Source organism: Osmerus mordax, chromosome 14 (genome assembly GCF_038355195.1).
Source record: "Osmerus mordax isolate fOsmMor3 chromosome 14, fOsmMor3.pri, whole genome shotgun sequence".
In the NCBI taxonomy this organism is placed as follows: domain Eukaryota; kingdom Metazoa; phylum Chordata; class Actinopteri; order Osmeriformes; family Osmeridae; genus Osmerus; species Osmerus mordax.
In genome coordinates this window covers 1,864,244-1,936,332 of record NC_090063.1, presented here as the reverse complement: position 1 = coordinate 1,936,332, position 72,089 = coordinate 1,864,244, and the positions used below count along the sequence as shown (strand labels likewise).

The following is a 72,089-nucleotide window of genomic DNA, read 5'->3' as shown; positions in this document are numbered from 1 at the left end:
GGTTGTGAAAATTGTGCCAAATTTTCGCTTTTTGTGTGTTAACAATTGTGAAAAACTGTAACACCAGTGAGCTCTAAGCTCTGTTTTTTTGTAAGAAATCAAAACTGAAATTGAGCCTGTCTGCACAAATAGTAAACATTTGGAGAAAACAATAACAAACTCCTGCTCCTACAAACACCTGTTACCAAAAAAAGTAAAAGCATGAAACAATTTAGCATGTTATTGTGAGCTTTGGAGTCTGCCAAACATATTTTGGACTTTGGGGGACATCTTGTGCTGCTCAAGCTTCAAGATGATTTTCTGGAGCACTTCAAAAGTGAAGCGAAGGGGTTTTGGATACGCTAGGTTGAGTGCATAGATAAAACCTAGAAGCAGGGCACAAGCTGAGGCAACGGAATTAAGTTCATTCAACACTGGCACGCCCTCAAAGACGATTACAATGTCTTCAGGTGGCTCCTGCAGTCCTTCCCCATCCTTCAGAATGACAAACACTGCCATGGTAAGCTGCTCCAGCTCCCTTGGAGCATCATCCGCTCTAGAGGCCTACAGAAGAGTATGACACAAACACAAAACATCAATGGCATCAATTTGCACTGTTATGCAGTAACTGTGCTCCAGGTTCTGAAGCCTCATCTTGATTGGAACCAAAAATATCTACCACCACAGTTTTTGAAAGGTTTTAGCTTTTTTATTACTATAAATCTAGTATATTTTGCAGACGCTCATATCCAGAGCGACTTACAGTAGGTACAGGGACATTCCCCCCGAGGCAAGTAGGGTGAAGTGCCTTGCCCAAGGACACAACGTCATTTGGCACAGCCGGGAATCGAACAGGTAACCTTCAGATTACGAGTCCGACTCCCTAACCGCTCAGCCACCTGACCTGATTTTTAGTGTGTCCCAAAGCAAGACGTGCTGACATGCAAAACTGTTGAATCTTACAAGATATTCCTTGATGAAGTCATCTGTATCTTCTCCCAGGAAGATGATGAGGGTTTTCAGGACACACTCCCTCTGGAGATGAATGTCCCCAGTCTAGGACAACATGATCTTGAGTAATTTTCTTGTCCAAATTTCAGGTGTCCTTACGCTTACAGCTGAACTCCTACACTTTAATTCAAAACAGAAGGCCACATATGGTGCCAGTTTCATAAAATATATATTTTTTTATGAAAGGGATGTGAGTTCTGAGATAAACTGTGACACTCCTCTTAGCTACCAAGTGTCCAGGATGTCAGCAGTCTTTTGGCGTGTTGCTCCTCCTTTGGCACGGATGACTGATCAGCTGACTTGAGTACATGTCTAACTGGGCCATGAATCTCTCCTCAAGAGGAACAGCCGTGAGCCTCTGGAAATCTGCATTGATCTAAAAAAAATAAAAGGACAGTAGATATGGTTTCCTTAGTAAAAATGCAACTGTCCCCGTTCTGTATACAATCTCAGTTTTAACAAAACAGCCATTTATGCATACCTGTACAAAGGCCAAAATGTAAATACACCAAAAAGTATAACAAATATGAACAAATATGAAAACAGTAAGCAGTGTTATAGTTACTATCAAACATATCACAAATTATTACTTCGGGTCATTCTGACCCATCAGTCATTGTGACCCACCGTCGTATAGTGACAACTTTACCGCATACAAAAACAAAGTGAAGCATTTTCTTTTAACCGTCTGGCTGTCTCAGACTCCCCACATCGCAAAGGTTAAAAGAAAATGCTTTTTAATTGTTTTTGTATTGGGTAAACACAACGATGGTTCTTTGTGAACCTTTGGGTTATGTGTCCCGAAGGCAGCACAAGGGTTAAGGAGATAGTCTGGGAAAACCTCTTGAAATCGAATTCTGTGCTCAGAGATCTTAAAATCAAGATATGCAATGGAGTCCTCCGTATGAACAGGACAGACAAAAAGATCAACAATGTCTTTCTGGGGCCTGGGGGGTATTCGTCGTAGCTCGCTAAGCGGTTTAGCGAGCTAATTTTCAGGCTAAGATAAAAAAAACGCCCCTCTTTGGTTCGTGGAAGGCGAGAATATCACCGCTCTTTCTTCCGTCTTTTCCGCCATCATACCGTTAGAAAATCACCGTTTTGGTGATCGACCTTTCCTGCCTTTTGAAGTAGGACGTGCACGTGCAATTTCCCTGATAAATTTTGCCAGATTAAAATTAACCACATGATTTCGATGCGGATTAGCCGTTGACGAACCGATATTTGCTGTTCTCAATCATCTCGCTAATGTTAACGGGCTAAAGGGACAATTGATTAAGTTCAACCCTTACGACGAACGGGGCCCTGTACTACGAATCAAGATTTGGTGTTAGCGAGGTAACTTCAGGTTCAACCCAGGGTTTTCTGTACTACGACGGAGGATCACTTGTTACCGGGGTAGATCGCCATGGTAACACATGCTGAACGGCTAACCTGGTCGGGAGCAGGTTAAGTTGGAGATCAGAGATCAACCGGATAAAAGTCCCGCCCACTAACTCATTCTTGAGGATAATGCCGTCACCGTTCATAGAACATCCCGTGGAGCTTGGTGCGCGGATAGTGAGAGGTGCAAAGGATTTTCTTCAATGGCTGTTGCCACCATATTCTGATTAATGGAGTGATGAAAAAGAGATATCCAAAGTGCCCTTTGTAAAAACTTTGGACTCTAATATCTTGACAAAATGAAACAAGGATTTTCATTCTGTCTTCATGCAATGTTCTGATTTCCGTTCTGGAAATGTATGCAAATTATATCATATTTTACAACTTAATGCATCATTTGCTCATTTAAACATACATTTACAGGAAACTAGTAATGAAAACAATATTTGACCTAATATTAGTTATCAATTGGGGAGGTTTCATGTTGATATGTTATCCCTGGGGTGTCTCCCCTTAACCCATTCGGTTGTCCTTGGTTTGCTTTGAGCCTTTTTTTAATAATTTCCATATCAGAAATGTTTCTTTCAACCAAAACATTTCAAACCAAAAAGATCAATGTGTATGGTATCATACAATGCTCTTCACAAGTTAAATAAATGATAATTTCACTACTTTCATTGAATTTGGATGTTTCATTCACTTTTATAGCATTTTTCAAAAAGAATAAATAGGACATTGAAAGAAAGAAATGGTGAAAACCCCCACAAAAGACTCAAAATGCACAACAAAAAAAGCCACAAAAAGGTATAAAAAGACCAAAACGTAGAACAAAGTTTAACAAATACATCCTTATGTGTTCTCCCTTCCCTAGGAACACAGAAACGCCAGCTTTGTTTTTTTATTTATTAAAAGCCTCTTATACTCTATATCGAGCTCCAGGGTTCTTTTATACAGGGCCCTCACATTGTCTGCTCCAACCTGAAACAAAGAACATTGTCCCTTTGCAAGGCACACTTGGAGAAAGTTGAAGGTGTCCATTTGACTACTGTGTTTCAAGGTTCATTGCTTATAATTTGTGTCTTTGTCTTGGCCTTGAAGTGGAGGCCTATAGGCTCAGGGGGAGGAAGACGTTCCTTTAACACCACAATTTAATCAATTGAGTCATATTTGAAATGAGCACTGTAAGGACTTGTGTCTCATGTTCAGACCACTACCATTAGCAAGTCATTACAGACACTTCAATCACAGCCACACGTTCACACACTCTCTGTGTTGCAAGTGGTAAATAAAAATCAAATAAAAATTCCTCCACTTGAGAAAGTAAATGGCATATTTGATCAATATTCAGCAACCACATATGGCATACATACTGGCGTATGACTATTAGTTTCAATGTTACCTCTGTATGGCACAGTGGGACAACAATGGGTGGTGGCAGCAACACCACTGTATTTCCTGTCACTGCAGAGAACAGTAATACATTTCACTCCTACAATATTCATAAATAATTGTTGAATGAACATGGTCACATAGACCACATATATAGTCACATACTTGAAACATACATATGCTTGGGTTTCCGAGCTGCTGCCACCAGGGTCTGAAGAAATGCCTCCTTCCACTCCTTCCATCATGGGGCGACCCTGATAGCTGGAGAGGGCCAGCTCCTCAGCAGGAGTGAAGTCCTGTGGAGGAGGGCCCCCCCAGTTTTCATGCCTTATTTTTCTTCCTGTTGGCTGCAAGCAATTTCATTGTTCTATATGCCCTTTGTAGCTATACCAATATCCTACAAAAGGGATTGACTCAGGCAATTCAGCCTTGTACTTGTTAGCCTTAAAATATGTGCAAGTAGGTATTGCCTACTGCTACTTACCGTTATGGTTTTATATTTATTTTTTATTTGCTCCCACGATCGTTTGCCACTGCCAGGGTTGCAACTAAAATAATACAGCAACAAAAGTTTAACGTTATGGAATGCACACGTGTCATTATGGTCACATCTTGTGCCTGGGGTACAAGATATCAATAAGTCATGTAGCTTACGCATTTACAGCGTCTGCTATTTTCTGCCAGCTTGGCAGCAGCGACTTTGTTGATTTTTGTCTATATTATATGTCTGTATTCCTGATATGTTTGTATTACAATATTTCACGCAGGAGGAGTAGACAAAGTTTGGAAGATTATTGTCGGCTCCTCCTGCGTGAAATGTGCGGCTCTTGTTTTGTCCATGTTTGCGATTGGACATACGGTGCAAACACCGCCCCTTTATGTGAACGCGCACGTTTCTAGATTGGAAAGATCTGGGTTGAGTTAGAGAGTTGATAACCGCCGTCGTGATACCACTTATCGTGATTGCGATTGTTATGCTTCGCGTAGCCGGGTAACTGAAAGAGATCCAGAGCATGTTGATCTTGATTCGTAGTACAGGCCCCTGTACTACGAATCAACGGGCCTATAGAACAATCTACGGGCCTATAGAACAATGAAATTGCTTGCAGCCAACAGGAAGAAAAAAAAAAGGCTAAGAAAACTGGGGGGGCCCTTCTCCACAGGACTTCACTCCTGCTGAGGAGCTGGCCCTCTCCAGCTACATTTGGTCATTTAGCAGACGCTCTTATCCAGAGCAACTTACAATAAGTACAGTAAGCTATCAGGGTCGCCCCATGATGGAAGCAGTGGAAGGGGGCATTTCTTCAGACCCTGGTGGCAGCAGCTCGGAAACCCAAGCATATGTATGTTTCAAGTAATATATGTGACCATGTTAATTCAACAATTATTTATGGATATTGTAGGAGTGAAATATATTACTGTTCTCTGCAGTGACAGGAAATACAGTGGTGTTGCTGCCACCACCCACTGTTGTCCCACTGTGCCATACAGAGGTAACAGTGAAACTAATAGTCATACGCCAGTATGTATGCCATATGTGGTTGCTGAATATTGATCAAATATGCCATTTACTTTCTCAAGTGGAGGTCCAGATGATCAGGAAACTGTGTCTGCCAGCTCAGAGAGCATTTTGGGGGTACACTTATGAGTTTTATTTACCACTTGCAACACAGATGGTGAGTGTGTGAACGTGTGGCTGTGATTGAAGTGTCTGTAATGACTTGCTAATGGTGGTGGTCTGAACATGAGACACAAGTCCTTACAGTGCTCATTTCAAATATGACTCAATTGATTAAATTGCTATGGTGTTAAACTCAGCTGGAAGAGGAACGTCTTCCTCCCCCTGAGCCTAGGGCCTCCACTTCAAGGCCAAGACACAAATTATAAGCAATGAACCTTGAAACACAGTAGTCAAATGGACACCTTCAACTTTCTCCAAGTGTGCCTTGCAAAGGGACAATGTTCTTTATTTGTTTCAGGTTGGAGCAGACAATGTGAGGGCCCTGTATAAAAGAACCCTGGAGCTCGATATAGAGTATAAGAGGCTTTTAATTAAAAAAAAGGATGGCTTTTCTGTGTTCCTAGGGAAGGGAGAACATATAAGGATGTATTTGTTAAACTTTTTTCAATATTTTGGTCTTTTTATACCTTTTTGTGGCTTTTTTGTTGTGCATTTTGAGTCTTTTGTGGGGGTTTTCACCATTTCTTTCTTTCAATGTCCTATTTATTCTTTTTGATAAATGCTATAAAAGTGCATGAAACATCCAAATTCAATGAAAGTAGTGAAATTATGATTTATTTAACTTGTGAAGAGCATTGTATGGTACCATACACATTGTTCTTTTTGGTTTGAAATGTTTTGGTTGAAAGAAACACACATTTCTGATATGGAAATGATTAGAAAAAGGCACAAAGCAACCCAAAGACAACAGAATGGGTTAAGGGGAGATACCCCAGTGAATAGGGATAACATGAAACATGAAACCTCTCCAGTTGGTAACTAATATTAGGTCAAATACTGTTTTCATTACTAGTTTCCTGTAAATGTATGTTTAAATGAGCTAATGATGCAGTTGTAAAATATTATATAATGTGCATACATTTCCAGAACGAAAATCAGAACATTGCATGAAGACAGAATGAAAATCCTTGTTTCATTTTGTCAACATATTAGAGTCCAAAGTTGACTCTAATATGTTGGCAAAGAAGCTGGCAAAGATACGTAATTCCCTCTGCTGATAATCTATATCTTTCATAAAGATACTTATGAGGGAATGCGAAAGGGTTTTGTCGGTCTCTAAATGTTCTGGATCTTCTGAGCGCACCTCTCACTATCCGCGCACCAAGCTCCACAGGATCTTCTATGAACGGTGACGGCATTATCCTCAAGAATGAGTTAGTGGGCGGGGCTTTTATACCGGTTGATCTCTGATCTCCAACTTAAGGAGGACTGAAGCAAGTTTAAGCTCAATATCCTTATTCAAGTTTCTAGAATCCCCATTTTCAAAAGAAAAATCTAAATTGACATTGCTCTCTATACTTTCCCCATCTGAAATATCACTGGGAACAGTGGCACAGGATTCTTAAACAGTATGTATCCCAGGCTTAAAGACATTCACTGTACCAGAGTGTTTTCTGTATTTATGACTTTTGAAGTTCCCATAGATGTTGGTTTTATATTCACAGTTTTGGAACACACATGTTACGGTCTCCTTGTTGTTAAGATGCTGAAAGATGTGTTGAAAATATTCCCTTTCTGTGGAGAGTTGATTATGACCACAAATATGACATCTAAATGTGTATATAGCTTTGGCGACTGTTCATTGGGCAGGGTGATTTCTTGATAAATGGCTCAGTAGGGCATTCCAGGTCTTGAATCTACAAGCACAATTCAAATAAGTGCATGGATATGAATGGCCCAGTCCGTAATGCCTATGATTTAGTTTATTTTGCTTGTAAGGCAGAGTTTCTGGATACATGTACAGCTTGTGTCTCTAAGGTCAAGAGGTCATACAGCGAGGCCCCCCCTGAGCAGAATATAGCATGCAGTCCAGACAGTGGGGAGACAGTGAGGAAAAGAGCGTCTGCTAAATGACTAAATGTAAATGTAAAATCATGTACAAATAGGGCTTATGTGATTAACGACCACTTCACCTGTTGAACGTTCTAGTGTATCAGTGTACTGACCACTGAAGACCCGTTAAGGAAGCGATTCTGTGCATTCTATGTTTGAACATGTCCAGATACTGTATTTAAGCACTCTTGTAAGAGAGAGTCTTCACTCATGCTAGCCACTCTGTTGTGGATTGGTGGCATGATCCAACGTCGAGCTAATAAAACCGAGTCAACCCTTTTTATAATTGTCGTGACTCCTTCCGGCCTGCCTTCTCCAGAATTTACATCTTATCAGTGCTTGAGCAGTTCCGATCTTCTTGTAAGCTTCCTCCCACAGTCCTTGCATTTCCACATTCAGCACAACACTGGAAAAGCAAAGAGATGGACTTTAATGGGCAAAATCTAAATTTGGGAAAAACAAGGAGCCAATTGATTTAAAACACAAAAGTCCATCTTGTCCAATTTAGTCAGCCCTCTCTGAATAGACCTTAAGGGATAACTTTTTTGTCAGTCAAAATATTGTGTTTACTTCAGAACAGTCATGTCGGCTACATACAGCCTTTCCATTGCACTGTAGCACTCTATTCTAGGGGTATAACTTACCTTAGGTAGTCCAATGAGTCCAGGCTTGAAGTAACCACCATCAGTCAGGGAAAAAACACATGAGAAGAATATTAACATTAAGAGGAGATTACATTTCTATTCAGTGTTAACCTTTCATTCATTTGTTTACACATGGCTGTCACAGCTCATTACCCCACCTGATAGGCTTAACTGTTTATGGGCCAGAAGACATGAGTCTAAAGCATATGCAGCAACCGGTGACACAAACTTACACTGCTGCTTATTAGTACACTGGCACAATACTGAGCTGGGTAACGCCTAACTTAACGTCAGCCTCCGAGCGACTACTATAACTGTGATGCTTTTGTACAACGAGCATTTACCACCGCCGCCTTCATCATTAATGTAAACACGAAGACAGCCCTGCCACCTAGTCAGACGGAGCAACATTGTGTTATCACTGCATGTCCCACACAGCAAAGGTTGGTGTTCTTTGGTGGGCAGCAGAACGTACATCTGTGTGTAAGAGAGCTACCTGCACTCTATCCTTGTCCTCCTCACCGGCCGCCTTCGTAATTACATTTAAAGCAACAATGGCGGCAGCACTACTGTACATTCACACTTTCTAATAGGACCACAGTTAAGACAAAATTACACATCACTATGGCTGTAAGGTTCTGAATGTAGATAAAAAAAGTATGACCGAAGTGGTGTGAACAAAACCGCGGGTGCGGGACCTGTAGCTTTTTCTGTCCTCGTAATGTGCTAATAAGCAGCTATACATTACCACAAAACTTTGTTACTACAGCTATACCAGTATGGTATTAAACTACAAGCATAGTCCTGCCCGCATAGTACTAACCTACCAGTCTGCTTGAGAACAACAAACTGGTCTTATATAATTTGCATTAACTGCTAGCTAGCTCGTTCTTGCTCAAGTGCTTGCTTTCTAGAAAACTGTTAATCTAACTGGCAAAGTAGCAGAACACTGCTAATGATTTTGCTAGCTACTGATTAACTAAACTATCTCTGAGTCTGGACTAGGGATGGGTATGGAGAACAGGTTCTTGTTTAGAACCGGTTCCCAGTGAATCGATTCCTTGGAATTGTTAGCAAAATTCCTTAAGGATTCTGTTAACGATTCTCTATTCCGTTGCGCATGCGCGAACTTTTATAGTTTATTCAGACAGACTGCAGCAAACATGGCAACTACGAAGAAGCGTTCTAAAGTTTGGTTGTATTTCACACGACAAAATGACATCAACGCCACTTGTAACGCGTGTAAAAAGTCTATTTCGTCGAAGGGAGGAAATACTACAAATATGACGAAGCATTTGAACACACAGCATGGAATGAAGTTACTGGAACGTCATGTGTTCGATGCATGCAGCAGCGCAGCTAACGTTCGCGCTTCATCTCTAACTATCTAAGGTAGAGCTAAACTGCTCAAAAGTGATCACAACCGCTTGTTACTGTGTGAAGCAATTTGCCTTTGTGTGTAGTCGATCTAGTTATCTTCTGTCCCGTCGTTTGAAGCATACATTTTAGCTCCGGCATTCGTCTCCCATTAGTGTTGATCTTATTGATCATTTCACGTTATCGGGGCGGCGTGTGTTATCAGCAAACGTTCGCGTGTCCCATTATTAAACTGAGCATATCGATTTTTAATCCATTATTAAACTTAGCATTTAAATTGTTTAACCTTTTAATAGTCATGTTAAATGTGCCTGAAAACCCCTAAACAACATACCCAAAGTACATTGAAAGCTGTTGTTGAACCATTTGGAGTACATGCATGTAAATAGTCTCTTTTGAAAGGTGACACTGAAGTTATTTCTCCTGTTGTTAGGACCCCTGTAAGTCCTACTGGTGTTGAGTAATAGAAGCTTGAACACAAGGAAACTGAAAGTTTCTATCTCCGTCTAGATTTTGTTTTGAAAACAGAGGCCTGAAGAGGCCTAGAGGTGGTAGGTATTAGCTCATTTCAGAGCCAGTCAAAGCTAGTTTGAGAAATTCGTTTAGAACGAGTGTGTGTGTGTGTGGGGGGGTGCAATACGCACAGACCTAGTTGGCTGTAGAGGGGAGAATCGATAAGGAATCGAAAAGCAGGAATTGATAAGGAGTCGTTAAAATCTTTTCAATACGCATCCCTAGTCTGGACTATTAATTTTAATAGAAACGTTACACATTAGTGGATTGAATATAAAGCCATAACACCTTTCTTTTGAAAAACCATCAAAATACATCGAAAATAAGTTACGTTTTCGTAAAATTCCTGAGGAGTATTGAGAGCTAGCCACTAGCAGCATGTGCCCGCCTTTTGGATCTATGCCAATTTAACTCACTAACGTTTCACATTTAATGACAGTCTAGCTTTGGTTCAGTCAGTTTACTAATCACTTAACCCCCTACTGCATGCCTTATGAAATAATGGATACAAAAATTATTTGGTCAGACTTTTGTACTTATTATGGTGCACAATAATAGCCTGGTCCTAACCAGACTCTCGTACATTGCATTTGTACAGAGAGTCTGGCCTCGCTCCATTGACAATCGTTGACTTCCTTGTAGGCGGGTTCTCTGTTGAAGTTTAAAACTATTGGATCTGCCCAAAGCCACTCTGATCTGCCATAACCAAACTCTAGCGTTCACCTTAGCCAATTCCTTCACCACTACTGTAACAGAGCTAGCTGCCGTAGCTGGAAAATCAAACTGTTCCCAAACCCCGTGGGGAGGAGGGCCACAACATCATGGCCACCAACAAAACTTGTTCTTGCTCCGGCTTTAGCTGTTGGATATTCAGCAGCGTTGCCACAACGGACCGAATGGCTTTGCTTGCATCTTTCTCCGCCGCCATTATGGAACTACAACACAAACTAGTGCACGACATAAACGTCATCGTTGTCAGCCACTCCCTCTGTTCGCTGATTCGCCGGTAGAAAATCAACCTGAAAAATCTGACTTACGTACCTCATGGCCAGACATATGTACTGAAGCAAAAATTAAATTGAGCAGAAGTACGTAGGAGGGGCAGAGCCAGGCTATGGAAAATGGTGGTTAGAATGGAAATTTTCTGAAAAGGCGTGTACGTCATAGGAAAAGACAAACTGCAAATGTTTACTCCTCGACAGGTCTGCAAACGCCTTTGTTAACCGAGACCGTAGGTCGAGTACCTGAAAATACCTGAAACATTTGGCTTCTTATATACTACAACAATACGTGTGTAACCTACACTCTACTGGCTCTTCACTAAGAGCCAGCGGTAGCTAGAACGGTATTTAACATGGTTGTTCAATTAAATGAATAGGGGAGGAGGCGGCGTACAAAATAATGCACTTTATTATCAGTATGGTAAGGGGCTCACACGAGCTACTGATACAACAAGCAAATCAAGGCTACAATTTTGTTACAATACCTGTTACAAAATGTCAAATCAAACTATTGTAATTAAATCAATACAAAAGAGGGCACTCTCACTGCAAAGAAACAAAAAGACAGAATAAGACCAGTCCAACAAAATAAGTGACACACAAAACACTTGGAGGTGGTTTCACATGCTATAAAACAAAGGCACGCAACGACAAACCGCAAGCCCTGAACTGCTGTTCTATAGTAGTTGCCCAGGAACCGCGACTGGTGTTTAAATAATTGATTTCATAAAAATCTACGGTGGGGAAAAAGTGGCTACTAATGATCCTTGAAAGTAGCAAACATCATATTAGCCACTCGTGCATCAAACGTACTGGTTTTACATACATTACAACTAGTGCAATTAATACCTATACGTCCGTGCTGAGGTCAGACTGCAGACGGGAAATTGTATTTCTAGCACGGGATACTACAAAGACAATAAATGCATAATCAATAGGGATGGGACGTATGGCACTGACGCATCGATGCTTGTGTCGCAAAACCAATACGCACAGTTTCGAAAAAGTGTTTTGGAGCTTGTATCAAATTACGAAACCACGTGATAGATGACGTTCAATGCTTCAAACGTCACAAACTGGTTCGAAGTTTTGCCGCTCTTCTGAACCAGAGCAATAGAAGGAACGAAGCCACCGCTTCTTGTTAAAGACAAATCTCACATTGCCAGAGAAGCAGCACCAGGCATCGCTCGAGTTTCTTCCATCGGTCATTATTATTTAGCCAAATCCGTATTGTAATAATTATAAATCCGTGCACTTGTGTTGTGTTAATTTATTGAAATGAAACGTAACATGATAGGACTAGGTAGGTCTATACAGTGCCCAGAAAACAAATGTTGATGATTCGTCAACATTGTCAACAGTAATAATAATTAGTAAAAATAAAGTCCCTCCAGTTCACAATAGGCCTACATATCACAAATGTTAAGAATAAGAAAAAATCTGTGTAATCTAGTTTAATTGATATAAAAACCGTATCGTATAAAGTCCGTCCACCCGCATCAACAGGTAACGGCTTTTTCGGTGGTGTAGCTGGTTAAAGCGTTGTATGACAACGTATTGTTAATGCGAGTCTGGTAACCCGAGTTCGCGCCCCAGTGCAGGGAACCTCGGAAGATATTCTTTAACTTTTACTGTGAGAAAATGATATAATTCTAACGGCCTTCAGATGTATCACAACATTTTAATTTGTGAGCACTAATATCAGATAAAAATGAACACATGTAGCCTTTATATTGTAGCCTATATATAATATTAAATAACGTAGGGTAGTCTACCGTCGGAGACAACCACTACGCCTCATTCAGCCAGTTTAAACGGCTGCTATGTGACGCTGTTCATTTTCAATGCACCGATAGTTCGGCTCTTTGGGCCGGCACAATCCGGAAGAAACCACCAAAGCTTCACAAGGCATCGTTCGCCCATCCCTAATAATCAATACCAACATTTCCCATGTAATTCCACAACTTACACTGTTTAAAACACCTCACTTTTACCGTCTTAAAATCCCAGTTAAAACACAAACATTGGTAAGCATAGACTACGTGGTGACGCTTGTCCTTACCCGCTTCACATTAATCACCGCCGGCCAGCTCTGATTGAAAACAAAAGACTAATTGTGGCATACCATGTACCTGTATTTAATTGAAATTAATGTGGTCACGTGACAGAACCAGGTGAACCAGATGGCTCCTTGGTTTATCCCCCTCCCACCTGTCACACGTGGGAAGATCCCAAATCAAACACGTCGAATCTGGAGCAGACGCCATGTTGTCAGAGCAATCAGCTGCACTTGCACTGGTGACGTCACTACATCTCCAAGGCAACATCAACAACTCTGTGGAGTTTTAAGGCAACCACTTGTTGCTAGGCCTGTAAAAACGTTTATTTACCTCTGCAAACTTTCAGGAGTAAACGGATTTATTAACTTTTGAGAAAGTCTTCTGGACCAATAACAATAGCGTATTGGTCCAATTATTACACTAGTATATAAGAAACAAATTTATTAACTTTTGAGAACGTCTTCTGGACAGGGTTACCGCGGGGTCTTAAAAAGTCTAAAATTCTGAACTTTAAATTTAAGGCCTTAAAACGTCTTAAAAACTGCCCGATTTTCATCCAAGGTCTTATATTTCATTTAGGTTTTACCCTCGTTCATTTCCAGAACCTCTGGCCGCAGAAAGTTATGACAAAGTAGCAAAAAAGTATTGAGTCGCTACAAACGAAACCAGCAGAACGCTGCCCTCAGGACGTTGGTTCGGTGTGTTGTAGTTCTTTCTGGGGGATATTGGTGTTGGTATGTACATGGTGATAAAACTACAAATCCTCTTATAAATGCAATACCTGCCCGCGAAATACGTCTGCGCTTCCTCAGAGTTTGTTAAAGTTCGGCTACGTGTGGAAAATGGGAAAGTGTACTTTCAACGAGACATGGCTAGATCAGAGCGATTTCCGCTGTTGGTTACAAGCGGTACCCAGCTCCAGGTACAAGGCTCGCTGCAAACTTTGCCCAAAGAATATTCAAAAATTACTAATGTGATTTTTTTATCTGTAAATTAAATTTATGCATTTTCAATGACTGAATTCATTGAAATAAAATGTTTTTTTTCAGAATGTCTTTGATCTGAATATTTTTTGGGGTAATGCGTCGTTGTTGGTCTTAAATTTCAATCTTTATGGTCTTAAAATGTCTTAAAAAGGTCTTAAATTTGACTTACTGAAACCTGCAAGAACCCTGCTGGACCAATAAGAACAGAGTATTGGTCCAATTATTACACTAGTATATCAGAGCCATTTTCTATGGCTCTGTATATAAGAAACCTAATTGACACATTTTCAATTAAATAAGAATAACAGGTTAACATGCACCTAAGGCAAAAAGTGTATTCTCAAATTGATATAATCCAGAAAAGCAGACTACCATCACTAAAGTAGAAATCTGAATGAGATTCATTATATTACATTAGTTCAACTACTACTGAAATACTCTTTTTACAGTGTAGGCTACGTAGGTCGAGGTCCTTTTTTAGACCTTTACTTCATTGATTAAAAAACAGACACCCTGTAAACATATCTAAATTGACTTTTTTGACATTGTTTTAAATAAATAGCCTAATATTAATCAATATATTATAGCATAACGTTTTAACATAGTTTTAGTGTCGGGAAAATTGACGAGAGACGTATGGATTTAGGTTTGTTTTGCAATTGTAGGCTACTGTTAACATATAGCTATGATAATTATACTCGGATAATTTAGATTGAGATATAGGCCTATGCTTGATGCCTAAACATTTGAAATCACAAACTAGCCATAACGTAGCTAACGTGTATCAAATAATCAAAATTACAGGCGTCCACTACAAACACGTATCATATTCTCATGTAGGTTAGTGCATGACTTGTGCACCAGCAGATACTATTTTAAAATAATTAAAATAATGTATCATGACGGTTTGTATGATTTGGTCATTTATTATCACACTAGCATTTAATTATCACGGCAAACAATTACACTGCACTAAACTGTAAGTGTAAAGTGAAAATAACAAAACCAGTCAGTATGATGACTTGATTGGATATCATTAACGTCTTACTAAAACAGCGGCCACACAAAAGGGAATGAGGAAACTGTTTCCTCTACTAAAAAATACAATGCGGGTCACGTGAAAAAAGGATCCAAAGAATCGTAGAAAGACCGAGTCGGGAAATGAACGAATTGTTCGTTTCCTCTAGTTACCACTACAGAGGCTATGCAGGTCACGTGAAAAATGATCCAAAGACTCGTAGAAAGACCGAGTCTGGAAATGAACGAATCGTTCCCTCTAGCGTTTCCTCGAGCTACCACTACAGAGCCTATGCAGGTCACGTGAAAAATTATCCAAAGACTCGTACCTGAAGACCGAGTCGGGAAATGAACGAATCATTTCTGTTTACTTGGACGAGCCTATGCAACAGTCCCGATGCGCGGCCATGAGAAAATGAACGAATCACTCTTTGAGAGGACTCGTTACTCCCGAGTCCTTGTAAGGATTCGTTCAAAATGAACGAATCGTTCATGAACGACACATCACTAATAACTTACCATAACTGAGTTTGAACTACGTTGAACTAGCTTCATGGAACCGAATGAACTAGAAATAAGTCTGACTAAGTGACATAAGTCTGGCTTATTCAGTAAACTCGCTTTATGGAACAGGCCTCAGGTGATAAATAAAGAGTTATTATCTGTACCTATCTTGCTTTTCCTTTTTTTAAACAGAGGATTTTGTTGTGTAAAATCTTCCCATGCCCGCAGTGATTGGCTATGTCCCTCTCGTTCACCTGGCCCATTTTTTTTATTTTCATCCTTTGTGTTGTAATACAATCGATAGGCTATACTAGTATACCGAGGTGAAGTTAGTTTCATATTCGACATTCGTCTCACATTCAGAAGACGCTACTTTGCGGCGTCGAGTTAGGGACCGGGTGAAAATTACCCATACAATTTTTAAAAATTATGACTTTTATAATGATTTTATGACTATAAAACCTCAAACAAACAGCAGAGTATTCCAACAATGTCTGGTATACTTCCACAGCCTTTACTTTTTCAATAATGTTACTTCCACACCCTTTACTTTTTCAATAATGTTTAATTTTTTTTTATAGAAAATCGCAATTAATTGCTAATCTCTGAAAATAGCATGAAATCCTTGCTAATCTCAATATCTTTTTCAAATTTGTGTCAAAAAATCTCAAATATACACCAAATTATTCTAATAATGTCTGGCCTACTTCCACACCCTTTAATCTTTCAATAAAGGTTTGAATAAAATTCCAATAAATCGCTAATCTCTGAAAATAGCATGAAATCTTCACTAATCTCAATACCTTTTTCAGATTTGTGTAAAATAATCTAAAATATAGACCACATTATTCTAATAATGTCTCGCCTACTTCCACACCCTTTACTTTTCCAATAAAGTTTTGAATAAAATTCCAATTAATCGCTAATCTATGAAAATAGCATGAAATCCTCGCTAATCTCAATATCTTTTTCAAACCTGTTTCAAGAAATCTCAAATACACACCAGATTATTCTAATAATGTCTGGCCTACTTCCCGCCCTTTACTTTTTCAATATAGTTTTACAAAAATGATAGAAAATCGCTAATCTCTGAAAAAAGCATGAAATCCTTGCTAATCTCAATATCTTTATCAAATTTGTGTCAAAAATTCTCAAATATCCATTCATCCATCATCTGCCACTTTTCCGGGGGTCGGGTCGCGGGGGCAGCAACCTAAGCAGGGAGGCCCAGACTTCCCTCTCCCCGGCCACTTCCACCAGCTCTTCCTGGGGGACCCCGAGGCGTTCCCAGGCCAGCCGAGAGACATAGTCCCTGCAGCGTGTCCTGGGTCTTCCCCGAGGCCTCTTCCCAGTGGGACGTGCCCAGGACACCTCACCAGGGAGGGGTCTAGGAGGCATCCGAGCCACCTCAACAGGCCCCTCTCGACGCGGAGGAGCAGCGGTTCTACTCTGAGCCCCTCCCGGATGACCGAGCTTCTCACCCTACCTCTAAGGGAGAGCCCAGACACCCTGCGGAGAAAGCTCATTTCGGCCGCTTGTATTCGCGATCTCGTTCTTTCGGTCACTACCCACAGTTCGTGACCTTAGGTGAGGGTAGGAACGTAGATTGACTGGTAAATAGAGAGCCTTTCGACTCAGCTCCTTCTTCACCACGACGGACCGATGCAGAGCCTGCATCACTGCGGATGCCGCACCGATCTGCCTGTCGATCTCGTACTCCATTCTTCCCTCACTCGTGAACAAGACCCCGAGATACTTGAACTCCTCCGCTTGGGTCAAGATCTCCTCCCCGACCCGGAGATTGCACTCCACCCTTTTCCGGTCGATAACCATGGCCTCAGATTTGGAGGTGATGATTCCCATCCCAGCCACTTGGCATTCGGTTGCGAACCGCTCCAGTGAGAGTTGAAGGTCACGGCCCGATTAAGCCATGAAGACCACATCATCCGCAAAAAGCAGCGACCAGATCCTGAGGTCACCAAACCGGAACCTCTCAACGCCCTGGCTGCGCCTAGAAATTCTGTCCATATAAGTTATGAACAGAATCGGTGACAAAGGGCAGCCCTGGCGGAGTCCAACCCTCACCGGGAACAATTTCGACTTACTGCCGGCAATGCGGACCAAACTCTGGCACCGGTCGTACAGGGACCGGACAGCCCCGATCAGGGAATCCGGTACCCCGTACTCCCGGAGCACCCCCCACATGAGCCCCCGAGGGACACGGTCAATCGCCTTTTCCAAATCCACAAAACATGTGTAGACTAGTCGGGCGAACTCCCATGCACCCTCCAGGACCCTGCCGAGGGTGTAGAGCTGGTCCACAGTTCCACGGCCAGGACGAAAACCACATTGCTCCTCCTGAATCCGAGGTTCGACAATCCGACGGACCCTCCTCTCCAGAACCCCTGAATAGACTTTCCCAGGGAGGCTGAGGAGTGTGATCCCCCTAAAATTGGAGCACACCCTCCGGTCCCCCTTTTTAAAGAGGGGAACCACCACCCCGGTCTGCCAGTCCAGAGGCACTGTCCCTGATGTCCACGCGATGTTGCAGAGTCGTGTCAACCAAGACAGCCCTACAACATCCAGAGCCTTAAGGAACTCCGGGCGGACCTCATCCACCCCAGGGACCCTGCCACCGCGGAGCTTTTCAACCACCTCGGCGACCTCAGCCCCAGAGATAGAAGGCCCCCCCCCCGATGTCCCCAGACTCTGCCTCCACGTCGAAAGCGTGTTGGTGGAATTAAGGAAGTCTTCAAAGTATTCCTTCCACCGATCCATGATGTTCCCCATCGAGATCAGCAGCGCACCATCCCCACCATATACAGCGTTGACAGTGCACTGCTTCCCCCTCCTGAGTCGCCGGATGGTCGTCCAGAACCTTTTCGAAGCCGTTCGGAAGTCATTCTCCATGGCCTCGCTGAACTCCTCCGACGCCCGGGTTTTTGCCTCCGCGACCGCCAAAGCTGCATTCCGCTTGGCCTGCCAGTACACATCAGCTGCTTCTGGAGTCCTACCAGCCAATAAAGTCCGATAGGCCTCCTTCTTCAGCTTGACGGCATCCCTCACCTCCGGCGTCCACCACCGGGTCCGAGGGTTACCGCGACTTGCACCGATCGCCTTGCGTCCGCAGCTCTGGTCAGCCGCCTCAACAATGAAGGCCCGGAACATGGCCCATTCGGACTCAATGTCCCCGGCCCCCCCCGAGACATGATTGAAGCTCTCCCGGAGGTGGGAGTTGAAGCTCCTTCTGACAGGGGATTCTGCCAGCCGTTCCCAGCAGACCCTCACACACGTTTGGGCCTGCCAGGCCTGACCGGCGTCTTCCCCCACCATCGTAGCCAACTCACCACCAGGTGGTGATCAGTTGACAGCTCCGCCCCTCTCCTCACCCGAGTGTCCAAGACATTCGGCCTCAGATCCGACGACACGACTACAAAGTGTATCATCGAACTGAGACCTCGGGTGTCCTGGTACCAAGTGCACATATGGACACCCTTATGCTTGAACATGGTGTTCGTTATGGACAAGCCGTGTCTAGCACAGAAGTCCAACAACAAAACACCGCTCGGGTTCAGATTGGGGGGGCCGTTCCTCCATGCTGTGCGTCGAGGCGAGGCCGACTATATCTAGCCGGAACCTTTCTACCTCGCGCACCAGCTCCGGCTCCTTTCCCGCCAGCGAGGTGACGTTCCACGTCCCTAGAGCTAGCTTCTGCAGCCGAGGATCGGACAGCCAAGGCCCCCACCTTCGGCCGCCGCCCATCTCACACTGCACCCGACCCCCATGACCCCTCCTGCGGATGGTTAAGCCACTGGAAGGGGGTCCCACATTGTCTCTTCGGGCTGTGCCCGGCCGGGCCCCATGGGAAAAGGCCCGGCCACCAGGCACTCGCCATCGAGCCCCACCCCCGGGCCTGGCTCCAGGGGGGGGCCCCGGTGACCCGCTTCCGGGCAGGGGCAACTGGGAACCATTGTTCGTTTTCTTCATGGTAGTTTTTTTGAGCCACGCTTTGTCTGGTCCTTCGCCTGGAATCTGTTTGCCTTGGGTGACCCTACCAGGGGCATAAAGCCCCCGACAACATAGCTTCCAGGATCACTAGGACACGCAAACCCCTCCACCGCGGTAAGGTGGTGACTCAGGGAGGGGCAAAATAAATAAATAAAAGATCTCAAATATACACCAGATTATTCTAATAATATCTGGCCTACTTCCACACCCTTTACTTTTCCAATAAAGTTTTGAATAAAATTCCAATTAATCGCTAATCTATGAAAATAGCATGAAATCCTCTCAGATCTCAATATCTTTTTCAAACTTGTGTCAAAAAATCTCAAATATACACCAGATTATTCTAATAATGTCTGGCCTACTTCCACACCCTTTACGTTTTCAATAATGTTTTTAAAAGAATGATATAAAATCGCTAATCTCTGAAAATAGAATGAAATCCACGCTAATCTCAATATCTTTTTCAAACTTGTCTCATAAAATCTCAAATACACACCAGATTATTCTAATAATGTCTGGCCTACTTCCACACCCTTTACTTTTCCAATTTTATTGAAAAAGTAATTTATTTCTTTAAACAAGTTTGAAAAAGATATTGAGATTTACGAGGATTTCATGCTATTTCCGTAGAATAGCGATTAATTTGAATTTTATTAAAACCTTTATTGGAAAAGTAAAGGGTGTGGAAGTAGGCCAGACATTATTAGAATAATATGGTGACCGTTTGTTTTTTATATACATAAAAATATTATAAAAGTCATCATTTTTCAAAATTGTATGGGTAATTTTCACCCGGTCCCTAACTCGACGCTGCAAAGAAGCATCTTCTGAATGTGAGACGAATGTCGAACGTCGAATATGAAACAAATTTTACCTCGCTATACAGTATGATCAATCTACCCAGACGCTCCCATGTTACCCCGCTCCTCATCTCTCTCCACTGGCTACCTATCATGGCCCTTATCAGATTCAAGACCCTGGTACTGACCTTCCGAGCAGTGAACGGGACTGCACCCGTCTACATCAAGTCTCTCCTGCAGCTTTACACCCCCACCCGTCACCTACGGTCTTCTTCAGACAACCGCCTGGGGGTCCCACCGCTCAAGACCGCCCGGTCCCAACACAAGCTCTTCTCCTGTCTGGCCCCCCAGTGGTGGAATCAACTCCCCACCTCCATCAGAGACACTGACTGTCTCTCCACCTTCAAGAAAAGGCTCAAGACGCACTTGTTCCGGGAGTACAACGGTACTTAGGAATGGTTTGCTTGACCCGATGTTAGTTTCCTCAAGGATCACAATGACTCTTGCTTAGAGACTTGTTGCTCTTGTGGTTAGTGGTAACTGATTTAAAAATTTTGTACTCGCTGTGATATATTGTTTTTATTATTGTTGCTTGTTTTTTTGTTTTTTTTCACAGGTACACTTGCACTTATAGCGGTTCATGTTGTTTAATTGTAACTTGTTTAACTACATGCTCAAAGGGTTCTTCCCTTTGGCACTTACTTTGGTTGTTCACAATGTGTGCTTCATGTTTTGGCTACTCGCAATGTTTTTGTGGCTATCTTGTTGTTATGATCAGTGACCTATGCACTTTGTAAAGCTCTCTCTTGGAAGTCGCTTTGGATAAAAGCGTCTGCTAAATGAATAAATGTAAATGATAATCTATTTGCTATTTAGAGCTATGGAAGATGGGCATACACTTCAGGTACGTTACCCTAGTTATATAGTACATTTTCATTTGGTTACTATAGTCGGTTTATTGCTATAAACACGCCGTAGATCGTTTTTTTCTTTATCCTGTCCTCACCAATTTTTTAGTCAGCCGCCACTGATATGCATAGGCCCTATATTACTTTTTTTTGTCAGCCAGCAGATAACAACTCCGCCCCCTTTGACTGTAGGCTCCACCTGCGCACGGTGAGACTGTCAAACATGGCGGCGAATTGACAGATCAACGACTATTTTTTTCTATCCGTGTCATCAGTCACAGATAGCCTATAAGCCAGGGACCTGGTAAACCTAAGGATTGAGCATTTATGATAGTAAATGCTTAGTAAATTGAAATAACCCTCTTGATTGTTATTTCGGTGTCCGTTCTGAGACATTTAAGTGGACCATAGCGTGCAACAGTAAACAGTGGACTATAGCCTTGTGAATTCCACCGACATCGGAGAATATTTCTCGAAATCCGGGAGTCCTGCTTTCGCTTTAGCGAAATAGAAGTAATGTATTAGAGGTAAGATGTACGTTTTTCATAATTATATTTTAATGCTAATGGTTATTGCTTTTGATTGTGTGACTGTCAGCTGACACCTCGCCCCTGGCAGGTCGATTCTATCTTGACACGAGAAACCGAAGAGAGTAGTAAGGGGGGAGAGAACAAGAAGGCAGGAAGAGTTGCGTAGCCTACAGGTGGCGTCATCCTTGGTCTTTCGTTAACAGGAGCCAAGTTTCAATATCATCCTTTTGTCATCTTAACAGTTCCTCACATCCACTCTCACAGTATCGCATGATTAATGAGCATCATAGGATAATAATGGACCTTCCTCCCATTCACTAGTAATAGAGTCGTCAAAAATAGATCAAAGTAGGCCTATATCCCTAAAACAAACGTTATAACAATTTAGTATACATATCACCATGCATCTTTGTAGGCCTAGTGCCCTTTGTTGTTGTTTATGCTATAATCCTCCAAATTAAGGTTAGACTTCTCCCATGGGAGGGGGGGGGGGGGTCTGATTGGCTGGTAGGTGGCATGTAACTGTATAACTCGAGACAACTAGGCCTATATCAACAGGAGCACCTTTCAAAATAAAAGTGCACCATCGGAAGTTCGGTAACTAATAAAAACTAGTGCACAGTGCCCGTGATGCAGTCGATGTTTAAAGGGGTGATTGACTGGGTTTTTGGGGTATTTCACACTGTTCCTTAAGGTCTCCGAATAGGGTATGTAACATTGGTTGGGCTGAAAATGGCCCGGGTGCTTTTCATTGCTCCCTGATACATCCTCTGAAATTTTCCCGGCAAAAAACGCTACGTTTTCTCCTTTTATGGTATGCTCATGAATATATAGATGAGCTGCGCGCTGATTGGTTGGTTTACAGAGTGAAGCTGTGGAGCAAAGACGCAACACGGCCAACACTCACTGAAACAACAAAGGTGGAGACTTGAAATAAAAACTTACAAATAAATCTATTGTGTCTACACAACACTGTTTTCAACAGATTGACTAGATATCATTTGAAATGATTACTTTAGTTGTTTCCACTTCTGTTTTCGAAGCAAACTGGATCGACTTAGGTGGGTAGAACGTTACAGCTTAGAAACCAAACTATATCGTGATTCAACTGAGCTTCAGTTAGCTAGATAAAAAATAACCTGCCAAAGATCTGGACAAACATGCATCGTGAATTGTATGATTTACATGTACAGGTTATTTATTCGAATGAAACACAGTCAGGAACATGAAATAACGCGTTAGCCCCATTGCCAATAAACTAAATCATCACACATTACCTATGCTCTTGCGTTAGCAAGCTAAACTAGTTTACATGCCTACTCTAGGTGTTTTCGGTATCTAGCTGTTTTTGCGTTCCTTGCAAATCAGTGTTAATAAAAAGCAGATGAGCTAGAGTCTAGCTAACATTGACTCGACGGGCATGGCAGATGTTTGTCTATAACGTAGCTCTAGCGTAGATCCCCGTGCAAGCAAACAGGATCGACTTAAGTGGGTAACGTTAGCACTAGCTACAGCTTAGCAAACAAACTATCGTGATTCAACTCAGCTTCAGTTAGCTCTAGCTATCTTGCTGAAAAATAGATCTGGACAAACATGCATCTTGAATTGTAGATTTACATGACAACACAGGTTATTTATTTGAATGAAACACGGTCAGGAACAAGAAATAACGTTAGCCCCATTGCCAATAAACTAAATCATCACACATTCTACCTATGCTAGATACAGGCAGGATACGTTTGCATTGCTAATAACTGTTAGCGACAACATCATACAGCTTGCGGTTGTGATGAACCTAAGGTCGGAACAGCACCTCTTTTCAGCAACAGCTTCATAGCAAATCCTGCTTAACATTGTCCCAGGTTTTCAAAACTGTCCTCGGTGATACGGTCAGAGCAAATTAATACTTAAGGTATTTACGTCGTACTTAATAGGGATATTCCCATAGATAAACATCAGCCATGCCTGTGTAGTGTCTTTTTCTTTGGGAAGATGGTGAAAAGTGTCAGGATTCCCGGTACAGCCTGGAAAACTGCATTTATGGCGCTCCATTTTCAATATCTTGAAAACGTATTAACTTTCTTATTTGTAATTCCTGTGGATGTACAAAGCAGCGCGCAGCTAGCTAAAAAAGTGTCGGAGATCTATGCGACCTCCGTTTATGTTCCTGGACCAGAAAACCAGAGGGCGGGTAAATGTAAATTTTGGGGCGTGACAAAGTTGATGCTGCAAGTTGTGACGTTTCAAAAGCTAGCGTTTGCAAGTTGCAGTTTAAAAAAGTGAAATTTTGATAGGAAAGAGGTTTCAATGGACTTTGAGGTTCACTGTATGTCTATTTTACAAATCAAATAGTCATTTCTCAACTATGACAAGGTAAAATCGGTTTTGCAATCATCCCTTTAAGATGTCAATGAAACACACAAATACAGATTACTTGAACTATTGATAGTGCCTGTGATAAAATGTGTGGCACACACACACATATTCCTGAAATTGTAGATAGACCACAGTGCCCACGATGATGTCGGTGACACACACAGATTCCTGGAATTATAGATATAGTGCAGTGCCTGTGATGCAGCTGGTGATGACAGTTCTTCGCAGTGGTTTTGGTAACTATATTTCTCAGATCAAAATGGAAATTCTCTGTCATCTCTGAAGTACTTGTTCAACCTCCACATCATCTATTCTAGTCAAATTGCCAATGCTGTGGTAGGCTACATTCATGCAAATGATTATGTAGCCTTCATTTGTCTGCTGTTTCCTACGTCATCAATTACTTATGTTATGTTGATCAAAATGTACATTGGTTCTCTGTTAAATTGTCTTACCAGCACAAACATCTAGACATTTAGTTCATAACATCAGTCATTACACGCACAATGGTTGAGCCAGTTGTCATAATTCACCATACAGCGCAGTGTTTCCCCTACCAGTGTTTCTACTAGTGTTGTTTTTATTATTGTTGCTTGTTTTTTCCACAGGTACACTTGCACGTATAGCGATTCATGTTGTTTAATTGTAACTTGTTTAACTACATGCTCTTATGGTTCTTCCCTTTGGCACTTACTTTGGTTGTTCACAATGTGTGCTTCAAGTTTTGGCTACTCGCAATGTTTTGTGGCTATCTTGTTGTTATGATCAGTGACCTATGCACTTTGTAAAGCTCTCTCTTGGAAGTCGCTTTGGATAAAAGCGTCTGCTAAATGAATGAATAAATGTAAATGTAAATGTTTCGCCCCGCCCCCCCCAACGGCACCCCCCCCGCCCCCCCTGGAAGGTCAAGTAAAAACATTTTATATATATATAGCGCCTGATCACAAAATAAGTCATTTAAGGTTACTTTTCCTATAAAACTGGTATATAGCTTGCTCTTTTATTAAACAAACCAAATGGCCTTTTGTTATTTATCTTATTTACACGACGGCATGTCATTTCAGTAAACACATTAATTTATCTCTATTAATTCAAGAATTTGTGTGTGTGTGTCCCATTCTAGTTTCTCACGATTATCTGGAGAACCGGGCACTCTGCAAAGTTCGAAATGTCGCAGGTGTCCTATTTAAGCCTGGAACACACTGGCTGCGAAGCACCACGGTCATCTTCGAATGGCGCAAGGCTGTTCACACTAGACGCGCATTTCTCCGCGCCGGTCACCATGCCTTTAACCAAGCCTTTCACCTCGTCAGAGCTTTCCTATTTCACAGGTAAAGCTGACATGGTACATAAACATGGCATAGGCTATATTTAGGCAACTTGTTATTCCAACAGCCGTTGCAACAGCATCTCAACATAATGTGGCAACATTAGTCTTTTTTGACGTATTCTTTGTAAAATACGTGCTGTGGGGCATACAACTCCCAATTTTTGGAATTGATCTGAGTTTTTATCGGGGTAAACGCATGGTTTGCCATTTGTTACCAGCGTAGTGAAGTTGGGTGTTAAACAGTATCGGGAACGTTACCGAAAATTAGTAATTAGTTACAGTTACTAGTTACTTATTTCAGAAGTAACTGCATTACTTTACTAGTTACTGCATAGAAAAGTAATTAGTTACAAGGGAAAGTAACATTTGCGTTACTTTTTAGAAACTGCAAGTGGCAGCTCGGATCTAAGATGGATTCGAGAGACCGCAGATAGAGTGCGGCTAGTTTTGTTGATTTTATGTAAAGCACTTTGAGCTGCAATTCTTGTATGAAAAGTGCTATATAAATAAAGTCTTACTTACTTAATTACTTACTTTTAATTCCTGCTTCTATTATCAAAATAACGCACACAGATAGTTATAATATTTTAGTGTTGCAGTGGCACAGTGTGGGACAAGACAACTGTAAAATGTTATATCATTGTATGTTGCTAATTAGTTGCCTGAAGGCAACGGACTCAACTGTTGACATAGGTCGCATGTCACTTGACAACATACCTGGCAATCAGTCTGTTTAGTTCTGCCTGGCTTAGAGACTGGAAATACTTCTGTTTAAAATCAAGCCTCGGCTGTTTTGATGAAGTGGCTCCAACTGCTTTATCAGCGGAGCTAGCACTGGGTTATTTTAGCTTTGTAGAAGCGTGTTGTTTTACTAGGTGCTTGTGAAGATTATAATTACTATTCTTTGCAGTGGATATAGTTCACGCACCTGCACACAAACTACAACTAACCAGTATATTTTTATACTTTATCTGGACAAGGGAAAAATAATGTTGATATTCCCATGACAAAAAGCTTGCATGGTCCGAACTGTCAGCCATTGTGTGAGCTAGTCTAAAATGCGGATTGATTCATTCATACACTGCGTCGTCGTAAACTTGTTTAAATGAGTTAATTCATGCAAGAAAAAGGTAACGAGTAACAAGCCCATTTCAATTTCAGTAATGTAACTGCGTTATTTAATTGAAAAAAGTAATTAGTTACATCTTTTCCAGGACCACAGAATGTGTCCTTCGACATGGTTGTTTAAGAAATGAGAAGCTACTCACTGCATCAGTTAGGGTTAAATAACTTGTTGCCAGCTTAAACATAATCACTAGGGGTTGGAATCTTTTGGTACCTCACGATTCGACTCTTGGGGTCACGAATCGATAAGAAATTGATTAATGATTTTTTGAGATAAAAAAAAAATAGTGAATCGATGTGTAGCGCTTGAAGAATGAATCGCGATTAAAATGTGAATCGACTCCCCCCCCCCCCCCCCTGACTTTTTTTTGACCAGGCAGTGTATCATATAACATGGTGTATTTTATCATCTTGCAGCCGAATTTGCAAGCGGCTCTCAAAACAATTTGACCATCTGCCGAAACAATCGCCTGAGAGCGCGAGCCAGTCGCGGCGCGGTTGGTCTAATTTCATAACATGGGCACCGAAAGGAAAAAGGCTGCGCTTCCAGGCACTTCGCAGCTAATCACGGCGCTCCGCAGTCAGTGTGTCCCAGGCGTTATAATCCAACGAAGTGCAGTACCGCGATTGACGTTGTTCGGATCAGCATTTTTAATTTTTTTTTAAAGCAGTTCCCCGCTTTCAGATGCTTCCACAGGCATCATGGGAACTCATCCCAGCCCCTTTACTCTGATTGGTTCTCTGGTCATCCCTTTCCCCTCACCGTGACACTCAGCAACTTTCACAATAGATTTTTTTCAGACATGTTCATCTCGCGCGCTTCACTAGCACACGCACTAGGAGGGTATCGGAGGCTGCATGACTACTTCAGTGAATTGTATTTTGTTAATGAACTAATGCACTTAACAAAGGTATTCACAATGAAATTAAACTAAGCTCTTAACTAGTGGTGGGCCGTTATCGGCGTTAACGCGCAGCGTCAGCACAGCTCTCAGCCAAGCTAACTAATCTAATAAACAGTTAATAAACACAAGTACATCTTATTGAACATAATTTATTTTCATCACCAATTATCATAGTAGAACAGCTTTCTCAAGCAGTTTGTGATGCATTTTGGAAACATGAGATGAGCTCCTGGTCTAATGTGCCACCTGGCTTGAGAAACCCGTTCTCAAAGACTTACTTTTAGTCATTATTTGGGTAGCACACATATTCTGAATGCCTTCGGCAGAATTCAAATGAGCCATTTTAATCTAGATTAATCTAGATTAACGCCAAGATTACAGTGAGATTAATCTAGATTTTAAAAATTAATCTATGCCCACCACTACTCTTAACGCGCCAGAGTTCGTAATAAGGAAAACAGGGAAATTCTGTTTCTTTATTTAGAAGCCATTCACTTTCACAACCGATATGGCCATAGTGCTTACTGCTGGTGTAACAATGAATTGTCTGCTTTCAAAGGAGTTTGCTGGAATTAATAGAGAGATAAACGTTAGATTTTTTTACGGTGCCGAAGCAAACGTCCGCGACCACTACACACCATCTCGCGAGAAACACTGCCAAATGACTCCACTTTCATGATGAATTCCACATAGACTATTGGTCCAGCCATTTGTTGTGTTTGCTTTATTCTGGATGCACACTAAGCCTGTGCATCTAGTAACTATGGCTTCATTGCTAGGTAATAGGAAAGTGTAATCGGTCCTTGTTGATGAATTCTACAAAGCCTACCCTGATGCTTTTAAAATCAATCTGATATTCTCCCTTATGTAATGTTCTGACATCAGTTACCTTACCCTTCACACATAGACTACCACTGGGCTATTTGGCCATTAATGTGTAATTAAATCAATTTAGTACAATTAGACTGTATCCATGAATCTCTAGCTTCAGTCATTTATTGACAAAGACAGTTAGGCGAACTGGTGTTCTATTTATTGCGTTATTGAATTGTCTGTTGTATGTGTCAGTGAATTAATGTCTGTGAGTGATTGGTTGGGTACATTGAACTGTGTGTTGGTTGTGGTCTAGTGTACATGCCTACAAGGCAAATGCAGACATTCCAAGGGAGGATGGAATAGCACAGGCTTTCAGCTGCTGAAAAGAGATAGAACCGCTCACTCTTCACTAAAACTGTCTGATTGCACAGGCCTTATAACAAGACAAGTACCCGTGTGTATATACACAGCACAACTTCTGTATCACTGCTGTCTGAAACTCCAAAACATAGAGTTGCTCCTTCACTATGTATTCACTTGGGTTTTTAGGAGTATCTTTGTGCATTAGGGTATATCGGTTAAGTGGGGATATAGACTTAAAGAGCCTGTTAATCAAAGTTTATAAAAAAAAATCTCACTCCATTTATTTTTTCATCCCTTCTCTGTCCACGAATAGGCAAATACCCCCCCCCCCCTCCGCCCCACAAACACACACACACACACTCTCTCTGCAATGTCAGTACCCAACGCCACCTTCTCGACGTCCCCCACTTCAACCCTGTGCCCCCCTTCAGCCCTAGACTCCCTCTCTGTCTCCTCTCTCCTGTCCGGGGACCTTGATGATGACGTAGGAAGCACAGAGGATGTGGGGCTGGGGGATCTGGAGGTGAACCCATATGACGGACTGCCCTTCTCCTCTCGGTACTACTCTCTGCTGGAGGAGAGGAGGAGCCTGCCCATGTGGAGGATGAAGTACAGCCTGCTGGAACACCTAGAGAGCCACAGCATGGTGGTAGTCAGTGCCCGGAGTGGGACAGGCAAGAGCACACAGGTGAGGGGGAAGGTGAATGACACAAACTTAATGGGGCATTCACACACACAGCGGCGCTGCAACAAATTGCAATACATTTTCAATGAATATTCGGGATTGGCAAGGAGTGTCTAGCTAGAACTAACGCTATATTAGATTACATTTGCACTGGATAACAAAATTATGGTTACTATTTACTAGTATGATTAGGCCTACTTCTAGTATTATCTTAATAGTAGCTAGCTATTACTATTACCAACAAACTAAACTAACCGCTGCGCTGTAAATTAAGCTAGATGGAGCTAGAAGTACCGTAACGTAAAATTGTCAACTGTATATGATGCTCTATCTAGCCACTACTACTAGATAATATTAGCAATTAGCAAAACACAAGTACATCTTATTGAACATAATTTATTTTCATCACCAATTATCATAGTAGAACAGCTTTCTCAAGCGGTTTGTGATGCATTTTGGAAACAGGAGATGAGCTCCTGGTCGAATGCGCCACCTGGCTTGAGAAACCCGTTCTCAAAGACTTACTTTTAGTCATTATTTGAGTAGCACACATATTCTGAATGCCTTTGGCGGAATTCAAATGAGCGATTTTAATCTATTAATCTAGATTAACGCCAAGATTACAGTGAGATTAATCTATGCCCACCATTAGTGTGTGTGTATGTATATATATATGTATATATATATATATATATATATACGTATATATATATTTACGTTTTAATGTGTTCACATTTATTTATTTATACTTACATGTATTTATTTATACTTACATTTATTTATTTATCCTTACATTTATCCACGGTGTAACTTGCTGCAGCAAAATAAATCCGTCGTCTGCGTCACCAAGTCAGGGGGCGGGTTTAAGCCTCTGGTGAATGAACAGTATTACACACCAGGCAGGCTCAACCAGTCGATCAAGCTCTCTTCGATCTAGAGGGATCCTCTATCGCCTCACTCTGCAGCTGCTAGGGGTGTGCGATACTGCAAAATGTGGTATTGATCCGATACCAAGGAGTAAATACAGGGCCATACGGCGCCCCTGCCAATACCAATATTGCTGATTTGCAATATTACTTTTTACTTAGAAGAGCAGTTTATCTACTTTCGTGTCGAGGGCGCAATGCCTCATAATTTATGAAGTGAATGCAACATCAATATGAAAATCTGAATTAAAATTTAAAATTTGAATTAAAATTTAACATTTGAATTAAAATTTGAATTTTCATGATAATTTAATGATTTTTCCTTTAATTACTTGTTCATGATTATGATCATAATAAAACACAGGACAAAGAGTTTTGTCAAAAATACGTTAGTGTGTGCCGCTGAGTCGTGTTACTGCACGTACACGCCGGCAACAACTCACAGCCTAGCAGGGGAGGGGCAAAGTGAGCTTGAGCGAAGTTAGACGGTGTTTGCATAAGTTACAACCGCTATGATGTAAAGGGAATTGTGTACTGAATGTAGAGAACAGAATTTGAAAATTAAGTATCGATCTTATTACTGATACCAACGTTGGTATCGATACTATCGGTCTTGAGATCGATTCGCCCACCCCTAATGCTGTACCAGCTTGCCGAGGATCGTGAACACATTTTTATTGATGTCTGTGTCAGTCAGGGCCGATATCATTGCTATAATTTCAGCAAAGCTCTCAATATGATGTATAAAAAAAAGGTGAATTGGCAGGTGCCTCCATCTCTTCTCTTCAGCTACCGACAACATTTTGACAACTGTAGCATGCAATATTTAATTCATTGAATCTGCGCTAGGTGCTGCCATCTTGAATGAGTCAAAAGCAGTCGAATCAAGTTGAACCACCAATCAGAGGCTTTAACCCGCCCCCTGACTTGGTGACGGCGGACGACAGATTTATTTTGCTGCAGCAAGTTACACCGTGGATAAATGTAAGGATAAATAAATAAATGTAAGGATAAATAAATAAATGAAAGTATAAATAAATAAATGTGAACACATTACAACATTATATATATATATATTTCACACACAAATACATGTAACATTTATATATTTAGTGTCTCATTTAATTTGTAATTTATATATTTAGTATGTCAATTAGGCATTTCATTATATAATTTCTCATTTATTTAAGCTTTGTGTTATATAATTATTTATTTATCCAAGTATTTATTTATTTAGTTGTGGCCCCTATAATCCTCCATAGAAAGGGCACCTCTAATTTGCGGTGAAAATTCTCCGCCTCTGAAAAGCAGGTGTAAACCAGGATGCGGGTTTCCTCGCATATGCCTCCTGGCCAAGGAGACGGCCAAGGAGACGATGCATGTAGGCCTATGTGTAAATCCCTCTTTGATTTCATTGACTGGGACATGGCCAGGGAATATGATGAATCGATTCATCAGCTGGTTAAGCACCAAGTACACTTTTCTTACAGCAACGCATGCTGCGGCTTTGACAATGTTTTCTGCATCGCCTATACTGTATAAAAATGTAGCCTATACCTGACGCAAAAAAACTCAAGGCTATGCAGAGTCTGAAGCACAGTTAAAGTTTCAAGTAGCTTTATTGTTAATTTCTTCACATGTCAAGACATAAAAAGGAATCAATATGACGTTTCCCACTCTCCCACAGTGAAACATATAAAAAGCACAGGCACAACAGATAAAACAAGACATTTCCTAAAACATAGCGTTACATATTCACATACAGCAGCATAAGCTCATAATAAAGCATAAAACTTGCTGCGGCGTGTGATATTTGCAATGTACGGCCCGAGAAGGTCTTGCAAATAAATGAGTCCTTGTCGGCTGAATCGATATCGCTCAAACAAGAACTCATCCGTGTGAAATAAAGGATCTTGGCAATCGCGAAGAACTCTATTGGTATGGAAAGCTAATCAAACTAAAATATAGGTCCTTGCCATGTTATTTTCCGGGGGTGTGGCAAGATTATCCAGCCACACTTACGTTAGCCTGCTCTGGAGCAGATTAGTGCTAATTGATGTTACTATGGTGATTTATCGAAAGTTGCTTCCACGAACCAAAAAGAGGGGCGTTTTTTATCTTAGCCTGAAAATTAGCTCGCTAAACCGCTTAGTGAGCTACGCAGAATACCCCCCTGGTGAGGAGGACATTGTTTCACATTTGTTATATGCACCATTTTCAAGGTTAACTTTTAAAGAGAAGTTGGAGTTAATCATCAAAGGAAGACCTACACTAGAAGTTAATTTTGTGCAGAAAACCAAAGCTTTTGAGAGGCATTTCAACTCCAGCAATTGAAATGCAGCAATGCTGTATGCGCGCTGTATCGTGTTTTTTTTCGATGAGTAATTGGGGTCAGAGGGCCAAGGTTTAAAAGTCAGTTTGCTACTGATATGAAGTATGTCCACTCACTATGAATGTCTATCTCTCTCCATCTCTCTCACTTTGTTTGTGACTTGCTCACCTACCCCCGAATACAAAGACAGGCTCCTCCAAATGGGAAACAAAATTACATTAACTCTAAACAGATCGCTGATTGTATGCACAGTAACTAACAGGAAATAAGAAATTAATTGACAGAAGTACAAAATGCAATAATGACAGAGTTACGTGCACCAGGACAGTTGTTTGGCTGTTGAAGCATGTAGCAATTACTTATGCAAAAGTATAAATTGCGTGTTAAACGTAAAAATCGATAGCCAAACAACGATCCTGGTCCACGTTTCGTATTTCTGTCAATCAATTTCTTATTTCCTGTTAGTTAGTGTGCATCCAATCAGCGACGAATGTGTTGTACTTACCCTTTCCATTTTGAGTTCATGTAATTTTGTTTCCCATTTGGGGGAGCATGTCTTTGTATTCTGGGGGAGGTGAGCAAGTCATCCTATTTGGGGGGAGTTGACTTGTATTTGGGGGAGTGTTTTCATTTGGGGGATGCACTCGTATTAGTGTGTGTGTTTTGCACTTCATGGCCACCATAGTAAACCACTGGGAGCAGAACCCCCCTATGGGGCAGTGCTCTACAAAATAGAGTTGGCCAAAAAATCTCACCAAAAGTCGCTACTGACTATGAAATGCCGCAAAAAGCTGCAATATTGCGTGGTTATATATTGCGTCAACCTTAATGCTGTGTTCACACCAAACGCAAAGCAAATTATTTGCGCGTCGCGATTACATGTAAAGTCAATGCAAACATGCATATTTGCGCTATTCGCGCCTATCGTTCACATTTACATATCCATTTAGTCATTTAGCAGACGCTCTTATCCAGAGCGACTTACAGTAAGTACAGGGCCATTCCCCGAGGCAAGTAGGGGGAAGTGCCTTGCCCAAGGACACAACGTCATTTTTGCATGGCCGGGAATCGAACTAACAACCTTCTGATTACTAGCCAAATTCCCTAACCGCTCAGCCACCTGACTCGCTTGATGATGATTACTTACTAATATGATTATTGCTCTTTATGGGAAACTCCCACTTTTCCCTTGACCCTCCCGTGAATGCATATGCACGACACGGAAAAGCACAATTTGCCATTTTCAGTTCCCGTGACAGGCAGTCTGCGCTTTTACCTCAGCGGCATGTTTTTACATACCTCGCCATGCTTTTACGTGCACGTTGCGCGCACTGCCCTCAGTGTAGAGAAAGGCATGCAGGATTTCCTTCAGCAAGTCTTTAGCAGTGTTGGAAGATTATAGTAATTAATTGCTTTTTGCTGTAACTCAGTAACGCATATTACAACATATTTTTTATCCTATAGTAGGTGTTGTTTAAGAAAAATAAAACAAGAAAATTCTTGTTTTAAGAATTCACCACGAAACATTTCAGCACCAGAGAAAAAGAAAATCTGTGAGTAAAAGAGTAACACTATTTCCTGTTGAAATAGAGACTGAATAGACTGATTCTACATTTGCGAGATGGACTCCCATAATTTTCAGTTAATCAGAGACAAGGATAAGAACATTATAGTCCAATCGATGTGCGACACCAAGGGAACGCTCTACTGGATGTATAATGAGCTGCAATAAACTCAATTTAGCATTTTGGAATACTTCTGTGGTTATTTTGGTGAAAGTAACGCAACAGTAGTGTAAAGCATTACAATTCAGAAACAGTAATATTGTAATATAACTAATGACTCTGAAATGACAGTAACTAGTAATCCACATTTTGAAAGTAACTTGCCCAACACTGTTCTTTAGCACCTGAAAAGAGGGGGCAGAGCATCATCCAGTCTACAAACAGATGCATACAGTATATGTGCTCTCTTACACTACTGATGGTCAGCACAGGACAGAAAGACGAAAAATATAATCCTTAATAACATCCTTCCTCTTTATCGTTCTTAGATTCCTTCAGTAACCCCTCTCCTTTCCATCCCTCTCTCCCCCACCTCTCCCTCTTTCCCCAGGTACCCCAGTGGTGTGTGGAATACGCCCTCTCACATGAATTTTCCCAAGGTTTGGTGTGCTGTTCCCAGCCACATTCCGTAGCAGCTGCGAGCTTGGCTCTTAGGGTGGCTGACGAGATGGACCTGAGTCTAGGCCTAGAGGTGGGCTACAGGGTCCCCCACGATGATGGTTGCACACCAGATACGCTGCTCAGGTAAGGAGGGAAAGATAATCACACGCACACACATGTACATCTAGAGCATATGTGTCAAACTCAAGGCCCGCGGGACACATCCGGCCCGGCGTACGTTATATCTGGCCCGCTTGTTTTAATGGCACGGCGATATGAAGCACCAATAACACACAAACTACAAATCCCACAATGCAGCACAACAGCTGCCTTATGATGCGCTCTGTGCGCGCTCACATTAACTGTGGAAGTCACTATCTAGCATCACATCAAACCCAGAATACGTCCTTAATTTGGGCTAATCCCCGAATGTTTACAACATCTGGCTCCGCGCCTGATTAACACTTGGATTGATAAGCAGTCTCGAAAATTGTAATAATATAACAAATAATGTGATCCCTTTCCGTCATCATGAATGATACCCCCCCCCAAAAAATTCACTGCACCCCCATTCAAACCAGGCTGCAAATGGCCCTGGATGGAAGGCAGTTTCAAGAAAGATGGGAAAGCGAATATATGTTTTCAAGGAGAAAAACTAGTATGTATTTTGTGTTATGAGGCGATGTCGGTCGTTAAAGAGTACAATATCCGTCTGCATTTTGACACCAAACACAGAAATAAATATGCCAAATTTAGCCTCCAAGAAAAACAGCAGATTGTCCAAGAATTAAAAGGCAGACTGCATCGCAGCAGAATATGTTTACAAAAGCTACAGCTAAAAACAATGTTTTTACATACATCGTACATCGTAGTTACATCGTAGTTACAACTGGCCCTTTGAGGGCAACCATAATGCTGATGTGGCCCTCGGTGAAAATGAGTTTGACACCCCTGATCTAGAGGAACATACTGTAAACACACACAGGCATACACATACAGTACAGCAGAACATGCTATAAAGACACGTCCTCATCCCCCCACACATATTACAAGTAATCTCAACTCCCTTATAACAGGGATTTCCACCTTTACCCCTCAAGCATGAAATAAAATACTGGATTTTTACATGTCCTTGTGTGTATCAGTACAATGGTACTTTGTGTATGGTGTGTTGGGAAAAAAGTCTAAATAAAAAGAAAAAAATACAGCGATGTATTTTTCCATATCCTTCTCTATCTATCCATCCCTCGGTTTCTCCTTTAGATTTGTCAGTGACTCCCTACTGATAGAAGAAATTATGTCGGACCCGCTACTGCACCACTATGGCGTCCTGATCCTTGATGAACTCCAGGAGCGCACCGTGCCCACTGACGTCCTCCTAGGCCTCCTCCTCGACCTTTGCCGCCAGCGCCACGACCTCCGCGTGGTCCTACTCACTGTCCCATCTCTTGCCCCACGCCTTGTCACCTTCCTTGGCCCCGAGGTTCCACTCCTCACTCTGGACACACTTCTCACACATCAACCTGCCAGGGGTCAGGAGGAAGGTATGGTTGAGGATACCCTGCCATTGGTTGCTGTGGAGACAGTGTACCGGGAGCCCCCCATGGGGCGTGAGCCCGCTGTAGCAGCATGTCACATGGTATTGGACTTACATCGCCGAGGGGAGGAGGGAAATGTGATGGTGTTCCTGTGTAGTGGCCAGGTAAAAATACATAATTAAGTAAATGGCGTAGAGATTTACATTTACATTCGTTCATCAGACACAGGCACCAGATTGTCAAGGGCTAGAGGTAAAGCACAGTATTACAGTGATTTTTGTCAATGAATAGTCTGTGTTGCAAGACACAGAACAACAAAACTGTACAACAACATCCCCAAAAGTAAACAAGTACACAGAGGAGCCACTGTCCTGGGTTGCCATTGTTGGACTGGAGGAGATGGAATAGGAAGGAGAGAAAAGTTGTGAGAAGAAGGGTGGAGAGTAATTCAGGGAGCAATTAAAGAGCAGGAAGAAGGAATGTGTTCAAATGTATGAGAGATGCCCAGGCAAAGAAAGAGTCAAAGAAGGATTATTAAAAGTTTGTCATAGAGACGGTGAAGAGGGGAGTGGTGTGAGTATTTCAGCTAGAGAGGGTAATAGATAGCAGAAAATATCTAAATATTGGTCGTTAAACTGACACAGATGTCTCTTTCTTAAGGTAAAGGGATAGTGTTGGGCAGTGTGGGTCAAAGATGAAAGCCACAGTTCTATCTTTTGAGATTCCAATCCCTTTAACCATAACCATAACCGCCATAACCATCTCCCTGAGAGAAGATAATTACAATTATAAAGTGCTGTGAAGAAGAAAACCAGTGAAATAAAGGTAGTGTTTACGTGATTGTAATTCCCCTATCATTTATCATTTGCTCTTATTTACAACTCTTGCTAAATCATATTGTAGGTGTGCAATAAAAGAGGCAAGCTCCTGTAGCTATAGCATCTCATGAAATAATGTCCCCCTGTCTCCTCAAGCATTCTTTGGCCATTCAGCATGGTGAAATAGGAAGTTTAAGATTATTGGAAATCCTGTTGCCACAACAGACATGTACTGGATATATCAGTAAAGTTTCCACTTTTGACATACACTTTCTTTCTTCCCCCATCTCCCCTCTATGTCTCTCTTCCAGGAGATTGAGGAATGTGTCTTTCTACTAGAGAAAGAGTCTGTGGCTTTCAGTCCTGAGCTGGGTCCTTTTCGAGTCCTCCCCCTTCATGTTGGCCTAGGCCGGGCCACCCAGCGCATCTACGAGCCCGAACCTGAAGCCTCTGTGCTGGAGAAGACGGAGAGCTCAGAAAACCAGGAGGATCTGGAAGCACCAGGGTCAGAGTCACGGGTTAAACGCAAAGTCATACTCACAGACACATTAGGGGAAGCTTCCTTCTCTCAGCCTGGAATACGATACGTCATTGACACAGGCCTTCAACTGAAAACAGTGAGTAACTCAGTGAGATTTAATGACATGTAGCTTCATGAAATCATTTCATATTTTTATTTGCATACTAAAAGCAATATGGTGGTTAACATGGTATGTAGTTTTGACATTGGTAGAGATAAAGAAGTCAATTGACGAGCCATTCTTTGATGATCTCATTCCATTCCTGTCTCATAGGTTTATAAACCACAAATCAGAGCAGACTCCCAGGTCTTACGGCCAATCAGCAAGCACCAGGCAGACATGCGCACTCAGAGGATCAACAGTCACTTACCAGGTAGATTCACTTCAAAGTCCTAATCCGATGCTTGTTTTCCCTACTTAAGGTACGTAACATACACTGATGATCCAAAACATTATAACCACTCACAGATTAAGCGAGTAAGGTTGATAATCTACAAGCAAGGTCTGGGTAGATGTGATGGTAAGCAATAAATCAGTTCTCGTAGTTAACTTGTTGCACATTGGACAAAAGACATGAGCGACTTTGAAAAGGGCCAAATTGTTATGGCCAGACGACTGGGTCAGAGAATCTCTGAAACTGCAAGGCTTGTGGTGTGCTCTCGGTCAGCAGTGGTTATAAAAAAAAATATATCTCGATATTGTCCAAAAAAAAATAGATATTCGATATATATCTTGATATGTTTACATTTGCATTTAAATAATAAATAAAAACATGGTTTTCTTTTTGCGTCCATTAGAAAACAACAAAAACAATCTAGATAGATCAGCTATTGTTACAAAGTACAAAATGTGTTGTGCACATTTTTAGCAGTTGCCATAACATGGTACTTGCAACTTGATAAAATGGACCTCACATGGAACAATTCATGGAGAAGTCCTTATGTGACAGGACAAAAATAGAGCAAAAGAGAGTGCCTGTGTGAGTGCAATTTTGTTTGTGTGTTTGTGTGTGTATTTAAAGACAGAGTAGTCAGACGGTGATCTTAAAACACAAGCCACACACAAGGACCAGAAAAAAGGAAAAAAATGATTTTTGATTTTTTATATTCGATTTACATTACATTTAGTCATTTAGCAGACGCTCTTATCCAGAGCGACTTACAGTAAGTACAGGGACATTCCCCCGAGACAAGTAGGGTGAAGTGCCTTGCCCAAGGACACAACGTCAGTTGGCATGACCGGGAATCGAACTGGCAACCTTCGGATTACTAGCCCGACTCCCTCACCGCTCAGCCACCTGACTCCCATCGATATTCACAATATTTTCTAATTTTACATTGTCGTCAAAATTATTGCGATATTATCGCTAATATTCGATATCGCCCAGCCCTAGTACCTATTGACATTGGTCCGAGGAGGGACAAACCGGCAACAGGGTGTTGAGAGCCCAAGGCTCATCGATGCGCAAAAGCAACGAAGGTTATACCATCTGAACCAACATAAGATCTACTTTGGCTCAATTCACAGAAAATGTTAATGGCAGTTGATATAACAGAATGATAATGATGAAACAGGAAGAATTTGTCACACACATTGCATTGCACCCTACTGTTTAATGGGCTGCTTAGCTGCAGCCCGGTCAGAGTGCCCTTGATGAACTGGACGTTGGAGCAGTGGAATAAGATTGTGTAGTCTGATGCGTCCTGTTCTCTTTTACATCACGTGGATGGATGTACAGTACTTGTGCTCTGTTTACCTGGGATGCATTGAGGAATGATGACAAGCCGGTGGAGGGAGTATGATGCCATCTTGGATATGACGCTGTAGGGATTAATATATGCCAAACACCCAAAACTAATTCCCCTATGTTTTAAAGGACGAGGGAAAACTGAGCAGTATTAACCAAATAATGCCAATACCAATGGAATTTAACCCTATGGGTTAAATCAGAGCAAGAATGGTCAAAGTAAGGAAATGAAACATATTTTATTTTTATTTTTTACACTTTATTTATGCAGGGTTTTTCCTGGGTCAAAATAGGTCTTCGGTGCTCCAAAAAAAAGAAAAAAGAAATGTATATATATATTCTTTTTTTTTCTTCTTTTTTCTAATCAATGTATTTATTCCCAGGTGTTTTGCATCTCCCACCCCCCCCCCCCCCCCCCCACCACCACCAAAACTAAACCTATATTTCAGAACAGGTTAATGTAATAGTCTAATAGCTAATGTAATATTGCACATATTTTCATCCTAGAACGAGGGTTCGGCTGTAATTTACTTGAAACATACTATTGAGAACATATTCGCTCACATGCATTGCACGCGTTTTTTTTTCCAGACTTTTTTTTGCCTTTGGCGCTCAGGATTTGTCATTGGCGCTCGGGAAAACGGCTTTTATGCAGGAAAAACCCTGTTTATGGTGATTTTTAAACAATTTACAGACAATACATTTTAGAAGTTGTATGATGTAAAATTAGTTACAACAACAATTGACATCTCACATGACATATGACCAGTGATGCCGGTACTCTAATCTGACCACTTTTTTCAGTAACGAGTAATCTAACGCGTTACTATTTCCAAACCAGTAATCAGATTAAAGTTACTTGTCCAAGTCACTGTGCGTTACTATTTTGTCATTAATAGTAAAATATATATTTGATTTCTTCTTGCGTCTCTGGGAGTTAAGCCTATGCGACAATTAAGTCACGTTCTCAGCACGAGGGTCACGTGTATATACATAGACCTACCACTCAGCGACACAAACAACAATGTAGCAGGAGAGAGAGAGATGCGCATTTTCGAGTTGGAAATACAATCACTATTTTGAGTATTTGTCAGCTAAAGATGGAAATATCAAGGTTCGTTGTACACTTTGTGCTGGTGGCGACAAAGTGCTATCAAGCTACTAAAACACAACGTCAAATTTTAAGAAACATTTGGAGTCGCAGCACTGCACAGTCAAACTTATAGAGCCGGTTGTCAATAGGTGTGTTCGACTTCATGCAGCACCGGCGGCGCCTGCAGCCCGGCTGACTTGAAGCGGCCAATGGCATTCTCAATTTCAAGGCAGCCAGCTGCAGGCGACGCCTTACTTTTAAAATCAAGTAATCTGTAACGTAACTAAGTTACTTTTTCAAAGTAACTGTGGCAACACTGCATATGACAGACAGACCTAAGGGAACGAGAAAAATAAATAAATAACAATAATAATAAATATAGCTGCAAGCAGCAGTGCAGGTTCCTCCGCAAAATGGCAAAATATTATAAACATGTACACTGTCGAAGATCGAGAGTTGGACAACAAGAGAGCAAAACTACTTCATGTTTGGCCAACAACAGGCTGAATGGGGATTTGAACTCATGAGCATAAGGTTACAAGTCAGTCTCTCTATCCTCTCTGCTACACACCAACTGTTGAGATTGTATGAATAGAAAGGGCAGAGTATTAGCTTAGCTAGGTCAGCTTTGCGACAAAGGAAGAAACGGTTGACATTTCAAGGTGAAATTGCATGAAATTGTGCATGGTATTTCAGAATGATGTCATCCTGTTTAGCAGATAATCAAAAGCTGTGGAGTATAGAGCTGTGGACCAGCTCTATACCCTTGGCAGGGTTCTGAAGGGTGCATTGGAGTTCGCCCAACCAGTCTACACATGTTTTGTGGATTTGGAAAAGGCGTTCGACCGTGTCCCTCGGGGGCTCATGTGGGGGGTGCTCCGGGAGTACGGGGTACCGGACTCCCTGATCGGGGCTGTTCGGTCCCTGTACGACCAGTGCCAGAGTTTGGTCCGCATTGCCGGTAGTAAGTCGAACTTATTCCCGGTGAGGGTTGGACTCCGCCAGGGCTGCCCTTTGTCACCGATTCTGTTCATAACCTATATGGACAGAATTTCTAGGCGCAGCCGGGCGTTGAGGGGGTCCGGTTTGGTGACCTCAGGATCGGGTCGCTGCTTTTTGCAGATGATGTGGTCCTGTTGGCTTCATCGGGCCGTGACCTTCAGCTCTCACTGGAGCGGTCCGCAACCGAATGCGAAGCGGCTGGGATGGGAATCAGCACCTCCAAATCTGAGGCCATGGTTATCGACCGGAAAAGGGTGGAGTGCAATCTCCGGGTCGGGGAGGAGATCTTGTCCCAAGCGGAGGAGTTCAAGTATCTCGGGGTCTTGTTCACGAGTGAGGGAAGGATGGAGCGTGAGATCGACAGGCGGATCGGTGCGGCGTCCGCAGTGATGCGGGCTCTGCATCGGTCCGTCGTGGTGAAGGAGCTGAGTCGAATCTACGTTCCTACCCTCACCTATGGTCACGAACTGTGGGTAGTGACCGAAAGAATGAGATCGCGAATACAAGCGGCCGAAATGAGCTTTCTTCGCAGGGTGTCCGGGCTCTCCCTTAGAGATAGGGTGAGAAGCTCGGTCATCCGGGAGGGGCTCAGAGTAGAACCGCTGCTCCTCCGCGTCGAGAGGGGCCAGTTGAGGTGGCTCGGGCATCTGATAAGGATGCCTCTGGACGCCTCCCTGGTGAGTTGTTCTGGGCACGTCCCACTGGGAAGAGGCCCCGGGGAAGACCCAGGACACGCTGGAGGGACTATGTCTCTTGGCTGGCCTGGGTACGCCTCGGGGTCCCCCAGGAAGAGCTGGTGGAAGTGGCCGGGTGCTGTAACTTGTCATGGAAGGAAATTTCAATTCATGCCTAGCATCAGTGGGAATGTGTCCTGGCTTATGTTACTGATATGAATTTGTGCAACAGGCAAGGGATCCACCTGAACAATCAATTTATTTCATTAGAGATAACCATTAGAGTTATCTCTACCATGCGTAGACTACAAGTAGCTAGCTACTGTGGTGAACCTGGCTTGTTTTGCAGTGGTTTACACAGTCTCGCTAAACAGATGATCGAAGTGTTGTGATGGGCTCAAATAATCAGAATCAGAATGGGTTTTATTCACCATGAGAGTTTGCACAGACAAGGAATTTGCTTTGGCAGGAAGGTGCAAACATTAAACATATAGGAATCAAAAATTTAAATATGAGGACTAACTATACTAAGGGTACATAACTACCAAACTATGGGTACATAACTAGCAATGGAATTAGATTAAAATAAACTTTACAATAAAATCAAAAATAAAATATAAGTAGCAGTAATTTACAATATAAAAATCTAAATATTACAAAAAATACAAGTGGTACAGGATTGTATTGTCCAGTGCAAAAAGCAGTGTTGTTTTAAGGGCATTTAGTCATGAAGTCAGTGTGAACCCTTGGCCTTATTGAAGAGGCCAACAGCGTAAGGGAAGAAACTGTTTTTGTGGCGTGTTGTATTGGTCCTGATGGACCGCAGCCTTCTGCCGGAGGGGAGTGACTGAAACAGGGAGTGACCAGGGTGGGAGGAGTCGGCCACAATCTTCCTCGCTCGCCTCAGGGTCCTCGAGGTGTGCAGGTCCTCGAGGGTAGGCAGATTGCAGCCAATCACCTTCTCAGCAGTGCGGATGATACGCTGCAACTTGCTCTTGTCCTTGGCAGTGGCAGCAGCAGTACCAGATGGTGGTGGAGGAGGTGAGGATGGACTCAATGATGGCTGTGTAGAAGTGCACCATCATTGTCTTTGGCAGGTTGAATTTCTTCAGCTGCCGTAGGAAGTACATCCTCTGTTGTGCTTTCTTGGTGAGGGAGCTGATGTTCAGTTCCCACTTGTGGTCCTGGGAGAGGATAGTGCCCAGGAAGCGGAAGGACTCCACAGTGTTGACTGGGGAGTCACACAGGGTGATGGGGGTGAGTGGGGCTGTATTCTTCCTGAAGTCCACAACCATCTCCACTGTCTTAAAAGCATTGAGCTCTAGGTTGTTCTGGCTGCACCAGGTCACCAGGTTGGCCGCTTCCCACCTATAGTCAGACTCTACTCCACCAGAGATGAGCCCAATGAGGGTGGAGTCGTCCTCAAACTTCAGGAGTCTGACGGACAGATGACTCGAGGTGCAGCTGTTGGTGTACTGGGAGAAGAGCATAGGAGAAGGAACGCAGCCCTGGGGTGATCCAGTGCTGATGGACCGGGAGTCAGAGACTTGTGTTCCCAGCTTAACGCACTGCTTCCTGTCAGACAGGAAGTCTGTGATCCACCTGCAGGTGGAATCAGGCATGTTCAGCTGGGAGAGCTTGTCCTGAAGCAGGGCGGGGATGATGGTATTGAGGGCAGCTAGCATATTTTTCCTCCGCCATTACGGAACTACAACACAAACTAGCGCATGACAGCCACTCCCTCTGTTCGCTGATTGGCCGGTAGAAAATTAACCGGAGACATCTGACTTACTTACCTCATGGCCAGACCTAGTACAGAAGCAAAATCAAAATTGAGCGGAAGTACGTAGGAGGGCAGAGCCAGGCTAGGGTGGGGGCTTCTTATCCAACAAATTACACCCCTGAACTTTTAAAACATATCAATGGCCTACTACAATTGTAAATATCCTTTGGCCTCTTCTCCTATTGGTCGTTGATACAATCTAATCTAAAATCAAATATTTTCTGCCAATTCTGCACAGTTTTTGGGGACTTTCCACATCAGCACCCATTTCCCAGTTCCTCTATTCTGCACTACTACACTTTGACTTTGAAACTTTCATGTAGGCCCATACTATAGCAGTTACAGATATACAACACAGATGAGAGTGAATAAGAGATAATGGTAGTGGGATGGTGTTCCACTGTTCTGCTTCTCTTTTTCGCCACTCCTATGAAACATTTCTGGGCACCACTGCTTTTGCCTGTTAGTGCCTGCAATGCTGGGAAGAAAACTATATGACAACAATAATGTTTAATGTAACTGGCCTTTCTAACAGTAAAACTGGCCCCAGCTTGGCACCCCAATGGTCTAGAAACTCCCATAGCTGCATTGCAAATCAAGACAAGAGCCTTTTCATTAGGCCCAGTGGCAGACTCATGCTGTTTGAAGTTGTCAAATATCACCACTCATGGACTTCTGCCTAAATTGACATGCACCAACTCAGAGCAATGAGTTTCAACAACCATTAGCACATTTACTCTCTATTTTTTTTACCCTTATCTTAATGCAAGACTATGTTTAAGTTATTGTCTGAAATTCACCAACTGCTTTGGTCATGCTATCTTAACCCTTGTGTTATCTTCGGGTCATTCTGACCCATCAGTCATTGTGACCCACCGTCGTATTGCGACAAATTTACCTCATACAAAAACAAAGTGAAGCATTTTCTTTTAACTGTCGGGCTGTCTCAGACCCCCCACATTGGAATGGTTAAAAGAAAATTATTTTTATTTGTTTTTGTATTGGGTAAAATTGGGTAAACACAACGATGGTTCGTTATGAACCTTTGGGTCATGTGACCCGAAGGCAGCACGAGGGTTAAAGGAAGATGATAAAATGACCAAGCTGTGTTTGGTTGATTCAACTTTATAGTTCTGAAGAAGAAGACATTCTGTTTCTTTTAACAGTAGAATTAGCTGTGTTCAAACTAGCCACAGAATGAGTACTAGTCTAGAATGGCTATTAGGCCAAGGAGTGGAGGTGGGGCCTTGGTCAGCCCACAATGTCCTGAAATGTTGTGTGTGTGTCTCCTCAAGCTGTGTGTGAGAATTTGGAGTGCGCGCGCCGAGGAGCAGAGGGAGAGAGGGTTTGGGGGAAAAGCCCTAGCAATTAGCCAAGCATGCATATTTTAAATATTCATAATAAATCTACTTTTCATCTTACATTCAACGTTTTCTCAGATTTGTGTACTAAACATTCTCAAGTCTTCATTTGCTTTATTTCAATCATTTTTGGAGATATGAAGTTGCCTTTACACATGGTAACATGTGGTAGTGTCTTCCTCGTGACATACCAAGTTTGGTGTTGATATCTCAAAGATTTGATGATATATGATCCAACTTCCTGTTTGGTTGCTTTGCTGCCGATTTTGATTTGCTGTACCGGACAAACAGAAATCCCTAGGATGCCTTTTGTGAGGCTCAGTCTGGAAATATGTAGGAGGAGTAGCGAAAAAACGTGTTTCCTTAATCTTTATTGTACAGAAAATCCAATATGGCGGCCGTTATAGGTTCTTGAGACTTTTTTGTTCATCCTGAGAAATAAGGCATATGTAATGAATTTCAGAATTTTGGAACTTATGGCCTGCAAATTAGCCTGGTCCTAACCAGACCCTCATACATTTCATATGTATAGAGGGTCTGGGATCGCTCCATTGACAAGCGTTAACTTCCTTGAAGGCGGTTACTCTGTTGAAGTTTAAAACTATTGGATCTGCCCAGAGCCACTCTGATCTGCCATAACCAATCACTAGCGTTCGCCTTAGCCAACTCCTTCATCACTACATATAAGGCATGTGTAATGAATTTCAGAATTTTGGGAGTTATGGCCTGCAAATGGCATCACTTTGAAAATTGACATATTGGGGCGTGGCCTTTAGCGCCACCTATTGTCTAAAGTGACCCATGTTTGGTATGGTAGTTACTAATGGTCTGCAGTTTCAACATGCCAAATTTCACAACTTTTTACAGTTGTGGTCTAGGGGCTGCCATTGACTCCCATGGAACCAGCATTGTAATAATAATAATAATACCACCAATAACAATAGGGTTCTCCTACCGGAGGAACCCTAATAAGAATACTAACAAAAATAAAAGGTTCTCTCCTACCGGAGGAACCCTAATAATAAGAATACTAACAAAAACAATAGGTTCCCTCCTACCGGAGGAACCCTAATAAGAAGAATACTAACAAAAACAATAGGTTCCCTCCTACCGGAGGAACCCTAATAATAATAAGAATACTAACAAAAACAATAGGTTCCCTCCAACCGGAGGAACCCTAATAATAAGAATAAGAATACTAACAAAATCAATAGGTTCCCTCCAACCGGAGGAACCCTAATAATAAGAATACTAACAAAAACAATAGGTTCCCTCCAACCGGAGGAACCCTAATAATAAGAATACTAACAAAAACAATAGGTTCCCTCCAACCGGAGGAACCCTAATAATAAGAATAAGAATACTAACAAAATCAATAGGTTCCCTCCTACCGGAGGAACCCTAATAATAGACAAAACAGCATCCGTATATCCCTATATTTCAGTATATGAGTAAGACAGATCAATAGTGACAAGATATACTACAGTGACAAGATATAATGCAATATATATTTACAGTTCTAGGCCAGGTAACATATTTACATGTTGTATAAAAGGATCCCATGTTTTATGAAATGTAATCATTGAGCCATTCAGTGTACATCTTATTTTTTCTAGTTTTATGTTTTGCATCATGTCTCTGATCCATTGATTATGTGTTGGAGGCTTCGAATCTTTCCATTTAAAAAGAATGGCACGCTTAGCCAAAATGAAACGCATATTTAATAACATTGCAAATGAATGAAATCAATTACAAGGTGAAGGTTTTAAATCTGACCGACTCTACCTTGATTATTGTAAATCAGAGAGAGAGAGAAACAGGTGAGCAAGGAGAATGAGTAGGACAAGCCAGAACTGAGGACAAGCCCTCAGGAGATGAAGAATCCAAAGAACAATGCTTCACAATTGTCTTTATACACAAGAACAACCAATCAGACCACATCTTGACCCTTACTTATCAATATATGGCAGCAAATCGCAGCCTCGGCTGGTCGGTGCGCACTGTTTTGTCTTGTTTTGTTCGTAAATTGACCCTTACATATCAACATATGACTAGCAATGTGACAATAAGTTATACAATGAGGTGTGAGACCCATCAAGCAGTGACTCTGTCCAGCAACTCCAGATTTTAAAATATAAGAGGTGGGGGCAGCACTGGGACACTGACCACGCCATGGTCCACCTGATTCCTGCATACAGGCAGAAACTAAAGCTCTGTCAACCTGCTGTGAGGACATCAAAACAGTGGACCAGTGAGGCTATGGAGGATCTGCGGGCATGCTTGGACTATACTTACTGGTATGTGTTCACGACTGCTACCAGTCTTGTAACGCTGAGTCAAACCTTCAACACAAGAGAACGGACTTTGCATTTTATGACACCTCATACAATGCCACTATCTTTCTGGATGAGCTTGAGAGGGTTGATATCAGACCCGGTGTTTTCTTCTCCCCATGGGGGGGGAGGGGGAGAAGGGCCAGACAAATGGCCCACTTTCCTCAACCTCTCCTTACTCCAGAGAAACTCTGGATCAAACAAAGGGATCTATCAAAAACTGAACTTTATGGATGTATAAAACAGTTCTCAAAGACTACACTGTTCATGAACACTTCAGGGACTAAATAGAATGAATAGGCTAATCTCAGACATTGCATTGTAATGAATTTGTCTTTGTTTGACTTTTCGGAAGATGCGATTTGCACCAACAAGTTAACATAACTTGAACCATAATTGGGCCAGGTACAGTGCAATGTAGTCAGTACAACAATACTGGGTGATAAAACACACAGTCAAGAAAGCAGGATCCTGGAATTTGATGGAGTGTGAATATTGTTTTCTTTTTCTTTTCTTCACTGCGGTTAAATAACCGGATCTCGACGCTTCTTATGATTAACACAAAACAATCACACCTCTCTTAAAAGCGTGAAGGTCTAAAATCTTTGAAGCTGAATATATGGGCTAAAGCTTTCCTGCTTTATCAACATTCAGACAGGCGTATCTGCTCCAACTATTTTCAGATTTCAATGTATGACACATCATTTGAAAGCTTACAATCTCCACTTTCACAATCTGTAACACAATGAGAATTGAGTTGGCCAACAACCTTTCACCAGAGCATGTCACATATCAGGGGGGTGCCCCGATAAATGTGACACCACCAGTCCAGTCAAAAGGGGACATTGCCGGCAAGGTCATTTCTCCACCCCACTCCATTAACGACTCACCTGGCCAACAACTTGAATGAGTTCTACTGTTGATTTTAAAGACAGTTGGACTGCCTGACCCACACCTACCCACCCCAGAGGCCCCCTCCCCCACCACCACAGAGATAACTCTTTCCATTCAGGAGGGAGAAGTAAACGGCAGAACCCCCGCAAAGCCGCTGGGGCAGACTATGTCTCTCTTGCCACCCTCAAGCACTGTGCTGACCAGCTGTCTCCGGTGTTCACAAACCTCTTTACCATCTCTCTGGAGTGATGCCATGTGCCAGCAATTTTGAAGTCGTCCACAATCATCCCTGTGCCCAAAAAGCCAAGGCCAACTAGACTTAATGTCTACAGACCTGTCGCCCTGACCTCTGTGGTAATGAAGTCTTTTGAGCGCCATGGACCCTCTCTCCTGGACCCCTTGCAGTTTGCCTACAGAGCTAACAGGTCTGTAGATGACGCAGTAAACATGGCTCTTCACTTCCCCCTCCAGCACCTGGACTCCCCGGGATCTTATGCCAGGATCATGTTTGTGGACTCAAGCTCTGCTTTCAACACCATAATACTGGCTCTGCTACAGGACAAGCTCTCCCGGCTGAACATGCCAGACTCCACCTGAAGGTGGATCACTGACTTCCTGTCTGACAGGAAGCTGGGCGTGAAGCTGGGGAAACAAGTCTCTGACTCCCGGTCCATCAGCACTGGATCCCCAGAGGGCTGCATCCTTCTCCCTGTACACCAACAGCTGCACCTCCAGTCATCAGTCCGTCAAACTCCTGAAGTTCGCGGATGACACCACCCTCATTGGGCTCATCTCTGGCGGGGATGAGTCTGACTACAGGTGGGAAGCTGACAAACTGGTGACCCGGTGCAGCCAGAACAACTTGTAGCTAAACGCTTTCAAGACAGTGGAGATGGTTGTGGACTTCAGGAAAAACACAACCCCACTCAGCCCCATCACCCTGTGCGACTCCCCAGTCAGCACTGTGGAGTCCTTCCGCTACCTGGGCACTATCCTCTCCCAGTACCTCAAGTGGGAACTGAACATCAGCTCCCTTGCCAAGAAAGCACAACAGAGGATGTACTTCCTTCGGCAGCTGAAGAAGTTCAACCTGCCAAAGACAATGATGGTGCACTTTTACACAGCCATCATCGAGTATATCTTCACCTCCTCCATCACCATCTGGTACACTGCTGCCACTGCCAAGGACGAGCAGACTGCGGCGTATCATCCGCACTGCTGAGAAGGTGATCGGCTGCAATTTGCCATCTATCGAGGACCTGCACACCTCAATGTCCCTGAGACGAGCAAGAAAGATTGTGGCCGATTCCTCACAGTCTCGACACACACTGTTCCAGCCACTCCCCTCCGGCAGGAGGCTGCGGTACATCAAAACCTCATTCCACAATAACAGTTTCTTTCCGTCGGCAGCTGGCCTCAACAACAAGGGCCAGAACTCCCAACTGCCACTAATACTGGGCCTCATTCACCAAATGTTCTAAAGAACAAATTTTTTCTTAAACCCCACTTACGCAGTTTTCATGAAGATTCTGGCATTCACCAATGTTTTCTTATTTGGGATTTGTTCTTAGGTAAGAACAGAATTTACGCACACCCAAGAGCACTCTTACACACAATTGAGAGCTGACATGTTTGCACAAAATAAGTAGTTATACCGTTTTCATCCATTCTAATTTAAAGATCCTGTAAAGTGGACCTGGAAACAAGTTTTAAGTTCGCCACACCACAGAATAATGTGTTATTAACTACCCATCCAAATTCGAATGAAAAAATAACACCGACAAGTATGTTAAATTAGGCTTTCAAATCGTGAAAAAATCAGCAGTCTTCTCTGCTTGAGACTGGGGGGGTGCGTCGCCTGAAGGAGCTGAAGCTCCCCCCCTCACTGCCTAGTGCCTACCTCCGACCCAGATAATGGACACTATGTCAAGCCGAACAAAACCGTATAGAATTAGAATGTATTTGTTCAATGAGTGAAACATACAGATGCATATAAATTAGATTTTCCCCTGAGCTGTAACAGTAAAAATGGACACCAGAGACAGCAGACAGTGAGCTCTCCAACTAGGCTACTTCTAACACATTAGCTACCATTTCACCAAAATACCTTCATTATACACCAAGTAGCCTAATATCAATTTAGCGGTTTGCACTAACTCATAGCAGAGATACCTCTGGAAATGTTATCTAGTATAATTATAACAAGCACACAGAACTGAGTGATGAACTGCTGGCGGCGGTGGACTGTCCAGGTGCGACCGGAGGAGGAGCGGCCGGGAGGGCGATGCTCGGTACGGCTCCGCGCTGCAAGAGAAGCCGTGTGTTGGTGAACCCCGTCTGTCTCTAGTCCATGTTAAAACTGTCCGCCGTGAAATGGTCAGTGCAGAGGCAGCTGTTGGAGTTTATCCGAAGCTTTCCATGAGCGTGGCTCTTCACAAAATCTATCCACCTATTTTTCCTTTCATTATCAATAGGGAACTTAAATAGCGTTGCAGCGCAGCTGGAGTTCTTGCATCCAGGGAAGATGCAGTTGCGGGTGGTGGGAGACATCCTGAAGCTAGTTAGCTAGCTGATGTAGGCTACAATAACAGTACAGCAGGAGGAGCATTCAGTGATCTGACGTAGATAGGGCGAAATGACGTAGATAGGGCATTTTTTGGCTCCGCCCATTAAAACCTGATCTGAAAACGGAAGAGAAACTGTTCTTCAGTTTAACTCCACATTTCATTGTGACAAAGTTTTAGCGCTTTGCACATGCTTTCAGGAACTCATTTCACACGTATATAATGTACTTAGAAGCAAAACATGGAATTTACTTTACAGGATCTTTAACACCGAATTTAATACTATTAACTAATATGGAACCAAGGTTAACTAAGCAGTAAGTAATAGCTAATTTACTACAAAGGTAGTTCCTTGGTAGGTATTTGGTTATTACTAAATACATATATCCTCATTGAGAACTACTTGTGAACTATGACCAATTAAGAAAGAATAACCAATTAATTACTAATCACAAAAGTAATTTGTCTAAAAAGTGAACAATTAGTTTTTTTTACTTTGAACATGGTCATAACTTTTCAGAAGCTTGTTCGTCAAATGGGTTCTTTGTGGAAACCAGTTTATGAATATTATATCCCCCCAAATACGTTAGCTACAGGTTGAGATTGTGACTACTCTTACCAAAGGATGGACGTATGTTCTCTGTTTATTTCAAACTTAAACATGGTATAATACAAATAATGATAATTTGTTTAACATTTTTAATCATTGTGAAGTGATGCTGACACGCTCATGATTGGATTAGTTCACTATTATGAGCTCTTAAATGTCAGTTCAATGTCTCAGACTCCAAAGACCTACCTTTATGTTACAGTAGCCGCCTGAGGAGGACTTCTCTTTAGGATATAAATATAAACATTGATGTTTTCTTGTCAAAAACAATTTGCATCCTGCATTTATGTTGCGATAAGCGCAAAACCACATCTTCCAGATTACAATGCTTGTTAGAATATCACTAGTGCCTCACAGAAATGTATGCCTGTACCGTATGTGTATAAATATAACATTACACTTATAATACTTGTGAAAACCAGTATAACTCCTCACTAATTACTCAAGCATTACCTTGTCATCCTGCAGGAACTACTTGTGATGTGGACCATTATTTTAAAGTGAAAAACATGTTAACTCCTCACTAATTACTCAAGCATTACCTTCTAATCCTAAAGAAACTACTTGTGATGTGGACCATTATTTTAAAGTGAAAAACATGTTAACTCCTCACTAATTACTCAAGCATTACCTTGTCATCCTGCAGGAACCACTTGTGATGTGGACCATTATTTTAAAGTGAAAAACATGTTAACCCATCACTAATTACTCAAGCGTTACCTTGTCATCCCGAAGTAACTGTAATATGGACCATTATTTCAAAGTGAAAAACATGTTACCTCGCAAGATCTACAACATAAAACAACTGCAGATTGGGTAAAAAAAAAAATGTGCACATGGGCATGCAAGAATAAAGCACTTTGTAAAATATGTCTGAAAGAAACATTCTTTGTTTGGCACAATGATGAAACCTAGAATTTAAACAAAAATTCTGTATTTTGGAATGAAACATTCAACACATTCAACAAACTGATGAAAAACTGAGTCAAACATAATGGCTAAATACGTATTAAGTAAGTAACGCTACATGGCTAACCCTAACCCAAACCAACGTATAGGCCTATACTCACTCTATGAGTCTAGCATTGGCCACTACCAAGCCCCCACCCCTCTTCCCTCGGCTTGAAGCAACGGCCCCGGTGGATGTATGTGGTATTGCATTTCTTGTTAGACTAGTTTTTATTCTATTAACTCCAGTCAACATTTACAAAACTATCTCCCCCAATAATTTTTGTTCGATTCTCTAACCTGGCTCATACTACGAGCTTTTTCATAGAATAATTTTTCCTGATTTTTGCTAAGTTTGAAACCAATCCAAAAGGGGTAAACTAGCACCCCATTTATTTGCTTACGTCAATAAACGTTGCCTGCAAATGTGCTCGCGGATACTAACAGGGCACGAGCACAAAAGTTCACATTGGCCGATAGCCGATTTACCTGGAGCTGAATGAGCCATATTGAATGAGCACAGGGAGAAATGGCTTGAGTTGCCTGCCCTGTTGTAGCAAGTTTAGCAAATGGTTGTCACACATACATGAAATGTTGTTAGTATAGTTTATTCCCGTTATTTTAAAACAGATTTGATTTTTCTGTTGTCAAGAACGTTTTTACGTTCATGACATGATGGCAAATATTATATTATGTTAAGCGTGAGCATAGATTGTTGACATGTCTATCTGGAGCAAAGACGAAGATTATACTAAGATAATACTTTAACTGATAACCACAGTAAGAAATGATATAAATTTGATTAATCTTGCCTTCAGAAGCTTTTGTTAAACACACCCATTATTCTTTTTTTTAATCGTGTCATCAAGCCAGACTGCTTTTGTGGGACAATGAAGGTCCTCAGTGACTATGTTTCACCCCCACTTATATCTGATGGAAACGTCTTGTATATAGGCCTAGTTCTATGCCCCTTTCGAAGGCAAATGTTAAATAAAGTATATTTTAGACACACTTCTCTAGCTTTTATTTATTACATTATTTCCAAGTCGTATTAGTTCACGTTATATCCATTAATAGGCGTTTGGTTTTGTAGGTTGAACATCTAAAACACAGGCCACATTTTTAAGCTGATATGTAAATTGAAGGCAGTGTGAATTTCGTGGCATTTCCTTTGAATATACAGTTGACAGTAAGCTATGGTAAGTCTGCATTATGGAAGATTTCTGTTACCAAAATAACTATTAAGCTTTCTTTGCCTGGCGAGAACAACGACGAAGCTAGGTGTTCATGTTCAACAGTTTATTTAAAATCATACTCAAATCACAAGAAAAAAAGCAACATATGTGATGAGTTCCATCTAGAATAGCCCTATATTTAGCCCTATAGCCTATTTCTAAAAACCAAGTGAAAGGAATACTATACAGTGACAGCATACATTTCCGTAAAGTTTGCATCATGTCTCTGATTCTTATCGGACTTGTACCCCATTCTGCCACTGCAATGCCTTAGCTCACACGCTCACAACCATATAAATCTATGCTCGTGACTGGTTGTCGCAAAGTATGACGTGTACAGCTAGTTTCAAGCGTGCACGAGGTCTCGGAGCTAGGGAAAAAAGAGCCACTGTTTAAAACTAGACCGGAAGAGTCAGAAGTGGAAAGATGGCGCGGTCCAGTTTCGCGCTCTCGCTTGCCTCACTGCGCCACTGAGCACTTTTCATAGAAATGAATGGGGACGCCATCTTGGAAGACAAAAGTTGCTTCCTCTAGTAATATTAACTCTATGGCCACTACTACGAAATACAACAGCAACGCAATTCCAATGGGATGAAAATGATGAAGGAAGAAATAACAAATGGCCCAATTCAGAGAACAGGAACATGGCCCAAAACTCTAGCTACAGTTGTTGCTAGCTGTAAAGCCATGCTAGCTGTCGACTAGCTTGTAAAAAGTCCCATTCATACAAACTGTATATTATTGCAATCGAAATTCACACTAATTCCACAATTCGAAATTCGCACTAATTGGGTGTGCTTTTCCTTCGGCAAGGGCACAACCTTTGTTCTCTCACATATATATTATTGGGTGTGCTTTGCCTTTGGCAAGGGCACAACCTTTGTTCTCTCACATATATATTATTATTATTATTATTCTTTTTATTCTTTTTGCCCCCCTAAAACTCAGTCAATATTTGGCTTTCCAGTGTAGCTCACTGCAACGCTGTAGCTTACGTGAGACACACTACAAAAACATCTACACTACACAGCTGTTTAGGAAGTCAAAAGGCGACAGAACATGTTCGGCACTCTCCTTACTTAAATCAAAAGTCTATCTAACTACTAACCTGAACTTCATTGCCACAGCCTAAACGTTGTCAATCTGTTCATGAAAATAATTAATTTCAGCCTAAACCGTACAACGGAACGTTAAATCCAATTCAACCAACGCAATCGCTACCAAGACGAACACAGCAGTAGTCTAGTACTGTACCGTAGTAGTACAATTTACTGGGGCAGCTTCTCCACACAGGGCTATATCGCATTTTGCGTTGTTACTGACAATGGTCGCTACCAGTGAGCTTTTTATGAATGAGCGATTTTCCACTAAATAAATGTCAATCTTATTTACGTTTTGGGGGGTATATTTTCAGTTATCAGATGGTACTGTTTGAATCGCGATTCAATCTTCAACTGCCGGTAACGTCGTAGAATAATCTTCAAAGGGGTTTCTTTATTCATGAATGAATGCAATATGAGTAGGCTAAATGCTTGAAAATATCACGAGAAGGGAAAAACTTAAAAGGACGTTTAAGTCATAGAGATTAGGTCAATTTTTACACCGGTCTGCCAAATTTATTCGTTTTGATTCAACGATGAGGCTGCCTCTTGCAGGGGAAATGAGAAGACATCTATTTCATTCTACACTTCACTCGTATTTTCAGTTGTAAATGAGCAGCAAAAAAAATATGCTTTTAAATCTATGTAATCTTTATAAATAATAAGTATGCATTTTTATATAACATATACAGAAATATCAGTTGTAAAAATGTCATTCAAAAACGGACCCCTGTGCAACCGACGCAAGCAAGCACACCCTACAATTTCCCCAGAAATGGTACCCTCTCTAGTTCTAGCCTACAATTCGAAATTCTAGTGAAATTCACCTAGTAGCTATCTAAGGGATTATGTTAGCCAAATACTGGATATTTACCATCCATAAAAATGTGCCAAATGATTGATCGCACTCCAAACTCACTAATTGACGTTGCACCAGAGTATAGGTATAGGGAAAACATGACATGGATTTCAGGACAAACAGGTTTCGGTAAGCCAAGTCGACTGGGTTTGGAAAATGGACCGGTCGGGATTTGATATTTTCGGAGCTGCAGAAAGACGTAATAGCAGTCACATCGAAATTGCACGCATAATCATACAGTAGGCTATGATCAAATATTGCGGCGGACGTGTCCCATAATCATACAGTATGATCAAATATTGGGGGGGACATGTTATAACGTTAATATTCATAAACTGGTTTCCACAAAGAACTCATTTGAGGCACAAGCTTCTGAAATGTTATGACCATGTTAAGAGTAAAAAAAACACAATTGTTCACTTTAGACATTACTTTTGTGATTATAAATTCATTGGTTATTCTTTCTTAATTGGTCATAGTTCACAAGTAGTTCTCAATGAGGATAGATTTATTTAGTAATAACCAAATACCTACCAAGGAACTACCTTTGTAGTAAATTAGCTATTACTTACTGCTTAGTTAATCTTGGTTCCATAATAGTTAATAGTATTAAATTCTGTGTTAATGTAGTACTACCTATTACTTCCTGTATAACTACTCGTTAACAACGGACCATTACTCTAAAGTGTTACCCTAGTAGCTCTATCAATATCATAGCAGACAAAAGTATGTCAGCAGTATGAAGGTGAAAAAAGAGTTGCTTTGAAACCAGAATTGTGAGACAGTGTTAAAGGTATATCTGTCTTTGTTATGCATTGCAATATTTTCTTACGGTTGACAAAGGACAAAAAAGAGTGAAATGAAAAGGGTATCTTATTTAATTTCATAGATGTTAAAGCGTTATGTTAGAGCTCAATGCTCTTAAGACAGTCACCCCATTACCCTGTGCAACCCCTGTCAACACTGTGGAGTCCTTCCGCGATTGGGAACTGAACATTAGCTCCCTCACCAAGAAAGCACAACAGAGGATGTACTTCCTTCGGCAGCTGAAGAAATTCAACCTGCCAAAGACAATGATGGTGCACTTCTACTTCCACGTCTGTTTGAAGTTTCTTGGCGAATAAAACCCATTCTGATTCTGAAAAGTATTAATAATTGAAAGATGTAAAAACATAAATACAGTTTGAACAGTGTTTCTAGCTCTTAAATATAGTGATGAAGAGCGTTGGCCAATCGGATTGGTTCCTTGTTTCTTGTAACATAGCAACGGATGGTCATTGTCAGCAAACCTAGAATCTAGGTTTCAGGTTCAAGGTGGAGGAGAAACTTATCATGTGTGCACACCCAGTCTAGCCTGGCTCTGCCCTCCTACTTCCGCTCTTTTTTAATTTTATTTTTGCTTCTGTACATAGGTCTGGCCATGAGGTACGTAAGTCAGATTTTTTTGTTTTCTACCGGCGAATCAGTGAACAGAGGGAGTGGCTGAGAACGATGACGTTGATGTTGTGCGCTAGTTTGTGTTGTAGTTACGTAATGGGGGCGGAGAAAGATGCGAGCAAAGCCATTCGGCCCGTTGTGGCAACGCTGCCAAAAATCCAACAGCTAAAGCCGGAGCAAGAACAAGTTTTGCTGAGTTTTGTTGGTGGCCATGATGTTGTGGCACTCCTCCCCACGGGATTCGGGGAACAGTTACAGTAGTGGTGAAGGAATTGGCTAAGGCGAACGCTAGCGATTGGTTATGGCAGATCAGAGTGGCTCTGGGCAGATCCAATAGTTAAACTTCAACAGAGTACCCGCCTACAAGGAAGTCAACGCTTGTCAATGGGGCGAGGCCAGACTCTCTGTACAAATGCAATGTACGAGAGTCTGGTTAGGACCAGGCTACACCCAGTCCTGTTCAGACACTGAATTTAAAGATGACATAAATATAATACTCCATGGTGCAGGTTTGCCGATGTTGTCGTTGTCCCTGGTGAGTTTTTTTAATACTTTTAAATTCAATCTCGTCACATTACGTGACTTTGTTGTGCAACTGCAAAAGCTAATCTAACTGTGATTAAAATGCTGCTGCAAAAAGGCTAAACTATTGTGGGTAGTAGATAAGATCATGTTACATCTAGCCAGCGGATCATGTATGTCAAAGTGGTATTTGTACAGAACACCGTACTGTAGGCGTGAATAATGCATGCATGGTCATCATCGTCGTCCATCTTTAGCCGAAGCGAAGAGAGAGGATTTAATGGGAGATTTCCTACAGTAAGTAAGTAAGTAAGACTTTATTTATATAGCACATTTCATACAGGAATTGTAGCTCAAGGTGCTTTACATAAAATCAATAAAAACAATAATACAAGTGATAAATAATTCAAACAATAATAAAAATCCCAATAAGATCTCTGTTCAAGAGAGAAAACAACTTTAAAAAGTAGGAAAACCCTTTTGAGATAAAATTACTTAAATGCTTCGGTAAAAAGGTAGGTTTTAAGCTGTCTTTTAAAAATGTCTAGTAAGCTAGATCTACTGCTTCAAATTGAAAACGGAGACGATATTTTGATTACAGACAAGTTCCTTAACCTCTGTTGTCAATATCGCCAATAAAAAGTAAATACTGTTACGAAGCATTTGTTTGTAGGTCTACGTCGATAGACGTAGCTAGCTATGTGACCTGGTTTCGCCGTTCTATGGCAGCTATGATGACAGTCGTAGCTAGCGCTGCAAGCACTCGTCACTAGAATGGCCATAACTTTAAAACAGAAGACCATATTTCAAATATGTCTGCTGTTCTACATTGCCCACACAATTATGTATATATATCAACTCTAACATGGCCTGTATCTTGTATTGAAAGTGCTCGAAAGCGGATGTCGTGGGAGAATTCCTACTGTTAGATTTACTGCTTCAAATTTAAAACGGAGAAGATATATAGAGTAAAGAAAAGTTTCTTAACATCTGTGTTCAATATCGTCGACTAAAAGTAAAAACGTTTCAGTTACGAAGCCTTTGTTCAGCTGCAGTAAACCTTTCGTGAACCCAGTTTGGCTGTTCGTGACGGTCGGCTATGACAGTGTTGCGCCTCGATTTTTGCAGATGTTTGTTAAACTTGCTTAAAGAAATGATCTAGCTAGATTATGTACACTTTAAGCTCAATGTACATACCTTGTTTGGCCAATTTGGTCGATTGTGGGGAAAAAAGTAGAAGTAGTTTTTAGTTATGGAGAGCCATCGCGCTAGCTTGGAATTGTGTTATCCCACTCATCACTTCAGTGGTCATAACTTTTATACAAAATAGTCTATCTTAAATCTGTCTGCTGTTCTGAATTCATGACAAAATTACGCACATTTCATACACCTCTAACCTGTCCTCTAGCTTGTATTTAAAGTGGTTAAAAATTAGGTTTTCTTAAAAAAGTATTGACGACGGAGAAGATTTTTGTCAGAATGGCTCTGTGAAATCGTCTTGATAAAGGATGATTTGCCTAACACAATCATACAAATATTTATATCATTAGAAAGCCCTACTTCTTGTCTTCAAAATGGTATAAACAGTTCAGGTCTATTATTTGAAAAACTATGCATATTCAGGCAGGAAATTGTTAAAGGTTGAATTGTGTCTAGCTGAAAGTATGCTGAAGTAGTTACGTTTGAAAGAAGAGGACGCTTTTTAATGATTTGAAAGGATTTACCATTACTTTTAATGGGAGAATAATTTGCACAAAAACCTTAATATCTTAAAAAGTATAAAAGTGAGAAATACCAAAAGACATAGCACACATCTCCTGAAGGAGCTGAACGTTTTGATACAAACATTGTAGGAATCGGTGAAAGTATGCAGGACTAGTTAAAGGACAATAAACGGCGGAAGAACTAAGAAGTTGGAAAAACAATAGTGAGATTGCTGAATAGCATTCTCACTATTGTTTGTCGCCACTTATATGCACCCTGCTTTTGTGTTGCAGATGTTCCTAGGGTCGCAGTACAGTACCCCTCGAACTTTCGTACTTATAACACTTATATTCTAACGTTCTCACCTATTCCGTGTATCCCAGAAACTAAAGGGATTCTTCATTTAAAAATCCACAAAATGTTCAGTATGTTTAGTCATGGTGGAGTAGAAAAATGCTTGCTCTTGCACACGCTGCTAGCTACTAGTAGCTAGCTAATACTAGCTACTAGCTGCTTTGATACAGTAACTGAACACAAATAAACATTTCTAAAACCAAGACAACCATTTATATACTTTTTCAGTCTCCTGTAATATCAAAGACCTAATTTTAATAGAAAAATATTACTAAAATGCTCAACTATCACTCTCTCGGTCTCTACAAACGTCAAAGATTTCGCTGAAGTCTCGCCCCCAATAATACTCTTTGGATTGGTTGAACAGCATGTCAGTTCATACTGCAGAAGCTTTGACTGCTGGGGGTGGGAATCTTTTGGGGTCACGATGCGATTACAAATCGATTCACGATTTTTCAAAGATAAAAAAATAAATCGATGTGAATCGCTAAAAGACTGAATCACGGTTCAAATGTGAATAGATTTTTTCTCCCACCCCTATTATTTACCATGCATGTCTATGGACGGGTGGTTCGGCCCACCAGCCGCTAGGTTTTGTATTGAAGTCAATGCAGCCAGAGGAGGACAGAGGCTACCAGTCAAGTTCCTCCTAATATTTTGTGCTGCTACCCCACTTGAAAGGGGATTTGATGCATCCACCCCGAAATAAAGAACTGGATTTCACTCAGACCATTTTTCCTTTTCTCCTCTTTTTATTTTGGTTTTCAGCTTTCACTTCAGTTCAGGTGAAAAACCTTTTAACACAAATATACACATATTTATATACACATTTTTATCAGATTTTTCCCGTTTTTAAACCCAATATAACATATTTAAAACCGCAATTAATTAAACTAACACCATGCATATAATCAAAAGCATTATAGACTGGCTCATATTAGCCCTCTATTTCACCAATCCCCCAAAGCAGTACGCACTCTCAATATTTACCAGACACTAACAAACATTTCACAATTTGAAGCACATTGGTTGACAGCGGTAAGCCGACAAATTTTCCAGGCATCAAATCACTGTGGTTACATGGATTCGAATTACTGGCTTATTTTGGCTGAAATAGAATTATCCCCTTCTTGTAAACACCTTTGTTCGAATAATTGCGGTCCGACTACAATCCGATCGACACCCCGAGATAACTCGGTCCGAGTCGTTTGATAATTCGGACATCGCATGCTTCTAAACGGTGAATTGGGCTATGAACTGGACTCTGCGTCTTTGCGCATGCTTGAGATCCCGCCGCCCTCCCCCCTCCCTCTCTCCCAGGTCGTGACACGGAAGTCGAAAGAGACGATAAGTTCTCGCTGCCGGGAGCCGGCCCGGCAGAAACAAACAATCAACGCGATGGACAACCCAAGAGGCAACACGCATTTATGGACCGAAGAGCAGACGCAATTCATGCTCAACCACGTAGCTTCACCTTGCTCTCCGTTCGCCATCTTTCTCGAAATGTTGATGTTGCTGGTAGTGGTGAAGAGGTCAAGCAGAAATGGCTGTATCACCACTAGTTGAAATGAAAACAGCGCCACGTATCGTACTGGAATATGACATGCTTTCGGCCAATGATTCGCTTTAATCACTGCCATATATATTAGGAGTAGCAGTTGCCCCAAAAAATAGCATTGTCCCAAAAAAGCTAGATTCAAATTGATACCATCATGGAAACGTACTGAAAGGGTGCAGTGACGAGAGTTTCATGACTCAGTTTCTTACCGGCTGCCATTCGGGTGTTTGTAGGGCATCAGTGCGTCTCTTGCTGGCGATCACGGCAGCTTTTGACCAGTCTCTCTCTTCCTTTCAACTCTTGCCGTTCGTCAACAAATGTTTACTTCCGATGTCTCCTTTTAAAGCCCCGGGTGGAAGCCTGTAAGGGCACTCTGGTTCCGCCCACTTCAATGATAGTGTCCACTCCAGTTTGACTTGACACTACCTGTCCTCCGGATGTACCGTAGTTCTATCACAGACAGTACTGTTGAGTTACTGTAGACCTTCAGTTCAATATTGTGTATTTTAATAAATGTATCCGTGACATATTAATATATTCAGTATAGTTTTATCTAATATGTGTTACTTTTTAACCCTTTTGTTATCTTCGGGTCGTTCTGACCCATCAGTCATTGTGACCCACCGTCGTATTGCGACAACTTTACCGCATACAAAAACAAAGTTAAGCATTTTATTTTAACTGTTGGGCTGTCTCAGACCCCCCACATTGCAAAGGTTAAAAGAAAATTATTTTTATTTGTTTTTATATTGGGTAAAATTGGGTAAACACAACGATGGTTTGTTGTGAACCTTTGGGTCATGTGACCCAAAGGCAGCACAAGGGTTAAGTTTCAAAATGTTTTATTTTAAGAAATTTCACTGAGGAGGATGATCCTCCCCTGACGAGCCTCCACTGGCAGATGGTCATAATGTTTTGACTCATCAATGTATGATGGACCAGCTTTGTCCTTTCCCAATTTATATTTTTTCATAAGGTGTCTTTCACCCCTTTCTTCACCCCCAACCCACATTCCCAGGTCTATGTTTCCGTCTGTACCCCCAGTCTTTGTATGAGGAAGGCATGGTGCAGGCCTGTAGTCCAGGGGTGGTGGAGGAGAACCTCAGCCACCTAGTGCTGCTGCTCAAGAGGCTGGACATTGCTGACATGGGCCAGTGCAAGTTCCTAGATAGACCAGGTAATAGAAAACAGTCCCACTGTTTTGTGTCCTATAACTCCTATATTGTTTAAGTTTAGCTTCAGGACAGACTGTTACCATCTATGACTATGTGGTCAATGTACTTTGTTTTTATACTCTTATCTTAATATTATCTTATATTCTCCTTCCCTCCAACTGTTTTTTTAATGTTATATCCTGCCAGCTCCAGAGTCTCTGATGCAGGCTCTGGAGGACCTGGACTATTTGGCAGCGCTGGATGACGATGGCAATCTGTCTGAGGTGGGCATCATCATGTCCGAGCTTCCTCTAGAGCCCTCACTGGCCAAGGCTCTGATAGCAGCCTGCGAGTATGACTGTGTCAACGAGCTGCTCACCATCGCTGCCATGCTAACAGGTAAACACACACAAATCTTGGTTACACACATATGCACACATGCACCGACACCCTCTACTTATCTCTCACTTACTTCAAAACACAACCACAACCTCCAAAAAATATTCACAGCGCTTCACTTTTTCCACATTTTGTTGTGTTACAGCCTTATTCCAAAATGGATTTGCTCAATACTTTGTTGAAGCACCTTTGGCAGCAATTACAGCCTCAAGTCTTTTTGAGTATATTATATTACTATTTTTGGGAAGTTTCTCCCTTTCTTCTTTGAAGGACCACTCAAGTTCCATCAGGTTGGATGGGAAGCGTCAGTGCACAGCCATTTTCAGATCTCTCCAGAGATGTTCAATTGGGTTCAAGTCTGGGCTCTGGCTGGGCCACTCAAGGAAATTCACAGAGTTGTCCCAAAGCTACTCCTTTGTTATCTTGGCTGAGGGTCATTGTCCTGTTGGAAAATGAACCTTCACCCCAGTCTGAGGTCCAGAGCGCTCTGGAGCAGGTTTTCCTCAAGGATGTCTCTGTACATTGCTGCATTCATCTTTCCCTCGATCCTGACAAGTCTCCCAGTTCCTGCCACTGAAAAACATCCCCACAGCATGATACTGCCACCACCATGCTTCACTGTAGGGATGGTATTGGCCAGGTGATGAGCGGTGCGTGGTTTCCTCCAGACATGACGCTTGACATTCAGGCCAAAGAGTTCAATCTTTGTTTCTTCAGACCAGAGAATTTTGTTTCTCATGGTCTGACAGTCCTTCAGGTGCCTTTTGGAAAACTCCAGGCGGGCTGTCTTTTACTGAGGAGTGGTTTCCGTGTGGCCCCTCTACCATGCAGGTCTGATTGGTGAAGTGCTGCAGAGATGTTTATCCTTCTGGAAGTTTCTCATCTCTTCACAGAGCAACGCTGGAGCTCTGTCAGAGTGACCATCAGGTTCTTATACCAGCTTGATTTTCCACCGACTGAGAGCCAGAGTAGGGCTACGACTTTAAACACGTCATACGCCTCCGTTGTCCTAGCAACGCAGCATGAAATCATTGTAACAAGTCATTACAACATTGTCAAACACAAGTCATAAAACATTGAAGTCATTGTAACAACAATGGAGGAATACCTACCAGTAATTTTAATGTTGGCTATACAAACGTATACTGCACTTTGTAGACGTGCATTTACAGCTCTTCGTGGTCGCTATGAAGACAGGTTACATTCAAGAAGAACGGTAGGCTAATTATCTTGAACGTTTTGGCTGTTAGTATTATAGCTAAACGTAGCAGCTCATATGGACTATATCTGTAAACAAACCAAAACATACATGATTTTCCTTTGCAGTTCGTATTATGGCTGAGGGCAAGGCGGAGGTCAAATGTTGTGTGGACATACCCCTGATCACGCTATTGATGGGACACAGTTGTGCCGGATTTCACCCCTGCACAGTTTGTTCAAAACTTTCGAGTGTCCCGGGAGTCTTTTGAATACATTTGCGATCAGGTCAGGCATCTCATGGGCAGAGTGAATACAAATTACCGTCTCGCTGTTCCTCTGAGAAAACGTGTAGCAGTTGCTCTCTGGAAGCTGGCCACCGGCAGCAAATATAGGTCCATCAACCACCTTTTTGGTGTTGGTATAAGCACAGTGTTCAACTGTGTTGAGGATTTCTGCGCCGCAGTCATAAATGTCCTGCTTCCTCAACACATCGCTACTCCGGATGCTGCCAAGCTCATTGAAGTGGCCACGTTCTTCCATAACCACTGGAGAATACCACAGTGTGTTGGCGCAATAGACGGAAGCCACATCCCTATCATTGCACCTGAGGAGTATCGAAAGGGTGGCACTTGATCGTCTTACAAGGAGTTGTGGATGGGAAAGGCCTGTTTTGGGATGTGTGTGTGGGCTATGCAGGGAGTGTGCATGATGCTCGAGTGCTAAAGGCCGAATTATACTACTCCGACTCCGTCCCGGGGGGGGGGGAGTGGTGGGACTGACAGTCTGCATTAATGCACAACACATCTTACCTCCTTTGGGTTGTTGTACAGAGCTAGATGGTGCCGGTGAGCTGTTGTCCCGTAGCAGCGGCAAAGTTGTTTCCTCACCCTCCTCCACTTCCACATCAGTGACAGACAACTCTATAAATAGCCAAATCAAGAGAAATGTCTCTTAAACAGTCTTTCAAACTACAATTACATCAACTTCAGTCTTTTTGTGGTGACAAACATCAACTCGTGAAAAGATTTACTTTTCACTTTTGTACCAATGGTTACCAAAAGTTTGCTAAATAGCAAGAGCTAACCTATCAGCTGTTTTAGCAACTAGCGTCAGCAGTGACGTGCGGTGAGGTTCGTGGCTGGGGAGGCACTGACTCTTTCAAAGTCAGATTTACAAATATAGGCTATGAATTCAACAGAGCAGCATCAATTCATCATTCAACTGGCTGCTTGCATATTGACTAATGGTTATGTTTCATATCCCATATCAGCATTTTTTACACACACATAGGTAAGGTAGCTACATATTTGGCCAAAGAAGAGCTTAAATTTATAGCGGCTCAGAGAGAGCGCATTTGCTCTGCACCCTCCGTGTTCTTAATTTGCCATCACAATTCCACAATTCATACTCATTCAATACAAATGAAAGTATATAAAGTCCATAACAAAAAGACAAATGTTGATTTATTCTTTAAAATAACAAAAAAAATTCTTATCTGGTTTTATATATATTTACTTCTTTCCTGTCGTTTGAAGCAAATCTTTTAGCTCCGGCATCGATTTATCACCCAGTTTTGATTGAAAGTCCAGTTTTGAGAAATGTTTTAGCTTATATATATAATCTTCCTTTTTGCAGTCAAGGCAAAAAATAAAAAATAAACGGACTGATAGGGTGCACTTTTTCTACTTCACTTTTTTAACTTGCAACAACTACCGACAATGCCATTTATCTGTAATACATGAAGAAGAAAAATAGCAGAACAAGCCCTTGTGCTCACACGACCCCTTCAGTGAGGCAGAGGTACTGGCTGCCTCCCCTTATGCTTTTTCACTGCGGCGTTATTTCAGATTAGCAAGACTAATATGTTATACACATACGTAAAATATATGGCCTAGACTATGGAGTGTGAGAACGTATAATAAAAGTGTGTACAAACATTACATTGGTGACATACAGAGATATCAATTGCACATGCTCAAGTTGAGCAAAAAAATTTGCAGCTCAGCCCAGTTTGTGAGGGATTGCGCAATCCGAGAGGAGGCTCGGCTAGTCGCTGCCTCCTTTCGCGTCTTTCCCCGTATTTGAACAGGAAATTACACAAATTCAGCGATATTGACCATAAAAATCATTGGAATGATTGGAACATACAATAATCACATTTCAATAATCACATTTCTATCACAGATCAGCGGACAAATATATATTTTTATTTTTCATCATTATTTGTTTTTTACATTTCATGATGACAAAGGCGAGGCACTGCCTCCCCTGACCGCACGTCACTGAGCGTCAGCTGCTAACGTCAACAACTTTACCGTTACCAAGCGATTTAATGTAATGTTAAAAGGAGACACAGTTAATAAATATATTTAATGACTTGACGTAATGAGAAGACCTACCTGAAGCAGCGAAACTTTGTCTACTGTCATCCATCAATTCCTTCAGCATTGCTGTGGCTGAATTCAGCGCCCCCCTCACCTGACAAGCCGGTCTGTCACCTAATACCGGGTCCAGGATGTCGTAATATGTTTGTTTTTTAGGATGACGACTGCCACTTCGCCCAAGGTCCTTCTTCTGGTCCCTATATTATTTTTTTATTTTTTAAATTATATTTATTAGTTGTTCTACACTTCTGTCGTAGCCAGCCGCGGGTATCTCCAGCTTTATCTTTTCAAAAATTGTTTTTGTTCTAACGGCACCGTATAATTTATTTTGAACTTCTGTGGTGGACCACAGAGCCAGTAAACATCTCGTTTCCTCCTCAGACCATTGCTGTTTTAGTTTAGCTTCCATTTTATTAGCTGTTGTATTGGTCTTTTTAAAAGTGGCGGCGTAATGTGTATTTGTTTTGGCACGGGACGGGACGATAATCCCGCCCCCTGGCACCCGACGTCACCGATTCTTGTTTCTGGCCCACCTTAAAGTTGGTGCTGAGTTGGAACCTGTTTTTTGGAACCGGAGCCAGGTTTATTTGTTTGGAAAACCGAAGAACTGGTTCGAGAATTGGAACCAGCCCAGAACCAGCACCGGCTCGGCTTTGGTGGAAAAGGGATATATGTCACCTCCCTGACTAAGGCCCTTCTCCAACGATCACTCAGTTTGGCCGGGCGGCCAAGTCTAGGAAGAGTCCGGGTGGTTCCAAACTTCTTACATTTATGGATAATGGAGGCCACTGTGCTCATTGGGACCTTCAATGCTGCAGAAATGTTTCTGTACCCTTCCCCAGATCTGACCCTCAATACAATCCTGTCTCGGAAGTCTATAGACTGGGATTCCTGGGACTTCATGGCTTGGTTTATGCTCTGATATGCGCTGTCAACTGTGGGACCTTATATAGACAGGTGTGTGCCTTTCCAAATAATGTCCAATCAACTGAATTAACCACAGGTAGACTCCAATCAAGTTGTAGAAACATCTCAAGGGTGATCAGTGTAAACAGGATGCACTTGAGCTCAATTTTGAGTGTCATGGCAAAGGCTGTGAATAGTTCAATAGTTTATAGTTATAGACATTTCCCCCCTAAAAAATTCACATTGTCATTAGGGGGTATTGTGTGTAGAATGTGGAAAACATTTATTTAATCAATTTTGGAATACGGCTGTAACATAACGTGGAAAAAGTGAAGCCCGGTGAATACGTTCTGGATGCACTGTACACCTATCAATACATTCTCATTACCGTATCTCTCTCAGATACACTGGCTGTTTATCAATCCGAAGAACGTTAAGAACATACTTGTGTTCTTGAGAAGAACGTTCTTGCCAAGCGTCTTGGGAGGACGGTCTTGCAAGACCGCGAGGATGGAGAACAATTTGAGATGCGTGTGTTCTTGCTGTGACTTCTGGGAAATCAAATGCGTTCTCACTGACCAAGTCATCATCCAATGCATCCTCGATAAAAGGGGACATTTCCGGGTATTTTTGGCGTTCTTGGTGACTTGTGTTCTTTGGATTGGAACCGTACTTGGGCAATGAAAGATGACGTCATACGAGTTTCGCAAAAACACAAGCACGGAGAAAAACGTGGATTGATAAACAGCCAAATGTCTTTGCGGGGACATACGACCCTTAATGCTTTACTAAACAGTCCTCCTGCCCTCTGTTTCCAGCTCCGCCATGCTTTGTGACTCCTCCATCTAACAGAGAGGAGGCTGCAGCTACTCACAGACTCCCCCTACTGCACACAGAGGGAGACCACTTCACCCTCATTAACATCTACAATGCCTACATACAGCGTGAGTCTCTTGGATCTATTTTTTACACACTTACATAGTTACACTTTCTCGAAAGTGATTATTATTTCTATGTCACAATGTAGAAGTAGTGGTAGCCATCAGACTCGGATGAAAACAAAAGGTGATCATGCCTTTTCAGTTGTGGCCCCTACTCTGTGGAATAAACTGCCAATTTTTATCAGATCCCCCACCACCGAGACATTTAAGTCTCGTCTTAAAACATCTTTTTATTCTTTGGCTTTCGAGTCAGTTTAGGGTCACTCGTGCTTATTGTAATTGTGTTGTTTGTCTGCTGTTCCTACTTATTGTTGTTTTGCCTTTATCTGATGACTTTGTACAGCACTTTGGTCGGCATTGGCTGTTTTTAAATGCGCTCTATAAATAAACTGACTTGACTAGAAATTTATTTTACAGACAACGAAGATGAAGCATGGTGTACCACCAACTTCTTGAACCCAGTTGCGTTACGTTTAGCTGTGTTGATCAGGGGGGAGCTCCTGGAAGTGATGAAGCGAATAGAGTTGCCTGTCTCACCTCCAGCCTTTGGTTGCCAAGATAACTGCACCAACATCAAGCGTGCGCTTATCTCAGGCTTTTTCCTCAAGGTAGAGAAAAACAGTTTGTTTTGTGTGAATTTTATGGGTAAAAGATCATTGTGATTCCTACTAACCTTTCCAGCTTTTCCTCTTGCAATTCCTCTTTTATTTCCCAAACTCCTTGTCCTTCAGGTGGCGCATGATGTAGATGGCTCTGGTAACTACCTCCTGTTGACTCATCGCCATGTGGCTCACCTCCACCCCTTCTCTTCCTACCTGTGCCGTCGTCCACGCCCCAGCCCACCTACCTGGGTCCTCTACCATGATTTCACCATCTCCCATGACAACTGCATCCGCATTGCCTCCGAAGTTCATCCCCACATGTGAGTATCCTGGCAAAATATTTTTCATTAATAAAATAATATTTATAAACATCATAATCATATTTGTATTACTTTGTTGGAGTATCTGCATTGTTTTGTCTTTGTAGCAGGCGCAACAGTTGTTTCACTCAGTTTTATCAGGTCTCCTTCTGAGTGTCAAAACATAATAAAAACTTAACCTCTTTCCTCGCCTCTTCTCAATGTGATAGGCTAGTGGAGCTGGCCCCTCAATATTACCTGGGTAACCTGCCACCAAGTGAGGGGAAGGAGCTGCTGATGGAGTTGAGACAGAGTCTGGCTTCCCCAGATGAGGACCAGGAGGGGAGCTCAGATGGAGCCTATGGCAGGACACACAAAGAGAAAAATACCAACAACATGGGAGAAACTCAAAGCCAGTACAGCACCGAACTCTGTATAGTCCAATAAAAGGAACCAGTGAAAACCTTGAATAAATAACCAAGAGTTGTTGATACTTTGTGCAAGATGCTCTCAAAGGTTGTCACTGAGGTCTTCCAAGATTACTCTGTTTACATGAGGGAACAGGAGTTAATGTACAGGTGTCTGGAAACATCACCTAATTTAAGAATATAATTGTTAGATGTGGGGAAAAAGCTTCATTTGAAGCAAACATACAGAATTATTGTACACATTTTAATGCAAAGTAATATATAAAAATCTATATATTGGGGAAGAAATTGATGACATTTTATATACAACCGTGGTTTGTACGCTTTTCATTTAATCAATAAATGCTCCCAGGCAGTCAATGGATGATATTTAAAGGTCCTATTACATGAAATGTTCACTTTAGGAGGTTATTTAACATTAATATGAGTTCCCCTAGCCTGCCTTTGGTCCCCCAGTGGCTAGAAATTTCGATAGGTGTAAACCAAGCCCTGGGTATTCTTCTCCGCCTTTGAGAAAATGCAAGCTGAAACGCTCGGTTTTGAAAATCCTCTCCTTATGTTGTCATAAGGAGGAAAGATACCTCCCCTTTCTCTGCTTTGCCCGCACAGAGAATTTGGGCCACCAATGAGAAAATGAGCTACGACTGTGCGAGCGCGATATTAGTTTTTCCTCGAGACATCATGGCTTGCAAACGACCAAGCATGGCAGTTAGCCCCGCCTCTTTCTTCCTCATAGCATTTAAAGCTACAGACACAGAAACGGCACGTCCTGAGGAAAGCTCATTGTGGGACTGCTCGTAGAGGCTGTAATTCTGAACCAAGGCTGAATTTCGGGAAAGAGACTTCAGATACAGTATTAGGGGACCACTAAGGCCTATATAAAAGCATCCAAAAACAGCATGTCATGGGATCTTCAATTCCCAAGAAGCACCAAGAAAGTGAAGCTGACAGTGTGAATCTGTGTTAATCTCAGGGCTGAGTGGTTTACAATGGACTTCCCGATATTGTACAGAGCTTCAATTTCAATGGTATCAGAATTCAAGATTTTTGTGATACCATTAATCTTTTTACCCTTATTGTGTTTACTGTTTGTACTCTGATAATTTCTTCCCCACTCCAACTGTTTGAATAATGTGTGTGTAAGTTCAGGGCATCTTCCCCATATCTTCTGTATCTTCAAAATTATGTTTTGAACACGCATTAATAAAAATTTTATTTCCTGAACACCAGGGGCCTCATGTATAAAATATTGCGCAGCTTTCATACCAGAAGATGGCATACGGCCAAAACTTGAAAAGTACCTACGCACAGAAATATTCACATGTATAAAACCGGTCGTACGCCAGGTCCTGCGCTACTTTCCTTTATAAATCACAATCAACTTGAGATTGACCACATGTGAACGAGCCACTGACCCCCCCTTGCCTCCTCCCATAAATGAATATGCAGATGGGTTATAAATGAGCTCCAGAGGTCATTTCTTTGTCTGAATTGAAATTGCTAAACACGCAAAAAAGAACAAAATTCACAGACTGTGAGATCAAGGTTCTAACAACAGAGGTGGAGGCGAGAAAATGTGTCCTGTTTGAACACATGTAACAGATGTGTTCAGGGCAATGGAACAACAAATTGCCTTTTTATTTTATTTTGCACCACAGCTTCCCTCGGCATTACAAAATGTACTAGTAACCATACACATTCTTAAAATACATACAAAGTACACTACATAATGTATTCAATGCACACTACAAGCCAAGAGCTATAACATTTAGCAAATGTTTCAACGCGAAAAACCAGAAGGGATAACAGTGCCACCTAGAGGGCCAATTAGAAAAGTGTGCATAGGTGAGCGATTACACAGCGATATCTAGACTTAAATTTACATTTACATTTAGCAGACGCTCTTATCAAGAGCGACTTACAGTAAGTACAGGGACATTCCCCCCGAAGCAAGTAGGGTGAAGTGCCTTGCCCAAGGACACAATGTCATTTTTGCACGGCGGAGAATTGAACTGGCAACCTTCAGATTACTAGCCGGACTCCCTCACCGCTCAGCCATCTGACTCCCTTACCGCTCAGCCATCTGACTCCCTTAACGCTCAGCGATCTGACTCCCTTATATACAACAAAGGATAGCGCAAACACAGCTCTCTAGACAACAAATATAATCAGTAAGTGATTAAAATTATTAAATTAAAATGATAACAAACATGATAACATCCTCCCTCCCCCCCATTGACGAGTTCTCGTCCCACCCCACTAACACTGCCACCGACACCTTGTTAACCACTTTAACTGCATCACTTGACTCTCTCTGTCCCCTGTCAACCAGGCCTGCACGATCTTCTCCCTCCTGCCCGTGGCTTACGGATGTTATTCGTGAAGAACGGTCCACCCTTCGGGCAGCCGAGAGG

General features: G+C 41.9%; 1 protein-coding gene across 2 annotated transcripts; it reads left to right on the top strand.

Moving 5' to 3' along the window:
* Positions 1 to 21,390: 21,390 nt before the first annotated feature.
* dqx1 (DEAQ box RNA-dependent ATPase 1) lies at positions 21,391 to 70,897 on the top strand. 2 transcript variants are annotated; one of them, XM_067249827.1, is made up of 12 exons: positions 21,391 to 21,681; positions 29,031 to 29,287; positions 34,658 to 34,851; positions 35,971 to 36,409; positions 37,375 to 37,680; positions 37,858 to 37,957; positions 62,381 to 62,539; positions 62,724 to 62,915; positions 68,224 to 68,349; positions 68,764 to 68,954; positions 69,078 to 69,268; positions 69,478 to 70,897. In XM_067249827.1, exons 2-12 carry the CDS (start codon positions 29,195 to 29,197, stop codon positions 69,692 to 69,694), a joined length of 2,208 nt encoding a protein of 735 aa, XP_067105928.1. In that variant the 5' UTR covers positions 21,391 to 21,681; positions 29,031 to 29,194; the 3' UTR covers positions 69,695 to 70,897. The 2 variants fall into 2 exon arrangements, with proteins under 2 accessions (XP_067105928.1, XP_067105927.1); XM_067249826.1 differs by having other exon boundaries at positions 28,913 to 29,287.
* The last annotated feature ends 1,192 nt before the right edge of the window (positions 70,898 to 72,089 follow it).

What these genes read in the sequence shown, in the direction of transcription:
- dqx1 (XM_067249826.1), top strand. Translation starts at nt 28,970, where the DNA reads ATGTCAGTACCCAACGCCACCTTCTCGACGTCCCCCACTTCAACCCTG. An exon ending in GGACAGGCAAGAGCACACAG is followed by an intron (nt 29,288 to 34,657) that starts GTGAGGGGGAAG and finishes CTCTTTCCCCAG; the next exon opens with GTACCCCAGTGGTGTGTGGA. An exon ending in TGTTCCTGTGTAGTGGCCAG is followed by an intron (nt 36,410 to 37,374) that starts GTAAAAATACAT and finishes TCTCTCTTCCAG; the next exon opens with GAGATTGAGGAATGTGTCTT.